Source organism: Adiantum capillus-veneris, chromosome 5 (genome assembly GCF_014529385.1).
Source record: "Adiantum capillus-veneris isolate H3 chromosome 5, ASM1452938v2, whole genome shotgun sequence".
Lineage (NCBI taxonomy): Eukaryota > Viridiplantae > Streptophyta > Polypodiopsida > Polypodiales > Pteridaceae > Adiantum > Adiantum capillus-veneris.
In genome coordinates this window covers 65,897,126-65,969,214 of record NC_140935.1, presented here as the reverse complement: position 1 = coordinate 65,969,214, position 72,089 = coordinate 65,897,126, and the positions used below count along the sequence as shown (strand labels likewise).

Genomic DNA, 72,089 nt, shown 5'->3' with positions numbered 1-72,089 from the left:
CCACTCCCTCTTGGGGGTGAACCATGCTTTCCGTATCCCTTGGTTACAATGGAGGACTTTAATTAATTTATGTTTTCTTTGAGTATTTCCTTGAAAGATATTGTTTTGTATTTGTGGGAGCATATTAGAATATATTTGGTATGGCAATGCAAGAGGCAATTGTTTTGGATGGGGGAATAGAGAAAAAGGATACCCTAGGATTTGTTTGTTTGAAAGAGGGTAGCAACTGTAGAGCATTAAGAGGGGGGATAGAGATGGGTTTCTTTACTTCTAAGGAGTTTTGCTTCTTAGGAGGATTGAGGGTGCTTCTTGTTTCTTGGAAGTAAGAAGAGATGTGGGATTCCACCGCTGATGAGGTGGTTGTACACTACAAGATTAATAGAGAAACCCATTTGAAGCATCCACGAGTAGAGTCAAGTGGAGCTTCAAATGATAATGGTACTACAAGTACAACCTCTTCCAAAGACATGGATGCTACTACAAACAATATTCCTTCTGAGATCAACTTAGGAGGGAGTAAAGGTCATCAGACAAGGGAGTAAAAAATGGACGCGGCTTAAGAGTAGTCTTGCTACTCGTTTTGAGATGAAGTGGAAAAGGACATCAGACAAGCTAAGGAGAAGCTTCAACTAAGGGGACATCATGACAAGTTTGAGCTGAAGTCAAAGATAAAAGAGGGAAGGCCATTTTTCAAAGTTAGAGTCTAGAGTGTGAGATTTCTTACGGGCAAGGGTGGCCCAGAAAGTGTTTTCAAATTTTTAAACTCCCACATCTCAACATGAGGACACATGTGCACAATGTGATTGCATGATTTGAAAGGACATGCATCATCGATAGTGATTGATGGCTTATAGGTAGATAAATAGGCATAAACAAGGAACCTTTGAAGGAAGAAATGGAATACAATATTAATTGATGGCTCAAAGGAAAATATAGAGATTGATGACTCAGAGGGTGATACAATAGGCACAAACAAGGAACTTGTGAAGGAAGCATTGGAATCAAGGAAAACTCTCGGGTTTTTGTAGGTTGAACAACATTTTAAATTGCAATCATTCAGTGATTGGAGATTCTGTAAACCTACAAGAATTCGACATATTTCCTAGTTTTGACATGCATTTTGACTTAGTGTGTATTGTGATGGTTTTGTTGAAGTCAAATTGTAAGCTCATTGTAGCTTTTGTAAGCATTTATTTAGGAGATGAACAAGATAATGTTTTGTATGTATTATGAACAAGGATATTGATTGCACACACCCACTATGAAGTATCTTGACATTATGATATTATATGGCTGTTTTGAAATTTTGAATTTAAAAAACTTCCTTAAGATTTTTATCTATTTCTATCTCCCTATATGAAGTATAGATGTTTTTTTCAATGCATTAAATCCCATGTAGGATCCTATTGAGTAGGTGGCTTGCATTTTTGGGTCGAAAATATGATCTACGTTTAGGGGGACTCTGTCAAATTAATTGCAAACAGTGTTTTCATGTTAATAGCTAACATAATTTTGAAATGAGTAGATGTTTATTTACATTGAAAGAGCATTCAAAAATTTACAGATATGCTATTTCAATACATTGAGACTTATTTATGTTTACAATGCCTAAAATCCCATGAGGGGATCCTAGATAGTAGGTAGCATGTATTTGTGAAGAGTGCATGTGTGCTCGACATCCTATGTGAAGGAGGAGAACACAAAGCATTTGGGTGGATCTCCTAGTGAGAATAAAAAATCCACATTGCTCCTTATAATTCTATATAACCAAAGAATGGAGACAAGGTCAATAGTACAGTCAATGAGTCATGTGGGTGTCTGCTATCCAATTGGCCTAAACCCCAAGAATCTCCCACTTGAAGGCCAACATGGCACAAGTGGCCGATGTATGTACATCTATACAACCATGAAGCAATCTTATGGCTTCACCCTACAATCATAATCTCCATGAAATGTGAAAACCACTTCGAGGGTAGGCTCTTCCATATGTATGTTAGGAAATAAGACGTAGCTAAATAGATTTTTGAGTAGATTACTTAATGGAGAGAGATAGATTTCACACACAAGAGATTAGAGAGAGAGAGAGAGAGAGAGAGAGAGAGAGAGAGAGAGAGAGAGAGAGAGAGAGAGTACACACGATATACGTGGTTCACCCAATGTGGGCTATGTCCACGGGAAAGCAACCACTCAATGGCTTTAGCACTTCAAAAGAAGAAGTAGTTTACAAATGGATTAAACCCTTAATAGAGCTCCCGCCTTGCTTCACTCTCACCACCTCACACTCACCTTGTTGCATCAACTTCACACTATGAAATGTGTGTAGAAATGGCCTCCTTTTATAGGCCAAAAGGGCTGCCCTCTCTTATGAGAGGCAGCCATGTGTAGCCGCCCTTGTGCGAATAAGTCCAAATCGGATCTTCCAATCCGCCCATGTGTGGCCGCCCTTGAGAAGACAAGTCCGCTTCTGAATTTGGCCACCGGCCATTGACTTCCGACCACCGACCACCGGCCACCGGCCAACCGACCGGTTGTTTTCCGACCACTTTCTGGCCGCCGTCCGGCCATAATATTCTGGCGAAAAGGAATATTCCGGCGAGGGAAAAAAAAAGTCTCGGGGGCTTCCACCCCCGAGGCCCCTAAAGTTGCCCCTCTGAAAATTTTGGTTTCGGGTGAGTGATTTACCTTCACGCACGATGGCTTCTCCTCATAATGGGGGCCTTACAAATGTGCGCTTTTACCACAAAAAATTACAAGGGTAAATCAGGATCCATACTTAACAATCTCCCACTTGGAGACTGATCTCCAAACCAAACCTGTGACTGCTTTCCATCCTGGCTTCTTATCCTTGAATGCCGATTGAAGATGAGCAAAAGCTCAACTTCTCCTTGTTGACCACCTTTGTAAACATGTCTGCAGGATTTTCACTTGTATGCACCTTTCCTAGCTTTAGCTGTCCCTCTTCCAAAAGAGTGTGTATGAAGTGATATCTCACCTCAATGTGCTTTGTCCTTGAATGAAAGGCTGAGTTCTTTGCAAGATGGATAGCACTTTGGCTATCACTGTACAAGACACAATTGTCTTGTTTGAATCTAAGCTCTTCTAAGAATCTGTGAAGCCACATAATTTCTTTGCTTGCCTCCGTCATTGCTACATACTTTTCTTCCGTGGTAGAAAGGGAAACCACTTTTTGCAGCTTTGAAGCCCAGCTTACTACTGTGCCTCCAACCATGAACACATAGCCAGTAGTGCTCCTTCGAGTATCTTTGTCACATGCCATATCTGCATCAGCATACCCTTCTAGAAAAATATCAGTTCCTCCAAAATACAAAGCATTTGTTGTTGTACCTTTTAGATACCTAAGTATCCACTTCACAGATTGCCAATGCTCTTTACCTGGGTTGTCCATGAACCTACTCACAACTCCCACTGCATGTGAAACGTCTGGCCTTGTCCAGACCATAGCATACATTAGAGAACCTACCGCTGTAGCATATGGAACTTTAGACATATAGGCTATCTCCTATTGTGTCTTTGGACACATATCCTTCGTTAGTTTAAAATGACCAGCCAAAGGTGTAGAAACTGGTTTTGCATTTTGCATTGCAAACCTTTCTAGTACCTTCTTGATGTAATCCTCTTGAGATAGCTTTATTTTCTTCTTCGTCCTGTCCCTTGATATTTTCATACCAAGTATCCTCTTTGCAGCACCTAAATCTTTCATTGAAAAAGATTTAGACAACTCCTCTTTTAGGTCTTTGATGTCCTGCATGTTAGCACTTGCAATCAACATGTCATCAACATACAACATTAGGATGATAAATTTTCCATCTCCCAAATTCTTCGTGTAGACGCAGTGATCCGAGTTGCATCTTGTGAATCCATGATCCAACATCCATCAATCAAACTTCAAGTACGGCCATTGTCTTGATGCTTGTTTTAAACCATACAAGCTCTTCTTTAATCTGCAAACCATTTTCTCCTTACCTTTTAATTCATACCCCTTTGGTTGAAGCATGTAGATTTCCTCCTCTAAGTCACCGTGAGGGAATGCCGTATTTACATCCATTTGCTCGAGATTTAGATCATGAGCAGCCACAAGGTTTAAGACAAGCCTAATTGAGTTCATTTTTACAACAGGAGAAAATATTTCATTGAAGTCAATACCTTTCTTTTGAGAAAAGCCTTTTACCACAAGCCTAGACTTGTACCTTTTCCTCCCACCTTCTTCTTCCTTCAGCTTGTACACCCATTTGTTTTGAAGTGCCCGCTTACCTTTAGACAACTCAACCAACTCCCATGTTTGGTTACGATGTAGTGAGTCCATCTCCACTTGCATGCTCTTTGCCCATTCTTCTTTGGATTCTTGTTGCATAGCTTCTTCGTATGATTCCGGCTCTCCAGAATCTGAGATCAAGAGATGGTTGAAGGAAGGAAAAAACCTTTCTGGAGGTCTAGTTGCTCTTGTAGATCCTCAGAAAATAGGTTGAGGCTCCTCATTTGGTTGGCGTTGTTGCACATTGTCACCGTTTGCAGTCCTTGAGTCTTCACCGTCCTCAAGCTCCATCTACTCATCACCTATTTCTTTTCTTTTTTTTCTTTCCAAGTAATCTTTGTACATATTTTGTTCATTAAAAATTACATCCCTACTCCTTAAGATTTTACCATCTTCAGGATTCCATAGGCGATACCCAAAGTCACCTTCTCAATATCCAATGAAGAAACACTTTTTAGACTTTGCATCTAGCTTTGATCTTAGGCTTCTATCTATGTGCATGAAAGCCTCACACCCAAACACTTTGAAAAATGCATAATTCACCAGTTTACCTGTCCATGCCTCTTCTAGAACTCCCCCATCCAATGCCGTTGAGGGTGACCGGTTGATTAAGTACACAGACGTACTTACAGCTTCCGCCCAAAGCTCAAGCGGTAGGCCTGCATGTAGCCGCATGCTTCGTGCTCGCTCCATGATTGTCCTATTCATCCTTTTCGAAATCCCATTTTGTTGAGGTGTCCTTGGGGTTTTCCTTTGCCTCCGAATGCCATTGCTAGCACAAAAGCTTTCAAAAGCTTGGCTACAATATTCACCTCCATTGTCGGATCTGAGGCATTTAACCTTGGTACCTGTTTCATTCTCCACAAAGGCTTTCCACCTTTGAAATATGGAAAATACATTGGATTTATTCTTCATGACATAAACCCATGTTTTTCTAGTCGCATCGTCTATGAATGTTACATAGTACAATGAGCCACCAAGTGATGGTGTACTTGCAGGACCCCAAACATCAGAATGAACCAACTCAAGTTTTTTATTTTTTCTTTCATTTCTTGATTTTTGAAATTTTACCCTCTTTTGTTTACCATAAACACAATCTTCACAGAACTCTAAGTCCACTTCTTTCAAACCTGGTAGAAGCTTCTTTGTTTGAAGGATTTGCATTCCTTTGGCACTCATATGCCCAAGTCGGTAGTGCCACATCACACTGTCAACTTCTGTAGTTGTTGAACAAGCTGAAGGTTGCGTGCTAACAGTACACAAGTAAAGTGTACCGACCTTTTCTCCCTTGGCAACCACCAAAGATCCCTTTGAGATCTTCCACCATTTGTTTCCGTATGCAATGTTGTGACCTTCATCGTCCAATTGTCCTGTAGAGATCAAACTTTTTGCGAAGAGAAGGAACATGCCTAACATCTTTAAGCTTCCATTCATTTCCGTTAGCAGTTTTGACAGAAACTGTACCTTTGCCGACAATCTCACAAGCTTCATCATCTCCCAAGTATACATACCCAAAATTACCTTTGGTGTAATCTTGGAAATGTTTGTGTGGTGTCACATGGAATGAAGCCCCGGAATCTACTATCCAGGAATTAGACACATTGTCTAATGAGAGAATTAGAGCATCTTGCTCTACTTTACCTGCCACATTGGCCTCCGATGTTGGCTTGTTGTCTTGAGACTCAGTCTCCTTCTTCTTCTTGGACCAACAATCCTTCTTGACGTGGCTCTTCTTGCCGCAGTTCCAACATTCAAGAACTGACTTTGTGCGTGACTTTCTCCGTCTTGAGCGATCACGACCCTTTTGGCTTTTGAACCTCTCCTTAGGCCTTCCTCTTGTTTCCACTGACAATGCATCACTTGATGATTCTCCTGTGCTTCTCCTTCGTATTTCCTCGCTTAGGAGAACACCCACAACATCATCAAACTTAAGAGTATTTGTACCAGAGATAGAATTACTTACAGCCATCACAAGGCTGTCCCAACTATCTGGTAGATATGATAGTATAAGGAGAGCTCGCACTTCGTCATCGAAATTGATTTTCACCGATCGAAGTTGACTTATGTTTGTGTTAAAGTCATTTAGGTGTTCTGCAACTGAACCATTCTCTGCCATCTTTAGATTGAACAAGCGCTTCATAAGAAATACCTTATTGGATGCCGATGGTTTCTCGTAGAAGTCGTCAAGTGACTTCATCAAGTCCTCTGTGGTCTTCATCTCCGAAACATTGAAGGCCACCATTGACGCCAAGCTTAACCGATTGTTCCCAGTGTCTTTTGATCAAGGACAATCCATGCTTCATCTGCCATTGTTGCGGGCTTCTTCGCAAGACCGCCTAGTGGCAAATAGAGGTCCTTCTCGTAGAGATAGTCTTCAATCTGTATCTTCCAATGTTGGTAGTTTTTGCCGTTGAACTTCTCAATCTTGAGCTTCCCTTTCTCTGCCATAACTCCCACTCAATTCAAGGAATCCTTTCCTTGAGATGATTTAGCTACGAGAAAACCTTGCTCTGATACCAGTTGTTAGGAAATAAGACGTAGCTAAATAGATTTTTGAGTAGATTACTTAATGGAGAGAGATAGATTTCACACACAAGAGATTATAGAGTAGAGAGAGAGAGAGAGAGAGAGAGAGAGAGAGAGAGAGAGAGAGAGAGAGAGTACACACGATATACGTGGTTCACCCAATGTGGGCTACGTCCACGGGAAAGCAGCCACTCAATGGCTTTAGCACTTCAAAAGAAGAAGTAGTTTACAAAGGGATTAAACCCTTAATAGAGCTCCCGCCTTGCTTCACTCTCACCACCTCACACTCACCTTGTTGCATCAATTTCACACTATGAAATGTGTGTAGAAATGGACTCCTTTTATAGGCCAAAAGGCCTACCCTCTCTTATGAGAGGCAGCCATGTGTAGCCGCCCTTGTGCGAATAAGTCCAAATCGGACCCTCCGATCCGCCCATGTGTGGCCGCCCTTGAGAAGACAAGTCCGCTTTTGAATTTGGCTACCGGCCATTGACTTCCGACCACCGGCTACCAGCCATTGACTACCGGCCACCGGCCAACCGACCGGTTGTTTTCCGACCACTTTCCGGCCGCCGTCTGGCCATAATATTCCGGAGAAAAGAAATATTCCGGCGAGGAAAAAAAAAAAGTCTCGGGGGCTTCCACCCCCGAGGCCCCTAAAGTTGCCCTTGGTTTTTGACTGTGAAAATTTTGGTTTCGGCCGGTGAGTGATTTACCTTCACGCACGATGGCTTCTCCTCATAATGGGGGCCTTACAAATGTGCGCTTTTACCACAAAAAATTACAAGGGTAAATCAGGCTCCATACTTAACAATGTAGGGTTGTAGTTTGTATAAACCTTGACTAGCTCGATGTGCTTACTAGCCAATATATCTCGTATCACATGATAATGTACTTCTACATGTTTCAAGTTGGAGTGAAACATGGGCTTCTTTGCTAATGCAATCACACTTTGACTATCACAATGCAACAGTGGACCCTGAATAATGCCAAGATCTCCCACTAGGTGAGCTAATCACACAACTTCCTTGCTAGTATCTTAAATTGCGACATACTATGTCTTTGTGGTGCAAGATGATATAAAGTTCTAGAGAGATAATCTCCATGACACTGCCCCTTTAGAAAATAAGAGAACATAGCCAATTGTGGATATTCTACTATCCACACAACCCGCAGAATCAACATGCATGTAACCCACAATGGATGCATCACTATTCTCAAAGCGTAGGTACTTTTCTGTTGTTCCTTTTAGATATCTAAAGATATGCTTCACTGAACCCACAGTGGATGCATCACTATTCTCAAAGCATAGGCACTTTTCTGTTGTTCCTTTTAGATATCTAAAGATGTGCTTCATTGCCTCCCAATATTTTTTGCTAATATTTTCCATGAATTTGCTAACCATTCCCACTAGAAAATAAATTTTCAGAGTCATGTGACTACCATGTGCACATAAGACTGCCAATTGCTAAAGAATATGGTACCTTGGCCATTTCTACTTTCTCAATATCATATTACTGTTAAGTTTTTCATATTCCTGCATTGGCATACTCAATGTAGCCTCCCCCCCCGCCGCCTCATATTAAAACGTTGGCAAGACCTTGTGGATATACATATCTTGAGACAACTCCAATATTTCACGATTCTATCCCTCTTGATACACATACCTAGAAAGTTACTTGCATCTCTTAAATCCTTCATAGAAAACTGCATGCTAAGTGATTTCTTCAAGATGACAATCTCATCTCTAGGCTTCTTTGCAATGAGAATATCATCAATATAAAGTATCAAGATGATAATTGAACCATAGTTCTACTTCAAAGTATACAAGCAATGATCTTCCTGAGTCCTTTCATACCCTTGGGACTACATGTAGTTGTCAAACTTCATGTACTACTACCTTTAGATTTTTTTAAAGCCACATAATGCCTTACACAATCTACACACTAGTTCTACCCTCGTAGGCTTCTCAAGTTTGACTTTAGAACCAACTGTTTCATGTCGACATCCTCATCGAGATCTCAATCAATGAAAGCTGTCTTCACGTCCATGTGGAAAAGTTCATGTCCTTAGTGGCTAGTAATCCAAGCACGAAATTCAATGTAGTCATCTTGAACACTGGAGAAAAAATATAATCAAGATGCATGCCTTTCTTTTGCTCGAAAACCTTAGCAACCAATCTAGCTTTGTAATTAGGCTCGGATCCCTTGCTGTGTACTTCTTCTTTTACACCCATTTGCAAGGCAAGGATTGTTTGCCCTATGTAAATTTTTTTCTTCCCAAGTTTCATTAGACACAATTGAGTTTTACTTAGATTGAATTGCCTATTCCCGCTTTACACTATCTTCCATCTCAATATTCTCTTGGTAGCAGGTTGAGTCTCCACAATCAATGACCGATAGATAGTCTAATCCTGGATGAAACTGCTCAGAGGAATGAGACACACACGTAGATCTTCTCATGTCTCACTACTAGACTTTGCTCTCTTAGGAGCATCACTAGCTCTCTTTGGAGCACTACTTGTGTTAGGCACATCGCTAGTAGATTGAGCTGTTTGTGTAGTTGGACTTGAGACTACATCCTTAAATCTTACTTTGCGATATTATACCTCCTTCATGGGCCATCTGTGCATCTTTGATTCATTAAAGATCACTTGTAAGATGAAAATAACTATGAAATATATTGGGTGCTAGATATGATAACTGATCTCTCTGTCATAAAAAATAATATCTAACCAACCCAAATGATTTTCTCATATTAAACTGATCATTTCATCTGGGAGAATAAATGGGAATAAGGGTTAGAATATAGACATGTGCTAACAGATCTATCTCAACACGGGGACAATGGTGAAGGGGTCCAAATGAGAGATGGTCTGTCAAAAGCAGGGCTAGCTAATGGAGCTTAAAGACCTTAGCGTTAGATTCATTAAAGACCTCCAAAGGTTAGTGTTAAAAGTCCTTTGAGCTTAGGCAAGCTAGGACTGTGCTTGAGGTGGGAACCCGACCCAAGCTTGAGGTGCTTGTCGTACTTGTTGACTAAGGTGCTCGAGATGCTTGTCATGCTTGCCGACTAAGGTGCTTGAGGTCCTTGTCGTGCTTGCTGACTAAGGTTCTTGAGATGCTTTTAGACTAAGGTGATCCATGACTAAGGTGCTTGAGGGGGTAAGGTGTTCCACAAAGTCAATGCGTATCCCTACACAAGAGGGGCAAGCCCTCATTATAGGGGCTAGAGAGAGAACACATGCACCCTCACACAAGGCAAGCTTGGTACAAAGAAAATAAATAGGACACTTGTCAAGCTCCTCTTCATGTTGCCCTCATCATGAGACTAAAGCCTATTGATTGGCCTCCCAGGGGATTCAATGATAATTTAGTTAATTTAATTAATTTTCTATGAATTGATCAAGTCCTCTCTCTCAAAGGGGGAAAGGGGGACACTGGTCCCAAAGCTACCCTTGTTGCATAATATGCAATAAGCCTGTGATTGTCCAAGCTTGAGGAGGTCCAATCATGTGCAGGATATTGCTAGAAGAGAGGGTCGATCAAAGCAAGGAGGGGTACTAGCTTGGGGGGTATACTCCCCCCCCCCCCCCCCCCCCCCCCCCCCCCCCCCCCACCAACACACACACACACACACACACACACACACACACACACACACACACACACACACACACACACACACACACACACACACACACACTCATTGTGTGAAGTGCAAAGTGAAAGAGCTCCATCTCCTTCTCCAAGCTAGTAGAGAAGTTGAGAGCCTACACCAACACTCTTGTCTATGGAATGCAAATCCAACTAAGAGCCATGCTTCAATGATTAAGCTTGCCATCTTCTCCTCTTCATTACTATGCTATTATGTATGCTAGCAAGAAGAGTGATGATAAGTGAGGAACTATTACTATTTCTTTCTCTGATGAATGTTTCTTCTTCCTCTTCCCTACCCTCATTCCCTGCTAGCGCTCTCCACCTTTGAAGGTGTTTGAGGCCTTGGGACTGAGGCTAGGGATGGTTAATGCTTTTCACAAAGTCTATGTTATGCATGTGATGCATGAAGCTAGGGATGGTTAATGCTTTTCACAAAGTCTATGTTATGCATGTGATGCATGAAGCTTTCCATCTTCATTGCATCGCATAGGTCACAAGGAACACAAAGATTGTATTGTACCAAGTCTCTCTTGATGGGAGAATCTATAATACAAAATCCTATTGGAGGGGGGAACGGCTCCACATAAATCCGGTCCTCTACTGTTGTCCTGTTCTCTAAACTCTCACTCTTGCAAAAGTATTGTTCATGCCAAGTTAATTAAATATTATGATTAAGTTGCTACCACTAGATAAGTTCACCCTCTATGTTCTCAAAGTAGTCTCACAAAAATGCTCTCTTTAATTCTCCTAATTCCACTATTCTCAAAATTCATAGGCCATTTCCATTACATTGGTATTAGGCCATTGGTTTCTCTTTTCTTGCTTAAGAAGAGAGGTCCTTAAGTTGTTCATGAAAGGCTGGGCTTGTTTATTGCAATAGCGTAAGTGTGACAGGGATCTATTATCTTGGTTGAGAAGGACTTAGATTGAGGTACACCAATGGGAACTATAGTCTTAACCATTATTGAGCTACAACCATTATTGAGCTACAAGCAAGCTCAACAGGAACCACAATGAATCGAGAAATGTTAAACCCTCTCCAGTAGTCTTTGCAATCAACAGTGTCTAAACCACGGGTGTGGCTACTTGAGAAATGATTTTTAAAGGTAAAGAAGAGTAGAGACGAAGGTCTTTGAGGGTACTGAAGCACAAAGTAATCTATATATAAGTTTAATTAGCATGACTGACAATAACCAAAAGAGTAGACTGAACATTGATAAATTTGATTTTCCACATGAAGGTGCTAATGATGATGCACCCATGTTTGTTAATTATCTTGTTACTAGGTTGTAGCAAGCTATGAGCGACCTTGCTTTGCAAGCCGAAGTTACTCAACAACTTCGCACTTATGGGATTTCCCTTCCTCTCCAAAAGGAGATAGAGCTTAGGCGGCCTCTTGATGAGACTCCCAAAAGAAGACTCTCTCCTATACAAGAGGAGGAATCCAAATAATTAGAAAATAATGAATCCCTAAGTTCCTCTAAAGATGTGGCTCCATGAAGACGGTGGTCTAGACGGTCGCCAACTCCTCCCAAGAGAAACGATCAACCCACAGTCCTTTTCCTTGTCACTTCGAAAGGGAAGAGAGGAAACAAGTGAAGAAAAGGGCAAGAAAGAGGTCACCCTCTTCTCCTTCTTCTTCACCTTCCTCCTCTTACAATGAAAGATAGGCTATTCTCCTAGAGAATACAAGAGGGGAGGACATCGCAAATCTTACCCTGCATGGTGAAGGTCCCAAAAGCTCAAGAAGTTTAAAGAGGGAGGAAAGAGATCCCTTTTCTCGCTTATGATGGCACCTTTGGTGCTACTGACAAAGTATTGACCTTCATCCAACAATTTGATGCGGATTTTGGAGACGAGGGCTTCACGGAATCCTCCAAGCTACACCATGTAGCTATGCACTTCTAGAAATTGGCTCATCATCTATAGACTTTGTGGCATGAAAAAGCCCAAAGACATGGAAAACTCTATGAGTTTCCGTCATGGAGCAATTCCTTGCAAGCGATGCAAAGGAAAAAGTGATAACCAAATGGAAAAGTTTGAAGCTTCTCTCCCATGAGTCTATCCACAAATATGTAAACAAGTTTTGGGATTTACATCTCAAGGCTACTTCCCTTTAAAAGATAGACTTCACCGAGTAAAAGCAACAATTTTGTGCGGAATTACCTGAAGAGATGGACGAGTACGTTAACTCCCAAAGGCCTGCTTCTATCACCAAAGTAATCCACCACACTATGGTTGCTTCGCACATCAATTTCAACAAGGGGCTAGAAGGAATGTCAAGCCCATGGAAAGCAAAGACAAAAGTGATGCAAAGGGGACAAACAATGCCCAAAATTCTTCCCAAGGCAGTTACAACAACAACAACAACAACAACAATTGGTCCAAGGAGAAGGGAGTTTGCAAAGGTAAAAATAAACTCTCTACTGAAGAACTTGAAGCTTTTCATAAAGGACCACAAATGTTTTAAGTGTGGGAAGCAAGGACATGGCTATCATTCTTCCCAAAAAGAAATGCCCGCAATGAGACTCCTAGAGCTTCCACCATCAAAGCTCCAAAAGAGGATGCTCATTGCAAAGAATCACCTCTACTCACAACTTCTTATCAATGGAGTTGGCCACCAAGTTGGGCATTCAAGCTTTTGAGATGGGAGATACTATAGTAGACAACACTGGTTTCAAGGGACAACGAGCCTCCGTTACTCCCTTGATAGGGAAGTTGAGGCTCCATATCCAAAGCTATGTCAACAACGAAGACTTTTTCATCTCTCCTCTCCAACATGAGTATGCTATCCTAGGGGCACCATGGTTGCCAACATGAAGTTCCCTAAAAGGAGAATCAACTGCACCTACAAGGAAAAGAACATGTATATAGATGCTAGTGAGTTTGGTCATACTATACCACTTGTAAATTCACCTGCTTTTGATATCAATGAAGAGCTCAGTTTTGTCATATATGATTTTTGTCAAAGAGTCCCTAAAAAGTCCTAATGTTTCATCAAATGTAAATGGTAAGCATCAAGAAGAGTTAGACTTGTAAAATTTTCTAAAACGATTCCAAGATGTGTTCATCAATGATATGTTTCGCAAGCTCAACAAGAGGAGACATTAGGAGATTTCGGAGGTCTTTTGGAGGGCCTTTTGGAAGAGAGAGGAAAATAAGCTCCTCCAATGAGAGAAGAGCCTACGCTAGGTAGAAAAATAGATTGATATTAACAAAAATATAAAAGGTGTCCCTCTCCTCATTTAATAATCTAGTGGTCCTTGAAGACGATCACTCTCTTTAATTTAATGCGAGCACCTTTTTCAAAAGGTAGATGCAGTGCATTTGATACGGCTTACGTCATCACTAGAACTCAAAAAGTCACAAAACTATCAAGTGGTGGAAGATTTTGAAACTTTTGATACTGTCAATGCGTCTGGAACGCCCAGATATCCTAGAAATGAATGTCCAATTGCCTCGCTCCGACATCCAAAGAGGCAAAAAATGTCAAAAACCCATAAAAGAACATTTTACTAACGGCGCGCGAGGGGGCATTCCATAATTTTGGAATGCCTCCTTCCGTGCCGTTAGTAAAAAGCCCATTTTTTCCTCCTTTTAGGGAGCTTTTTGAGAGGAAAATGTCAAAAAACCTCTAAAAAGGGGCTTTCTTGAAAGAGAAGTGTCCAAAAATCACTAAAAGGCGCGTTGTACTAACGGCGCGTAGGGGGGCATTCTAGAATTTTAGAATGCCTCCTCGCGCGCCTTAAGTAAAAATCCCATTTTTTGGGGTTTTTTGACATTTTTTGCTTCTCCGGATGTCGGAATGAGACAAGTAGACATTCGTTTTTAGGGTATTTTGGCATTCTGGACACATTGGTGGTGTCAAAAGCCTCAAAATCTATCACTGTTTGATAGTTTGTGACTTTTTAACTTTCAGTGATGACGTAAGCTGCATTGAATGCGTCGCACCTGCCTCCTGAAAAAGACGCTTACATTAAATAAAAAAGTGACCGTTTTCAAGGACGATTGGGAATATAAATCCACTTTTTAGAGTGTCTCGTTGTCCTTTTGGACGTACTCACAAGGTGCAAGTGCATTTTTAAAAAAAGTTTCTAGAGAGAGAAATACAATTTTTTATAAGGCCCTCCAAATAATCTTCGAAATTTTCTAATGTCATGAGGCAAGTACAAGAATTTGTTGACAAAGGGATGGTGAGGCCTAGCTCCTCTCCCTTTTGTTCTCCAATCCTTTTAGTGCAAAAGAAAGATGGTACATACTGTATGTTTGTGGACTATTGAGCACTAAACCATATCGCTATCAAGAATAGATTTCCCATGCCTCAGGTAGAAGATCTGTTTGATATGCTACAAGGCTGTACCTACTTCATTAGGATTGACCTTAAAAGTGGCTATCATCAAATAAGGATAGTGGATGAAGATATCCTAAAGACCGTGTTTTGCACAACGATTGATCTTTATGAATACCTAGTCATGCCTTTTGGCTTGACTAATACACCATCTACGTTCAATTGTCTAATGGAGAAAATCTTTAGACCCTACCTCAAATTCACTAGAGTGTTCTTTGATGATATCATCATTTAATCCAAGTATTTGGAGGAACATAAGCAACATCTCCAAGTGATTTTCAAGCATTGAGGGAGAACAAGCTTTTTCTCAACCAAAGAAAAGCAAAATTTTCCTTCAAGAAATTCAATACCTAGGCCATATTATCTCTCAAGATGGTATCCAAGGAATATACATGAGCTAAGAAGCTTTATTGATATGTGTGCATACTATAGACGCTTCATAGAAAAGTTATCTCAAATAGCAGGACCATGTTACCATATACATGTGGTAGTGATGTGTGTGAACACACTAGGACCGCCAGGGCATTTTTTCCCTCTTCAGGAGGTTTTTTCCCCCGTGCATTGTATATACGCCCATCACTCTAGGGCTATCTGTCTTTCCATTGCACACTAAGTAACACACTCTTTATTGTGTGCCTTGAGCTTCCTTCGTCTTCTCCAAGCTGTGTGTGTTTCTCTGCAACCCTAATTCCAACAATTGGTATTAGAGCAGGTCACGTCCTCCCGGGCTTAGTCGCCAGCTGCTCCAGCACACGCCTGCTCACTTTCTCCGATTTCAGTGAGCTTTGGCAAGTGTTCGCAAGCGTTTGCTTAGAATTTTGATTTGGGCTCATTTCGGCCTCCGTTTCCACTACAGGCAGTACTACATAGGCTATTTCGTCATTTTGTACAAAATTTCTGTCAGTGCCGTTTTCTGCATAACAGGTGCCTTATAGTCTTCTACGGTTTGTGCTATATAGCACAGGTTGTTCCTGCTCTGTTTCTCCTATTTTCGGACAGTTTTCACATCAGGTGCAACATTTACCATGGCTGACAACAACAACACAGATGTTTTCAAGATGTTTGCTGCTGAGGACAGGTTGGATGGGGACGACTACCCTATGTGGGCTTATATGATGCAACATGTTCTTATGTCAAAGGGTGTCTGGAACATTGTGTAGGGCATTGATGTACGTCTTGGTTCTAAGGATGTAGGCGATGTTGAGGATGTTGTAGGTCTTGCTGCAAGGATTGCAGTTGTTAGAGTTGTTTTACCTACGGCAGACCAAGCTTGTTGGGATGTTAAGGATACGCAGGCTCATGCATTGATTCCGTTGTTTGTGAAGTGCACCATTGTTCCTCACATCCGTTCAACAAAATCTGCAAAACAGGCTTGGGATATTCTAGCAGGTCTTTATGCAAGCCGCAATGAGGCTAAAATTGCTTTGCTGCGTAAAGAGCTGGAGTCGGAGATTATGCATGAGGAAGATGATATGGACACTTTCCTTGCTAGTGTCAAGGATATCAATGAGCAACTTATTTCTGCAGGTGAATTTATTTTAGACAGTTCCCTTGTGCAGACTGTTCTTGATGCCTTACCAGATTCTTACCAGACTTTTGCTAGTACTTGGAGACTTATGACCCAAGGAAATCCAGAAGTTGTCAAGTTTGATGCATTATGCACATTGCTGTTGCAAGAGTCACTTTCCAGAAAAAACAGGACTAGACAGCGTGCAGTTGAACATGCTTTTATTGCTTCTCAAAGAAAGAGTGGTAACAACAATGCAACCACTTCTTATGGTTCTGCTGCGAGTGGCAAAAATTCTGTTCCTAATGCTTCTGCTGGCAATAATTCGTCTAGAAATTCTAGTGATAAGGGCAAAAAGAAGATGCGTTGCCATTATTGTAAAGCCAATGATCACTTGATCAAGTCGTGTCCTAAGTTGAAGGCCAAAGAGGCTAAGAAGAAAGAGGGTGGTTCCACTACAAATGCAGCCATTGTTGAGTCTTTTGTGAAAGGAGACTGTGTTGCTGATGTTGATGCAGAATGGGCTTTTAGCGCAGAGTGCACTTACAATCCTGCTGTCCATGATGCATGCTTGTCAGTTGCTGCAGATTCACATGTGTGGTATTTCGACAGTGGTGCTACAAAGCACATTACCTCACATAGTGAATTGTTTACCTCTTTCGAGTTTGTCCCTCATGGGAATTCAATCACTTGTGCCAACAACGCCTCTTATCTAGTTCAGGGAGTTGGAAAGATTGTGCTCATTGCTGCTAATGGCAGTTCCTTCACACTTGTTGATGCACTTTATGTACCTGGATCAAGAAGAATCTCTTGTCTGTATCCGCACTTGCTAGACTTGGACTTGTAGTCAAATTTGTGGATGACAGATGTACAGTTCATGATCTCAGTTTTGGTGATGAAATTGTTGCCTCTGGGCTTTTGTGTCGTGGGTTGTATAAGCTCACTTTGTATGACAAGTGTGGACAAAATTTTGCAAATGCTGTTGCAGATTTAAGGGCTATTTCAGATGCAAAACTTTGGCATGCATGTTTTGGTCATCTGAATTTTGCCAATTTGCTGCGTTTGCAAAAATATATGGTTGCTTCTTTGCCGCCTCTTGAAGCACCTGTCAAACATGTTTGTGAAGCCTATATTTTGGGTATGATGCAACGTTCTAAATTTCCAAAGGATGGTTCACTTCGGGCCACATGCAGGTTGCAGCTTGTGCATAGTGATGTTTGTGGGCCCATGCAAACTCCGTCCTTGGACAATTACCTGTACTTCGTGACTTTCATTGATGATTACTCCAGGCACGCATGGGTATTTCCGCTTAAAGCCAAGTCCGAAGTTTTTATGTGCTTCAAAAAATTTCTGGCTATGGCTGAAAATGTCTCGAAATGTACTATGGGCACCCTCCGTTCCGATCGAGGGGGGGAGTATATGTCTCATGAATTTAATGCATTTCTAGCTAGTCGTGGGATAAAACACCAATGTACAATGCCTTATACACCTCAACAAAATGGTGTTGCTGACAGGCAAAACAGGTCACTAATGGAAATGGCACGATGTATGGTCAAAAGTCAAGCTTTGCCGCATTCTTTTTGTCTTGAGGCCATCATGTGTGCCACTTATGTACTTAACAGGTGTCCTACGAAAGCTTTGCAGTCTATTACTCCATATGAAGCATGGCATGATAGAAAGCCTTCTATTGAGCACATGCGTGTTTTTGGTTGTTTGGCATATGCTTTGGTGCCACAAGTGCAACGCAAAAAATTGGATGATAAGGCTGTCAAATGTGTTTTTGTTGGTTATAGTGCTGAAAGCAAAGGTTACAGGTTGTATCATCTGCAAACAAAACGTATTCTGGTTTCTCGGGATGTAGTGTTTGTGGAAGATTCTGTTCAGCCCTTGCTGTCATGTACTAGAGACAGTAATGTAAACTCACAGGACATTTATGACACTTTGTTGCCTCTTTTCAATGGTGAAAATACGAATGTAAGTTCCAATAAGGCAAATGTATAGCCTATGGGGGTTTCTGAAAATGTTTTAGATCAGCCTATTACTGATGCAGATGTACATGATGTACTTGATGAGGAAAGGGCTGAAAATGAGCAGGCTAGAGGTATGCCAAAATGGCTGGTGCACACTTTGCGTGACAGTAAATTGGATGCACCTTTGTCTAGTCGTACTCATTCAGGCTCTCGCCATGCATCTTATGCATCAGATTGTTATGCTTTGGTTGTGTCTAGCTTACATGATGTTGAGGAGCCTCTGTCTTTTGATGAAGCACAGAATTCAGAAAATTGGATGGCTGCCATGCAATCAGAATATGATGCACTTATAGAAAATGACACATGGACTTTATGTGATTTGCCTCCTGGCAAAAAGGCCATTGGTACGAAGTGGGTTTACAAGTTGAAACACAAGTCGGATGGTGAGATCGATCGCCATAAGGCTCGACTTGTTGCAAAAGGTTATGCACAACAAAGAGGCATAGATTATGAAGAGACTTTTGCTCCCACTTGTCGTATGACTACTGTACATTTTCTATGTGCATTGGCAGCTCATGTTGGTTGGGATGCACATCAATCAGACATTGTTACTGATTTCTTGAATGGTAACATATTTGAGGAAGTTTATGTAACACAGCCTCGCGGTTTTGTCATAAAAGGACAAGAGGACAAAGTGTGTAGATGTAAGAAGGCTTTGTATGGGTTGAGGCAATCTCCTTGTGCTTGGTATGAGAAAGCTGACACTCATTTGGTTAAATGAGGCTTTCGTAACAGTCCAACAGAAAGCACATTGTATGTAAAGCGTGAGGGTGATGTATTTCTCATTGTGGTTCTTCATGTTGATGATTTACTGATCACTGGACCAAATGAGAGACATATTGCTGAATTTAAGACTGATTTGAATGCTATTTTCAAGATGAAAGATTTGGGGCTATTGCATCATTACTTGGGTATACAGTTTAAGCAGTGTGATGGTGGTATTGCCTTGTGTCAGAAAAGTTACATAGAGACATTGCTATGTAAGTTTGGACTTGAGGATTGCAAACCTATTGGCACTCCCATGGAAACAGGTTTGAAGTTGAGTCTACATGATGCTGGCGATCCTGTTGATGTCACTCTTTACCAAACTGCTGTTGGCTACCTCATTTATGTATGCAACACGAGGCCGGATATTCAGTTTGCAGTCTCACAGGTCAGCACATTTATGCATAGCCCAGGGTCTAAGCATTGGCAAGTTGTCAAGAGGATTTTCCGCTACCTTAGTGGCACTTTACATCTTGGCTTGTTTTATCCCAAGGGGGGATCATTTCCGCGAGACTTACATGCTTTTTCGGACTCAGATTGGGCTGGTTGTTTTGACACGCGAGTGTCCACAAGTGGTTTTTGTTTCATGCTTGGCAGTTCATGTATATCATGGTTCAGCAAGAAGCAACCTACTGTGGCCACTTCCAGTTGTGAGGCTGAGTACAGGGCAGTCTTCACAGCTATGATTGAGTGTGTATGGCTCAGACGCCTTATGGCTGATTTGGGTGTTGGACAGGACACTACCAACACTATCTACACTGACAGTCAGAGCACATTGGCAGTTGCGAGGAACCCAGTTTTTCATGCTCGCACAAAGCACATTGAGGTGCATTACCACTATGCCAAGGAGAGGCTCTCAGCAGGAGAGATCAACTTGGCTTATGTGCCAACACAGGACAACCTTGCTGATCTTTTCACAAAGGCATTGTCTCGTGAGAAGCTTGAAGCTTTCCGCAAAGATTTGGGCTTACTCCCCTTTGTGGGCTGATCATGTCCTCAGGGCATTTCACTTCCCTTTACTCATGTGCCAGCTCTCGTTCACCGCATCACTCCAGGGGGGATTTGTTACCATATACATGTGGTAGTGATGTGTGTGAACACACTAGGACCGCCGGGGCATTTTTTCCCTCTTCAGGAGGTTTTTTCCCCCGTGCATTGTATATACGCCCATCACTCTAGGGCTATCTATCTTTCCATTGCACACTAAGTAACACACTCTCTATTGTGTGCCTTGAGCTTCCTTCATCTTCTCCAAGTTGTGTGTGTTTCGCAACAACCCTAATTCCAACAGACCATTACATGACTTAGAAAAGAAGATCATTAAGTACTCATGGACTGATAAGGAGCAAAATGATTTTGGCAAGCTCAAAGAGAAGCTTACCTCCCAACCAGTTCTTAGGCTTCTGGATCTCTCAAAGCCATTTGAGATCCAATGTGATGCTTGTGGTGATTGCCTTGGAGCAGTCTTGCTTCAAAAAGGGCATGCCATAACATATGAGAGCCAAAGGCTCAATACGGATGAAAGGGTCTTGGGCATTTATGAGAAAGATCTTTTAGCTATTTTACATGCCCTAGACACATGGAAGCACTATCTATTGGGGACTCCATTTATTTTACAGTTAGATCACCAAAGTCTCAGGTACTTCATGACGTAAACCAAGATTTTCGACAAGCAAATGGGGTGGGAAAATTTTCTTTCGTAATTTTATTTTCATATTTCTCACATTGCTAGTAAGAACAATCAAGTGGCCAATGCACTTTCACAACGACCAAAAGTTAACGCGGGGTCTATAGCAACTCACAATGATCTTTTTTCTATGATAGATGAGTATGCTATTGATCCTGATTTTAAAGAAATAATGTCAACCCTTGCTTTGGGGAAGAAAGAGGAACCATTCACCTTGTAGGATGGTTATCTTCTCCATGGCAATAGGCTATGCATTACCCAGTCCCTTCGTGAGAAAGTCATGTATGGATCCCATGCTCCTCCCTATGCGGGGCATTGAGGCATTCAACCTACTCTTCAAGGAGTAGAGACATACTTCTATTGACCTACCATGAAAGTGAACATACAAGAGTATGTTTCAAAATGTGTGGTATGCCAAAAGACTAAGTATGATAGAGGAAAGCAACATGGATTACTCCTGCCATTGCCAATCCCTAATTCACCATGGGAGACTATATCCATGGATTTTATCTTTGGATTACCCAAGTCTATCCATGGAAATACAAGAATATGGACAATAGTTTACAGGTTTAGCAAGCAAGCACACTTTATTCCTGTCAAAAAGACTATTAAGACACACCAAATGGTAACTCTCTTTATATCCCATATTTTGAAACACCATGGATTGCCAACATCCATCGTGTCAGATAGAGATCCTAGAATGACTGAAAAGGTCTCTTTGAAAATCTAGGTACAAGATTGAATTTGTCTTTGGCCTATCACCCGAAAATTCTATTTTATTTTATTTCCAAAATTCCAGTTTCTAACCTCTCTTGTAATGTAGTTTCCCTTTAAAATTGAAGATGCTTGCACATTTTAAGGTGGATCCTCTAGAACCCACAAACGGATGGCCAAAGCAAGATAGCCAATCTTATGACACTACTCGATCTACTAAAGACTTATGTTTTAAAAGTAGATCAATGCTCACAATGGAAAAAGTACTTACCTCTTGTAGAGTATGCGTACAATAACATTGTCCATACTTCTACGGGAAAAGCACCTTTTGAAATCATTGAGGGAAGACCTAAAAGTCCCTTGCTACTTAAAGTACATGGGAAGATCTTCGTTACCGATGATTATAGCCATGACCTACAAGAATACATCCAAAAGATTAAGGAGGCTATATCCATCTCTCAACAAATGCAAAAAGATGTTGGTGACAAGCACAGAAGGGCCTTAACACTCAAAGAAAATGATTGGAGTTTCCCAAGGCTCGATTGAGGCAAACGACAGGCAAAAATCCTACGAGCTATCAAAAGCATTATGCTAAACTAGCAAAAAGATACTATGGTCCTTTTTTAATTTTGAAGCCAATCAATGAGATGGATTATCAACTTAAGCTGCCCAATCATTAGATCATACACAATGATTTTCATGTGAACCTACTTAAGCCCTACAAAGTAGAGCCACCAAGTGAGCCAATTATTGAAGACCCTCCCGAAATCAAAGACTAAGAAGAGGTGCTACAACCCGAAGCTATCCTTCGGCATGAAGACAAGGTACTATGACATGGTAAGATTGTCCTATGGTATCTTATTAAGTTCAAAAATTATCCTTTTGAAGATTCTAGATGGATGCAAGAAATACAGCTTAAGAATAGTATGAACCTTGTCAATGCTTACAATGCTACATTAGAGTAAGCAAATTTACATGTTTCTTTTAAATGACCAATGTTTTTGTCTTAATAAGACTAATTCTCTTTCTATTGTGCACAAATTTAAGTAGTATGCATGCTTAGAATCATGTTTGTGATGACGATGTCTCTCAAACACCAAAGTAGACATTGCCACTCTACTTTGGGAGGACGAAATGGACTAAAGAGCAGAATTCTTGCGGAAGCAAGCACCAAATGGATTAGTCATCCATATTGGAATGATTTTGTAGGGTAAAAAGGGATCCTCTACCCGTTAAGAAACTAACACTTTATATCTTCTACCTCATAGTCGGGGTCGACTATGATTTCAAGAGAGAGGTAATGTCATAAAAACTATATCTAAAAAATCCAAATGATTTTTTCATATTAAATTGATCATTTAATGTTGGAGAATAAATGGGAACAAGGGTTAGAATATAGACATGTGCTTACAGATCTATCTCAGCATGGGGCCAATGGTAAAGGGGTCCAAATGAGAGATGGTCTGTCACAGAGCAAGGCTAGCTAATGGAGCTTAAAGACTTTAGGGTTAGTCCAAAGGTTAGTGTTAAAAGTTCTTTGACCTTAGGTAAGCTAGGGATGTGCTTGAGGTGGGAACCCGACCCAAGCTTGAGGTGCTTGTCGTGCTTGATGACTAAGGTGCTTGAGGCTCTTGAGATGCTTAATGAGTAAGGTGATAAGGTGATCCATGACCAAGGTGCTTGAGGGGGTAAGGTGCTCTACAAAGTCAATGCATACTCCTACACAAGGGGGGGAAAGCCCTCATTGTAGGGGCTAGAGATAGAACACATACACCCTCACACAAGGCAAGCTTGGTACAAAGAAAATAAATAGGACACTTGTCAAGCCCCTCTTCATGTTGCCCTCATGGAGTGCCTAAAGCCTATTGGATGGCCTCCCAAGGGGTCCAATGATAATTTAGTTAATTTAATTAATTGTCTATGAATTTATCAAGTCCTCTCTCTCAAAGGGGAAATGGGGACACTGGTCCCAAAGCTACCCTTGTTGCTTAATATGCACTAAGCCTGTGCTTGGCCAAGCTTGAGGAGGTCCAATCATGTGCAAGGTATTGTTAGAAGAGGGGGTCGACCGAAGCAAGGAGGGGGGCTAGCTTGGGGGGTATACTCTCCCACACACACACACACACACACACACACACACACACACACACACACACACACACACACACACACACACACACACACACACACACACACACACACACACACACACACATTGTGTGAAGTGCAAAGTGAAAGAGCTCCATCTCCTTCTCCAAGCTAGTAGAGAAGTAGAGAAGTAGAGAGCCTACACCAACACTCTTGCCTATAGAATGCAAATCCAACCAAGAGCCATCCTTCAATGCTTAAGCTTGCCATATTCTCCATCTTCATTACTATGCTATTATGTATGCTAGCAAGAAGAGTGATGATCTATTACTATTTCTTTCTCCTATGAATGTTTCTTCTTCCTCTTCCCTACCCTCATTTCCCTCTAGCTCTCTCCACCTTTGAAGGTGTTTGAGGCATTGGGACTGAGGCTGGGGATGGTTAATGCTTTTCACAAAGTCTATGTTATGCTCGTGATGCATGAAGCTTTCCATCTTCATTGCATCATATAGGTCACAAGGAACACAAAGATTGTATTGTACCAAGTCTCTCTTGATGGGAGAATTTATAATACAAAATCCTATTGGAGGGGGGAACGGCTCCACATAAATCCGGTCCTCAACGATTGTCATGTTCTCTAAACTCTCTCTCTTGCAAAAGTATCGTTCATGCCAAGTTAACTAAGTATTATGATTAAGTTGCTACCACTAAATAAGTTCACCCTCTTTGTTCTCAAAGTAGTCTCACAAAAATTCTCTCTTTAATTCTCCTAATTTTGCTATTCTCAAAGTTCATAGGCCATTTGCATCACACTCTCCATCTACACCATAGCCAATTAAGCTGCAATTATGTGACTTGGGGTCCAACTTCTTTCTAGTCTCTTTTGAGACAGGTGAGAATATCTTACACCCAAACACAAATAATCTATCATAATTAGGCTTCTTGCCTATCCACATGGTATGTGGAATCTTGTAGTTCAATGGTGTACTAGGAGATCTATTGATTATATGCACCATTGTCATAATAGCCTCTCCCCAAAACTCTTGTGACATGGAAATAGCCCTCTTTTGAATAGTCCTATTCATGTGCTCAACAACTTCATTTTGACTAGGTCTATATGGCATAGTAAACAAGCTCTAAATGCCTTGTTTTCTACAAAAGTCCTTAAAGTTAGTGGGAGACATACTCTGCCCCATTGTTAGTTTGCAATGCCTTCATTTTCTTGCCCTAAATAGTTCTTGACCATAGCTAGGAACTTTTGGAAGACACTAAAGAATTTGTCTTTCCTCTTCAAGAGCTAGACCCACAGCTTTTGATTAAATTTATCTTGAATGTCAGGAAGTATAATTTCCCCCTAGACACTTATGCGGTATAGGCTCACATAGGTCACTATGAATCAAATCTAGAGGATTCCCTGACTTGCAATCTAATGGAACAAATATAAGCTTAGTCTGTTTCCTGTATATGCAATGCTCATACAAACTAAAATCAAAATACTTTAACAAAATGATAACATTGCAATTGCTTCATTCCCTTTTGACTCATATGACCAAGCCAGCTATGCCACAACTCAGTAGAAGGTAGCTTGGCTACATATATAGAATTCTCTTTAACGGAAGATACATATAAGAAATATAATGAGCCAAACTTTTAGTCTTTGAGCATGAACAATTCACGTTTTTTGATCAATAACCATCGATCTAGAGATTGCCCATTTAATAACTCAAGCTCTACAGTGTTGGCAGATAATTATCAGCCCAAAACCCTCAACCCAAACCGGGATAAATTTTTTTTTAGACTTAGACCGCCTTCAGCTCAACAAAACTTCACTCAATAAAACTTCAACCAAAATCAGAGACCTGCTCAAAATCAAGGAAACTTTAGACTAGGAAACCCACCTTTTGTGCAAAATGGACCACCCAACACAACAACAAAAACAATGGGAATAACTTCAACCATCAACATTGTCAAGGAGGAGGAGGAAGAGGAAATCAAAGACCTTAGGAAAGAGCCCAAGCCAATAGAGCCAAGGTATTAGAGGGGAAGGGAATCAAGAAAATGCACATGTTCATGCTGGAATCAAACATCAATGAATGAATAAATAGTTTTCAATAATTCAAATCCCAACAGAGTATCAAGGTAACCATTTTACCTTATTGATTGATTCTAGGAGTGCACATTCTTTCATCTCTCCTAGATACATTAGAAACATCATTCTGTTTGAACACCCGATTCATACCTCACAGTGGAATTAACGAAGGTGAAGTCTTCTACTTCAGTGAGTAACTTGAATTTTGTTTTGGATGGTCACAACAATTCAGCTCACTTTAGAGTCTTACCCATAGGATTCTATGATGGAATTCTAGGAATGGATTGGCTTAAGGTCAATGATGCTCACATACATTGTATCAATGCTTCATCGACTTTTGTAAATGAGCAAAACTCCAAGGTTACAGTTATCAAAAAGCGAGGACAACCTAAAATTCAACTAGTGAACTTTACCAATTTAATAAAGGGCTTAAAAAAAAATGAAATGATATATGTAGTAAAGCTTAACCCTGCTTTATGCAGTAAAGCTTAACACTGCAGAAAAAGCCAGACACATTTGAATCCGAGTGGCTAACAAAATTTGATGATGTATTTCTTAAAAAAGTTTCACAGTTACCACCCAAGAGTGAAGTTGATCATGCAATGGAGCTTATTCCAATGGTTACAGTTGCTGGTAGACCATACAAAATGTTCATGTCTAAGTTTGTAGAACTCATAGAACAACTCACTCAACTTCTTGAACAAGGATTCATTCGACTCAGTGTTTCTCCATGGAGTACTTCCATTCTTTTTAATTGAAAGAAGGATAGTAGTTAACGCCTTTTTATGGATTATCATGGATTAAATCAGGTAACAATCAAGAATGAGTATGCAATACCAAGGATTGATGAATTACTTGAGCGATTACATGGAGCTTCTATTTTTACAAAAAAATATCTTAAGTTTGGGTATTATCAAATACAAATCAAGGAGGAGGATATGATGAGCTCATAGCTATGGCGGGTGCCTTTGGAGCATGGCATGCACGTGTGGTGTAGCAGAGAGAGAACGAGAGAGAGAGAGAGAATTCGGTACAACAAGCCAAAAAATAAAAACAAGCTATGTTGAATAACCAAATGACCTTACATTTAAAGTAGAGACTTACCATGCAAAACTCCACTTTGGACTAATGTTATCTGCATGCCACAAAGACATATTCCCATGAGCATGACACACGAGATGAAGCCGGGCTTGAATACCCAACAACCCCCCCCCCCCCCCCCCCCCCCCCCCCCCCCCCCCCCCCCCCCCTCAAGCCCAAACCACTGACAATGGACTCGAGACAGCAGACAGACCATGGCAGAGTCCAATCACTTGAAACCATGAGTAGAAGTCCCCCCCTTGACTATAACATAGGTGTGTGTGTGTGTTTTCCCTCAAACAACCATCAGTGTGAGACATACCAGAACCCAACCAAACAACAAAGGGTGGTCTTACCATTATATTTTTATGGCAGTGTCTATAACCCATGCAATTATTGAGAAATAACTAACATAAAGGAAACATAAAGACAAACTAAAGAAAAACAAACTACAGGACATCACTTTCTACGAAAAGCATTGGTGCTGCATCATCTTCATCACCTTCAACCATATTGATCTGCTGCTTATTCTTTTTAAAGCATGTGTCGGAAGGATGATTAGTCTTTCCACAATGGGGTGCAAGGATTTTTGCTGAAACAATCCTTGGTTTGATGATTGCGGCATCCACATATCGCACAAGGTCTAGTGCTGGTAGTAGACCTGGTGGAATTGGCAATTGAAGTGCAACCACGAGCTACATATGCTATTGGTACGAAAGAGCTGATTCGTGGTACTCATTTCTCTTCTTCTTCTGCAATGAGTTAACAATACCATCCAAAGAAGGCAAAGGATCCTTCTCCTTTAAAATAGTGACAATTTGACAAAATTTTTTCCGGTAGACTATTCAAAAAAACGGCTATAAGATCTTCATCTGGCACAGGGGCTTCAACATAAACGAGCTGTGTTTTGATGCTCTTCAGTCTATTAGCTAAAGATGCAAAGTTTTCATTTTCACGCATGCGAATAGAATATAATTCCATTTTAAAACTCATTTTGGAATACTTAGCTTTGGCACCAAAAAGCTTCTCTAACTCTATCCAGGCAGCGCTTGAAGAATCAACATCATCCAAGTAATGAATAAATTGTCTTCTAAGGAAGTTAGAATGATACCAAAAGCTTGTTTGTCTTTCCTCTGTTGCTTGGCAGAGAGGGCTCGAGTTACTGCAGCTGTAGTGGCTGCTTCGTCGGTTGCGAGAGGCTTGACCATGTTCCATAGGTTTTTCCGCATCAGATAACCTTTGACTTTAATTTTCTAGGTGTGGAAGCCGGATCCATTAAACTTATCCACCTTTGATGCCATCCTTGATATGCTTTGTGAACGCCACAAAAAACCCTTGCCGATCAACCTCTCAAATGTTGTCTTAAAGTGCTTTGGGAATCCCACTAATTAATGTGCCAATGCCGACTAAAGGTGTTTCAAGATGCACGAAGATGCTCAATACAAAAATATCACCTTCTTTGTCACCTTGGTAGACTTTGGAAAATCACCTAGAATTCCCTGCATTTTGAAATGCTTGTCGAAAATAATAGATAAAATATGCCGGCTTCAAAAGCTTAACCGATATGCTGCAAATCGAGGACCAAGCATTGAACGGTGAGGTGTGAAGACCCTCTTGACTGAAGGCCTAAGACCAAATAAGGTGGCCACTATTTCAAATAGTGTGAAATTAAAAGCAAAAAATGGCGAAATACATATGCAGACAGTGCTGTTGGCAATTTCATTCTGTGTAGCCTGTAAAGGCTGACCTGGTAGGTGCTTTAGTGTCGAAAGATATTTCTTATGCCATGGTGATCCTATTGATGCCGGGTTGGATCAATTTGATGCAGGTCGACTTCCTCCCTTCTCTCTACATAAACGGCTGCTCCTGCGTTGCTGAGTCGAGGTAGGGATCTGATACCATATGATGAGCTCACAGCTATGGCGGGTGCCTTTGGAGCATGGTGTGCAGGTGTGGTGCAACACACACACACACACACACACACACACACACAGAGAGAGAGAGAGAGAGAGAGAGAGAGAGAGAGAGAGAGAGAGAGAGAGAGAGAGAGAGAGAGAGAGAGAGAGAGAGAGAGAGAATTTGATATGAACAGTGCCTCCGAAATGTGCTTCTGGATCATATCTATCCGACTTTGTATGACAAAGATATGCAAGAAACACTATTTTGGGAGACGAAAACAACAAAAACAAACTGCACTACTTCTTGCTCTTGCTTCTTCTCTGCAAAAATTGGCAATGGCTTGCTGCATAAGCTATATACAAGGTGAATACACATGCCTAGGCTCGTATTTGCAATATGTGGTTTTGTTGTACTGCAATTTGTGTACACATAATGCTGACGTAGAAGCTTTTGTGTACACGAACGAGCAAAACTGCTTGCAAACCTGTATGTGCACAAGTTGCCATGCTACCCGCTTCCTCCTTCTCTTGAATGTGCTACCGTCAATGCGCTTGTCGTTGAAGAGCTACCAACTTGATCGCTGTTTTACACCCGCCACAAAACCAAAGCTCTGATATCAATTGAAAGGTGCGTAGTGCATAGATGCGTGTGTGCGCAGTGTGGTGCGAGAGAGGAGAAACCCTTGTGTTATGTGAATGGAGTACCTCCAAGTAGTAGAGGAGCCCCTTATTCTTTTGGTATATGAAGAATAAGGTTAGTGTAGTCAGTGGACAAACAATCACGCGATCGTGGGCAAAGACGTATTGCCTTTATCCCAACAAAGAGACAAATGGCACCACTTGTTTCATTTTTGAGTCTACAATCCGACATGCAAACTAAACTCGACATTCTCAAATAAGGCTTTCCCAATGTTCTTTCAAAAGAATAGCACACTATATCACAAAAATGAAGATTTACACATAATTTCAAATTATTTAGCAGGTTTTACAACTACGTTGCCCAATTTAAGCTTGAAAATTAAGGTCTAACAAATCTGGAAGGTGTTTCTTTTTCATTTTCAACGTTTTACAACTACGTTGCCCAATTTAAGCTTGAAAATTAAGGTCTAACAAATCTGGAAGGTGTTTCTTTTTCATTTTCAACTAAAATTTGAATAGTGCAGTGGAATATGTGAGCATTGGGCCTTAGGTGTCATAATTCCTACTAAAGTCCTTGAGGTCATTAGCAAAGAAACCTTCAAGCAAGGTTGGATTGTTGGGCTCAATTGTGTGCAACGCATCATACGTTAGAAAGCACCCCAATAGCTAATTCATTGATAGCTTTATAATCTAATGCTTCCTTGTAACCTTTCCCATCAAAGTTAATGCTGCTAATGAAACTACAAGTTTTGGGTAGTGTTTTTGATGAATTTTCCATTGGGTGATAGCTCAATGGAAAGGTACTTCAATAGTGTCCTCAAGGTTGAGGGTTCAACCCCTTTTGAGTCTCCCTTGAATGATGCTAGCTTGGATGCCTGTGTAATGTATGTATGTGAGTGTATGAGGCCGCTCCCATCGATAAAACAAACAAAACACTTAAAAACATACTTAATATTCCATGGAAGGTGTTTCTATCTTGGGCTGAGAAAGGAACCCTTTTGGTGTATTATCACACTTAATCTCTGTACATTCTCATCTCCTTATGCTACAAATAGAATATGAACAAAAGCTACGTGGCAGTTTCATGATGTTTCGCAATTTTGTAGGAGTAGCTTGAGATGCTCATACCTTACTTGCGCAGGAAGGTCATCTAAAATGTTCTCAGTCTCCAACAAAGGACAAGTCAAAGAGAACTTTTATTTTGTATATTTCTTTTAGACTCTTTTTAGTACTCAAAGTTCTTTTGAAGAAGAATAACAAGAAATTTTTTACTATCCACCTTTAACATTGACATGGTGTTGTCAACAATAAGATTGAACTTATAATCACTTAAACATAAGATATAGGTTGATCAAGAAGAGTAGGCACAAGAGATTGATGAAGAAGCCAAAGAGAAGATGGCACGTGTATGGATAGCATATCCCTACACATAGTGTCCATAGTAAAATTTGATCAAATCCTTAAGGATAAGATGTAGTTAGAGTTTGCTTTTGTGAGGAAATGACACGTGTAAGATACCCTCACCAAACGCCTCAATGCATGCATGCAAACGGTCCCTACGTTTACATAAACAAGCTCAAGAGGAGTTCTAAAGGTGCAAAACTCTTTTAGTAATTTAGTCAAACATAGAAGAAAGATTTTTAAAAGTTGTACATGTTAGAAACATATGAATGTGAAATATATAGTGTTAAACTCTTTCTTCGATATACAAGTTGCACATGAGATTTGGCCTTCTTAGGTTGGTAAGGGAGTCAACAATATTCTTTGTTAGTGTTTTTGATTAACATAAGCCCTTCTTGACATTAGAATATGCACATGGGAGATGAGACAAGGTCATGGACATTATGTTCATATTTAAGTTGGTTGGTGGGATAATGGACCTTTTGTATCACAGATAAGGGGGCGAGTTGGTTGGGATCGTTGTCAATGTAATTATGGTCCCTGGATGATGTCTTGGTTCAACACGAGCATGACAAGACATTGTAATTTTTTGGGTTGATTAATATACTTCACTCACAATTGTGAGTTTTGGAAAAAAAAAAGTTGGTTGGTGGGATATATAAACGAGAGCAACAAGGCAAATTACACATGCAACACCTCTTGATCTATGAAAATATGTGGACCCATGCTACCTACGTTGTTTTTATGAACGCGGAGGAAGCTCAATCCATGCCTCTCTTACTCGTAGTGCGACACATAGTTGCACTCGATGCATCCATAATAATGTGTGTCAATTATATATTTGAATAGGATGTAATTAGCCAATTTTAAATCCAAAAGGCTTCATAGTCAAGCTCAAAGAGCTCTCTCTCTCTCTCTCTCTCTCTCTCTCAAGTCCTGAGTTCAAGACTCTCCGTATAGATTTTTGAAGTCTCTTGGGATTGTTCCTATGACGTTAAAACTTCTCTCTCTCTCTCTCTCTCTCTCTCTCACACACACACACACACACACACACACACACACACACACACACCTCGAAACGGACATAGGCACTGCTTTTCAACACATATGGTGATTGTGAAAGAGACACTCACACACTCTATAGAATTAAAGAGAGAGGGAGAGAGAGAAATTAAACATAACTATAAAATTTCAAGGGTAGTCTGTTGTACATGGGCTAAAACATACGCCTTCAAGGTGAGATGAGCGCGGCCACGTGGCAACAACAAGGGTGGTCAAGCAAAGAGGAGAAGAGAGGGACCCATGACTATCAAACTTATAAAGAGAGTATTTGGGGGAACATTGGGAAAGGGTTTCACTTTTGAGAGAGAGAGAGAGAGAGAGAGTGAGAAATTCATAAGCGCAAGGTAAGAAAGGAGGTGGTGGTGGTGGTGCAGCTACGTACTACGCCTCTGTAATAGGGCTTCTAGTGATGGGGCGCGTAAATTTGGGGTGCGTGGAGTGTGGAGTCTCGGACAACCCGCTGCGCTGCAAGGTGGTGGGGCCGACTCTGGCGCTGGTGGCAGCGGTGACAGCAGCTGCCATCGAGTGGCCGGTGGGCGCATTTGTCTACATCTTTCGCCACCGCAAAGGCCGCCGCATCATGTCGCACCCCATCTGCGTAGTCTATCCTTCTGTCAAAAATTCCTTTCCCGTCTGATTTTGAAAGGAAATGGCTCTTTTTTGCTTTAATTGGAGTGTGCCATTGGTAATTTGTATTCATAATCCTCTGTGTGCCACATACTCATGCATCCTTTGAGGCCACCTCAATTTACCCCTTGAATTCAAATGTAATGAATTCTATGGAAATAAAACAATTAGGCTCATATTTTATGTGTGTTTTTTGTGAATGGCCGGGCGACTGCATATTCTGAGGAAGCTTTCCGGTGTCTCCCAAACCAAAGCCAAGAAGAATGCTAACCATAGTCTGCCAATATAACCATAGATGGTTAGCACACACCATGCATGTATGTGCACACATGAGCGTGCGCAAGCCCACACACAATCCAACAAATTTTGTCGATCTATAAATTTTTGTGTATATTGCGAGGTGCAAATATATTCTTTAATGTTATATTGTCTCTTAGTAAGTGTTACTGTCCGAGTACTGTCTACTCTATGGTTCACAAGTGATGGGAGTATAGAGATAAACACACACACACACACACACACACACAAACAAGTAGAGGTTCAACAAGGCCTTAAACATTACCTGTGTGAAAACTAGCATAACTCCAGATAAACCTTCGGATGAATCGATCGATGCCGAAATTCATTTTCCCTGCCAACACTGTCGAATACAGTGCAGCATTGCTCCCAAAACCGAGGGTTCGGAACCATATCGGAGAGTGAAACATGATGGCATCTATCCCACGTAGCGGCAGAAAGACTTAAACATGCAGACAGCAATCACCAAGGGTGGCCCATTTTGCCTTCTTAGCATGTTCATGAAAGCTTGCCTTCTTTAATTCATCATCAACATAGGTACTGCCTCCGATTTTCAAAAGAACCGCCTTCCCTTGATACAAATGGCTAGGCTATTTGGAGTTTTGCAGAGCATTAGCACCCCTAATATCAACAGGATTGCTGGTATAATGCCGACCCCGGGAGTTGAATTGGTCCGAAAGACAATATTGAAGCTACCTCGCAGCTTGATAGGTGCCGTAGATAGGCGCCGCCTGCACAGTTGAGAGAGAGGGGATAACCATATATATATATATATACACAAGAAGATTTGGAAATTTCTCATGCAAGAAAACAGAGCCTTTTCCAGTGTTTTTTCATACAATGCATAACATCATGTGCTTCTGCTCGAGAGACACCACATACCTAGCTAGATAAGATTGGAGGAAGGGGACTGCCAGCCCGGTGGGAGGGCAGGGGGTCCCCTTCCCCCAATCATACCTAGCTAGGTATGCGGTGCCTCCCTCACAAAAGCTCATGATGTTTAGGTAAGTCAGAATGTGCCACCGTTGGCTCGGTGGTCCCCTGCCCCCAATCGTACCTAGCTAGGTATGCGGTGCCTCCCTCACAGAAGCTCATCATGTTGAGGTAAGTCAATATGTGGGAATTATTGTGAGAAGTTGTCCAAAACTTCTTGTGTATAGGTGTAGGAAATTGGAATATAGGTTGGGCATCAAGTAACTCTTGGCCCTTTTCCACCAAGCTTATTACTACATGAATTTTGAAGGGAGTTGATGTTACTTTATATAGAAGGATGCCCTCAACAACACTACACTAGAGTCATAAACCAATTGGTGGAAGCAAAAACCTCTAAAGCTGGTCAAAAACCAATGAGGCTTAATCTCTCAAAGCACAATATACACACCGTCTAATGGCTCAATCTCTCAAAGCACAGTATACACACCGTCTAATGGCTCAATCTCTCAAAGCCATGGTGACCTCACGGCTAACTGTGTGTAGATAAGTCTCTCTCTCTCTCTCTCTCTCTCTCTCTCTCTCTCTCTTCCTTATAAATTCTATAACTGTTGATTAGCAATCTCATCACGATTTCTCTTAACCATGTCACCGTAAGTTATAAGTTTGCCATCAGTCCCTAATTAGCAATCTCAACGTGAGTTTTCTCACCCATGCCAATTTCTTGGGAATAGAGCCTAGTCGACACCACAGCCTGGTCATGGTGGTTCTTGGGTGTTTTTAACTAACTCTGATTTATAATTAGAAAGAGGGTCCCTCGTGAGGGAGGCATGCTAAGTTTGAACCAGGTCTCTCTCTGTCTCGGGCATGATTTTCATTGTCATGGTGCTAGCTACATAAGGACAAATCACTTTCTTCCTAGTTTGCCTGTTCTAGATTCAAATTCATAACGTGAATGCCTTTGTGGGGGTTTTGGTGGTCATTCGAAGGATGCAAATAGCCAATTTGCTGCTACACCCCATCAGCAAGCCGTTCTTCGACTTCAAAATTATGCTTGAGATTCCTGATGGCCATACACAACAAGTCATTATAGGTTTTCAATACCCCTTATTGAATTCATCTTCATCATCATTGGTGGGTTGTTATAACAAAGGGTTGGGATGGGTTATTATTTCAAAGATGACCACATATGCCATCCCCAGAATTAATGTCCTTTACCCTTCCTTGACAAATCTTCTCTCTATTTGAACTTAGTTACCTGGGATCTATGTTCAATAGACCATCTCAACACACCAAGCCCCTTCTTGGAGATAAAAACATCGTGTCCAACACTGTTATGATGCAACCCTAATTTATTGCAATTTACAAGAATGCAATTTGGTTTCTTTGGTGCCAGAAGTACTTTCAAATGTGTAGCCAACTACCCAAAACTAGTCATTTTTAACCTGGATGCATCTTGATTCACACTTGGAAAACACACAAGTTAATTCTAGGTGAAGTGGTACACACACAATACACAAGTTTAACCTCCAGCCACCAGCTTGAAGTCGTTGGTCTTCTTAATTTCAACCAATGGCATTGAGATAGGCGCTTCAAAGCTCACCGTAGTTCAATCCTTCTTGACACCAACTAATGTTAAAACATCTACAAAGTTTTGTGGGGCTTACTACCTTTTTCCTTAGGCTTTTTGGCCAAAATAACACACTCCTTATGATAATGGTGTCAAAGGTCCAGTGGGAAAGGGTAAATCGGGTGATGAACTTTTCTATAACCGCAAGCAAACCTCCTCTTCATACCAAAGAGCCAATAATTTTTGGATGTATCATGATGGATCTCCTCGTCGTCAAGCTTCTAGCACATACCACCCACCAAACGGGCACGAGAACTCACCGCAGGCAATGCCACACCGAGAGGGTGTGTACACGGCAAGGGAGAGGGAATGCTAGCTGTAGGAAGAGGGATCACTGAGGGAAATGCAAGAGAGAGAGAGATCGATGGTGGAGAGAGAAAACACTCGAGAGAGAATGTGGCACACACAAAACGCTAGCAAATTGCAAAACGCTAGAGAAAGAGTGCCCAAATGCTGGATCTCTACACTGATCAACACATGCCAAAAGTACAAGGGGAGGGGTTGCATGTATAGGCAAATCACATATTTTCCTACCTACAAAACCCCATGATCCCAGATAAATGGCCTAAAATGCTCATAAATATGTAAAGTCACTAAAAGTGGCGTGACACACATATTTAGTACTAGAATTGTAGAAGACTCAAGACTTTGACCATGGAAAACCCTAGGAATGGGGTCGCACCTCATGCTAGCCTACTACTGGGTGAGAAACACCGTGAAAGGCATTGCCATGAATAGGTACATCTACCTCAAGTACCGCCGAGCATAGCCACAAAACAGCCCTTAATTAATCCCTAATCTGCTCCTAGGAGATACTCGAGATACCACCGGACAGGAATCTGAACTCTAACACCCCCTCTCAGCTCTTGGATAGGAAACAAGTCCAAGGGAACTGGCATGAGAGGATAATGTTGCATGTGGAAGAGGTTTGGTGAAGATGTCAATGAGGTTATCCAAAATCGGGATGTACTCTAGTTGGATAGAGCCATCCTTGGTCTTCTCACCAAAATGGTACCGTATCTCTATATGCTTGGTCTGGGCACGGAACACCGAATTCCTTGCAATGGTTATACAACCCTAGGTGTCAGAGTACATAATGGTTGTTTGCTAGGGAAATCCCATCTCCAAAAGTAGCCTCCAAATCCACACTGACTCACATGTAGCACTACAAATAGCCTGATACTCTGCCTATGTGGAAGATAAGGCAATTGTAGGTTGTTTCTTGTTGCTCCATGAAACTACTCCTGAGCCAAAAGAAAAGGTGTAACCTGTAGTTGACAGTCATCCATCTGGATCTCCACCCCAATTCGAATCACTCCATCCTTGTAGAATGATCTGGGAGTCTATACCTCTAGCCGCATAGTGAATGCCTAATGACTTCGTTGCCTTTTAAATACCGTAGAGTCCAAAGAGCCTGCTCCAAATGTGACTTGCGGGCTTCTACATGAAAGAGGTCCATTGAGAATCCCACCGGCAAAATGACATCAAACTTGGTGTTGCGTACCCAAATGAGAGAACCGACCAGTTTTTGATACTATGTAGCATCTGCTACAACGGGGAGATCAAACTGTGACAACTTTTGATTGGGTGTTGAGATAGGCCGACACTCGGTCACACCAAATGCTTCCAAACATTCTTGGATATAGTGCTCTCGAGAGAGAAAGATGCCCTCCTCTGTCTTCCATATCTCCAATCCAAGAAAGTGATGAAGCAAGCCAAAATCTATCATCTCAAACTCCTTAGCCAAGGTCTCCATAGTTCTGCAAATGTGCTCAACATGGATCCCTATAATCACAAGATTGTCCAGATAGAGGATAACAAGTGTCATCAATCCCCCCTCATGGTAAACATATAAATCTGGGTTTCCAAAAGACTATCAAAAAGATTTTTGCAGGAAGAACGAGTCCATCTTCTGGTACCACGCTTGAGGGGATTCCTTTAAGCCATAGAGAGCCTTTGGCAACCTACAAATCATGTCGGCAAAGTTTGGATCCTTGAACCCTGGAGGTTGCTCTACATACACCTCCTCCTCTAAATCACCATTGAGAAATGGTGAAAAAACATTCATCTAAAAAAACGGCCACTTGAAAAGGGGAGCAAGGAAAAAAACTATCTAAATGGTCACCATCCTTGCAGTGATTGCAAAGGTCTCGTCATAGTCTACAATAGGTTTTTGAGAAAATCCTTTGTCAACTAGTCTTGCATTGTGCTGTCTAAAGAACTATCAGATTTGTACTTGCTCCTATAGACCCATTTGACACCAATCACTTTCCTCTTGGCAAGCCGCGAAACCAACTCTCAAGTGTTGTTCTTCTTGATGGGGTCAAGCTCTTTTTGCATGGCCAACTTCTGCTTTGGTTGTGAAAGTGCCTCCTCAACTGTAAGAGGATCTCTATCCTTGATCACTGTAAACATCAAAGCATAGTTCACTTGTAATAAAGTCCCATCCACTTCAGCAACATGGAGTCACTGAGAGCTTCGTGTACCGGCTTCATGCCAATCGGGTGGAAAATGTTAAGTTGCTAAATCTCGCAAAGTCTCTAATAGCCACTTCGGTAACTTGTATGTCAGGGGAGGAATTATTGGTATATTTGGCTCTAACTCTACACTATGATGAGAATCACTACCATCTGCATCATTGGGAATGGGTTCATTCTCCTCCAAGCTCTGAGGAACAGGGGTAGGAGAAGAGGGCTCATCAAGAGGAAAAAAAAAATCTAGGTCTCCAAGTATCGGCAAATCAGGGGTGGTTGTGGAAGACTTGGGAGCGGAAGCCCCCTTTGAAGGTAAAATCTTGTTGAAGACAACATCATGGCTGAGTACACCATCCTTGTTTTTTGGATCATAAAGTTGATATCCCTTGGAAAGAGAGTTGTAGCTGACAACATCATGGAAGAGTACACAATCCTTCTTCTTTGGATCATAAAGTTGTATTCCTCGGAAGACAACATCATGGCTGAGTACACCATCCTTCTTCTCTGGATCATAAAGTTGATATCCCTCAAAAAGAGAGTTATAGCCGACAAAAATAATTCTCAAAGACTTGAGGTAAAATTTCTCCCTTTGCTCCTTCAGTACATGGACATAGGCATCGCTCCCAAAAATTCGAAAGTGGGAGATATTGTGATTCTTACCAAAATAGGCTTCAAATGGGGCCTTCTTAGGAACTCAAGAGGTTGGAAATTGGTTTATGGTATGAACTACCATTGCAACTGCCTCTGCCCATAAAGAATTTGGCAAGTCTTGATCCTCAAGCATGGTCCATGCCATTTCTACCACTATCCTATTCTTCCGCTCCACAACACCATTCCCTGAAGGTGATCTAGTATTTAAAAGCTCTTGCTTGATGCCATGATTTGCACAAAAATTGAATAAAAGCATTGGAGGTGAACTCCCCACCATTGTCCGATCAAATAGTCTTCAAAACTTGATTGCTTTCTTCTCCACATTAAGAGATTGCCAATTCTTGAAGAGGCCAAATGCCTCGTGCTTGTGATGAAGAAAGTACACCCAAGTAAAGAGGCTAAAATCATCCACCAATAACATGAAATAAAGATCCTTGCCAAGGGAAGAGGTCTACATAGGTTGGTGTGAGCCAACTCCAAAACGGCAATGGATCGATGTGTAGCAAGCCTCCGAATAGATTCTTGATGTTGCTTCCCATGAATGAAAGTAATGCATTTCCCATGCTCACTCACTCCCAACATTTGGTAAGCCTGTAAGCATCTGCTCACAAAAAGAAAGCCGAAGAGCATCATTGCTGAAATGGAAAAATATGTAATGCCAAAGATTACTTGTCACGGTATCTGTGTCACTGAAGAAAGAGCATGGAGCCTGTACAGTCCGTTCTCCATCGAGCCCCCTCTAACCTCTTTGCCGGATTGTCGACCCTGAATAGATACCGCATCTTCTGTAAAGATCACCTCCATGCCAAGCTTGCACACCTCGTGCACATACATAAGATAAAATCCCAGCTTTGGAGCATAAAGTACTCGGAGGTATGCATACCCCCTTTGCTGTTGAGAATGAGCTCCATAGATCCCTTATTATGGATAGGAAGTTCAGATTTGTTGCCAATGAAGATAGTACCACAATGTCGTCGCATGTTGGACAAAAGATCCTTCATTAGGGAACATATGAACCCCAAAAGGGCCCTTAGGGTCAAAAGATAATTTTGGAATATACTCTCTACACCAATGAGAACGAGCTTGTGGCAACGGTCCCACCAATTTTTGCATTCTTTTTGAATGGCCATAACTTGAACATTTTAACTTCAATTTTTTTTGGACAACAGTGCATTTGGATCGCATTGTCAAGCTCTTTCCATAGATATGTTACATGATATAGTTTTGAGGTACGTAGATATGGGCTATCCATGCCCCCCCTTTTATGTCCTATTGTTGACTGAAATTTGATTGGTTGCTCTTACAAGGCCCTTTTGGGGTTCATATTTTTCCTAATGTCAAAGGTGTCATGTGCTATGAGGCACCACTATCCAAAATCCAATCACAATCACTATAAGAGGCTCTTCATATTAGCGACGCTCACACAGCGACGCTCAAAAAAAAAATTTCCCGGCGTCGCTATGAGCGTTGCTATAAGCGTCGCTATGAGCGTCGCAAATTTACAAAGAAATTTGCGACGCACATAGCGACGCTTATAGCGACGCTCATAGCGACGCCAGCTGGGGTAAAAAAAATAACCGAGCGCGCCCAAAAACTCAGATCTCAGATCTGAGTTTTTCGGCGCCCTCAAGCAAAGAGCAGGTAACGCTCTCCCTCACTCTCTCTCTCTCTCTCTCTCTCTCTCTCTCTCTTTTTCTTTTACACACACACACACACACACACACACACACACACACACACACACACACGAGGAGAGGAAGGAGAGCCAGGTATGCTCCTTCCCTCTCCTCATTCTCATGTTCCCTTCCCCTCTTTCTCTCTCCCTCTCTCTCTCTCTCACACACACACATACACACACACACATAGTGTTTTTGAGAGAGAGAGAGAGAGAGAGAGAGAGAGAGAGAGAGAGAGAGAGAGAGCGAGAGAGAGTGCAAAAACGCACACACATACATAAACAAAGAATGCACACACACATTGAGAGAGAAAAAGAGAGAGAGAGCATGCATAAACAAAAAACGCACGCATTGAGAGAGGAAAAGAGAGAGAGAACATGCATAAACAAAAAACGCACACATTGAGAGAGGAAAAGAGAAAGAAAACATGCATACGATCCAAAAAAACGCACACACATTGAGAGAGAAAGAAAGAGAAACTAAGGGAGCGTCGTAGGAAACTAATTAAAATTAAAAGACCTAAAGATCTAGCCGACGAGGAGTTGAACTGAAGACCTATTATTCAAGAGAGAAATGGCATAATCAATCTATCATACTTGGCATGGGTGATAGAAAGGTTATACCATTTATCTCTTTTTATTGGCACACACATCCACACACGCGCACACACACAGGAAGAAGAGAGTTATAACGTCGTAGGAAACTATCTTAAAAGACGTTAAAGATTAGGTTATATGTAGACTTACATTAAATTAGATTTAGGTTTATTTTTAACTAGATTTACGTTTATTTAAGCTAGATTTAGATTTACGTTATATTAGATTAGATGCGGGTCTCCATAGACTGCGATGCCTGCATGAAGCGGGTGAAGACAGCCCTCAATGGAATATAGGGTATTGCTGCCTTCACTCATGGTGGGCTCCGTCGATCCAAAAGTACTGGTGAAATGTCTTCAGAAGATAGGGAAGAAGGTGGATCTTCAGGGCGGCAAGAGTCACTACATCCCCGACACAATGACCATCTAGACAACCTCTAGTCATTAGACTTACGTTAAATTAGATTTAGCTTTATTTTTAGTTAGATTTACGTTTATTTAGATTTACGCTTATTTACGTTAGATCGAGTCCACGCAAGAATTACTTACGGTTTAGGGTTTAGAGTTAGACGAACAGTGAAAAGATCTACTGTGAAAAGATGTTAAGATGAAGTGAAGTGCTACAGCTAGAGAAGAGGCAAAGGGATTTTGTCCACTACATGCAGTATCATGTAGACGTGGGTGTCTAGATTTCTTGTACCCACAAATATAGGTATTGACCAATAAAGACGAGATTATAACCCGGTGGTTCTGATCTCCGTGCACCTCTAGACCGAGGTGTGCGGGGATTGGACATGACTAGAGAATGTGAGGTAAAGAGAGAGAGAGAGAGAGAGAGAGAGAGAGAGAGAGAGAGAGAGAGAGAGAGAGAGAGAGAGAGAGAGAGATAAGACGAAGAATGCCAATAGAATATTAAATATGTTGTCCAGGTTATAAGTTTTTTATCCTCATTATGAGTAGCGACGAGGATGTGGGACCGTCCAACCAAAACACCTATCTCTCAACGAGGGTCTTATGTCCTTGTAATCAATGCAAGCATGCTGTGCGACGGACAAGACGTGTTTCTTTGCAGCACGTTCGCGAATTTGGCGAGTTCGATCCATCTATTATAGATCGAGTTGTTGCCAATTATAACTCGTCGGACTCTGACGCTGGCCAACAAGCAGCAATCTTGCAACCCAATAGACGTATTCGCAGGCGCTTTGGTCAAGCAGCATATGTGAGGCCACAAGATGTAGCCTCTGACAGCTCGGGGGATGATCATGCAGAGCACATTCCCAACGAGGCAATGTTTGAGCCCGAGATTGATGAAATGATCGAGACGATCATGGATTCAGAAAGGCTTATCTATGATGATATGAAAAGTGAAGCCGATACATCATTGTATAATGGAGCACGTATGTTTAGATTGAAAGCACTCCTGGTTCTTCTCAACATGCAGGCAAAGTTTGGATGGAGTGACACTAGCGTCACAGCGCTTTTCAGGTGATCTATTACAATTAGTTTACTTTAATAGAACTCTAAATGTATAATGATCTGATAGATTTTTACACGACTGTATCATATTTTTATGTTGTGTAGATTGCTGAAAGAGCACATTCTACCAGCTGACAATGTGATGCCAGATTTCCGAGATGAAGCAAGAAAGATTTTGCGAAACTTGGGGATGGATTACAATTCTATCCACGCTTGTCCTAATGACTGCATTCTTTTCAGAGGGGAATACACAGACATGGAGAAGTGTCCGAAATGTGATTCCGAAAGATATCGAGTAGATCTCCACGGGACAAAAATTCCACAAAAGGTTTTGCGACATTTTCCTTTGCTTCCTTGCATCAAGCATTTCTTCGAATGTAAGTCCATGGCCGCCCTAGCATCATGGCATGAGGAGAATAAATCTTCGGATGGTGTGCTACGAATTCCTGCAGATTGCGCAGCCTGGAAACATATAGATGGAACATGGTCGGATTTTGCCAGGGAAGCTCGAAATTTGCGCTTAGGCCTGGCTATGGATGGCGTAAATCCATTTGGTCAAAGATCAACATCTTACAGTGTATGGCCCGTTGTCATCGTCAACTACAACATTCCCCCGTGGTTGACTACGAAGAAGGGGCACCTATGGCTAAGCTTGATTGTGCCAGGGCGATATAAAGTGGGGAATATGGATGTGTATCTTCGTCCACTATTGGAAGAGCTACAACAATTGTGGATTAGCATAGAGGTGGTGGATATGAGCCGACACACAGGACGACGGAATGCTTTGATCAGAGGTATTCTAATGTGGACCATGCATGACTATCCCGGGCTAACAGAATGCTCAGGTGATCTATTGACACTCCTCTCTCAGACATTGTAAATCTTGTTTTTTCCCATAGTTGATCTATTATCATGTGTATACATGCAGGGCTTCAAACAAGCGGATACAGAGCATGTGTCACATGTGGACCTAGACTGAATGCACGTAGGGCACCCTCACTGAAGAAGCAAATCTACGAAGGTCATCAAGCGTATCTTCCGGAGAATCATGTGTTACGCGACGGCTTTTTGGGAAGAGAGCCACCAAGGATGTCTGCACAAGCATGGTTAGAGCAGAAGGAGATGTGCGATGACGGATTGCCTCCAGGGATGAAGAGACTATCTCTATGGTACGAGTTACCATACTGGCCCCGACTCGTGATCAATCACTTGCTCGATCCAATGCACATATTCAAGAATGTGGGTAATCTACTATGGGACCATTTGACCGGCAAGAAAGATACTTTGGGAGCCAGAGTATACCTTAGAAATGTGGATCGTATGGAGCAATATTGGCCGCAAACAGCGTCTGATGGATCGATAAAACTTCCTAAAGCACCATGGATTTTCACAGGAGCCCAAGAACGCAAAGTAAAAGAGGCCATTCGATCTTTGCGGACCCCCACTGGCGTAATGCAAAGCAAGAGCGACAAAGGGCACGAATCGAGTGGAGACGGGGAAGACGACCACCGATGCACTATCCAGCGGCCTACCAACCTTCATGAGCTTAAGATGGTTGCACAACCAATTGAAAAGCGCACAACAATGCGGTGACGAAGTGACTGAAGAAGAGTGGGAGTACTCTCGGGGTTGCGCGACCAAGGTAAGTTTGCAATGTACGACTAGCAAGTGACTTTATTTATAAACGTTTGAACGGCCACTCATAATCTTTGTTCGTTGTAGTATAAGTCATACACAGCAGCATGGTGTAAAGGTCGACATTTTAGTGTGGAACGAATCGACAAAAAGCGTTTTACTCAAGATTGTGGAATCATGGCAAAATTTGAACAGTCTAGTCGACGACGTTCCTCTGATGCAGATCCCGTGGTGGCGGAACTCACTTACTTCGGCACGCTGCAAGAGATTTTGAGGATCGATTACAGAGGATTTTTTGTCGACTTATTCGACGTGCAATGGTTCAAGATAATCATGGAGGGTCGAAACGCTACTGTGCGTATAGGAGAGTCTGGTTTTCTTGAGGTGGATTCTACTAAGAAATGGACTGACCTAAGAGACACTTTCGTACTACCCGAGCATTGTGAACAAGTAAGTATATAAATAGTTAACATCCCCCTTTTACAAGTTATGTGCTTGAAAGCTCTCATGTAAGTTATGTGGCTCTGGCAGGTAGTATTTCATCCTACAAAGTCTACATCAAACTGGTGGTACGTCATAGAGGTAGCCCCTCGTAGTGCAAGGACGTATGAAGGCTACCATGTGCCAATCACAACGACATCAATGGAGGAGATCAGAGAAGATGCTCAATCAGAAGCCACTGCGGTGGTGCCAGACGAGCATCAAGATGCTACTACTCTATATGGGGTGCATGCAGAGGAGCTACAAAATGAAACAGAGGATATGTGTTTAAACGGAGAGCTCTATATAGATATAGGAAGTTATGCTGAGTTATGCGAGGATGAGAGAGAGATCTCTTAAAGCCACAAATATTGTATTTGAACAATTTTGCTCCGTGCTGTAAAAGCTCTAGCTCTCTAAGTAGCTTCCATGGTGTGTAACGCTCTTTTCTACTCGCGCTCACATCTTTTGATTGAAAATTCTGAGTTTTCGACTTGCCTCTTCTATCACTCGATTCATTGCGTCATTGTATTTATATGCGTCATTACGTCATTGTATTTAATGGTCTTTGCGTCATTGTCTACTCTATTCATTCAATATTAAGTTTAAATATTCGTGTGTTTAATGCAGGTATGGATGATGAGGAGTTTCTTTCTTCTTTGTCACCGCAGCAGAGACAGTGGTACGTGGAGCGTCATCGCTCTGGCGCATCATCGCGCGTTCCTACACCATCCGCATCTCCCTCTCTTTCGGAGCATTCGGCGCGCTCCGAAGCTTCGGCGTCGACGAGACGAGCGTCACACTCGTCTAGACACCGGCGCTCTAGTGGTGGCGGTGGTGGTTGTTGTGGGGATTCCGCCACCGATGCCTCCACACCGCCTCGTGTTCGACGAGGCTCTTTACCCTCCCCTTCTTTGCCCGCCCCCACACCAGCCACAGCATCGCCGTCTACGCCAGGTTTTGCACGGCTGACTGTTCCTAGAAGCTACACACCTCTACCTACTCCGCCAGGAGCCACCCCACTCGACACTCCTCGCTTCGGCGCCCAGACGCCGATGGAGACACCTGACGTCCGTACCCCCATCGACACGCCGCTAGAGACCCCTGGCGGGACACCCAGGTTCACGCGTCACCGGCCAGAGGGCTTGCCTTACTCCGTCGACATCAGCGGCGGCATCATCATGGATGATGACGGCAAGAAGGTGATCTCGCGCATGCGTGGTCTTTGCTCTCAGCTGTTTAGACACTATATACTAAACAAATGGAGTGAAGTACCAAGTGATTTAAAAAACAGAGTCATCAACATACTTCATGATGAGTTTCCCGTTCCAACACGGGATCAGCGCTTCAATGAAGACCTGATGAAGATTCGAATGCGCGAATACTGCAAACACAAGCGTTCCGAAGTGCAAAAAGCAATCAAGAATGGGTGGAATAGGCCAGATTGGCTGGCCAAAGAAGATTGGAAGAATGCGAAGAAAGCAGCGCGCGAGAATCCCGACAAGTGGAAGCAACAAAAGGATGCAGCCAGAGCGCGAGTAGAGGCAGGGAGCTCGCACCACTTGGGGAGCGGTGGATGGGCATCATTTGAGGCCGATTTTGTAAGTCTTTTCACATTGCTCTTTATGCATGTTCGATAGTTTAGGGTTTATGAGTTTTTTAGTTCTAACATAATGAAATCTTTGTATGTTTTGACAGTGGTCGATGACAGGACGTGATCCCACACCGTACGAGCGCGAGTACGCAGGCAGGAAGGGCTTAAACGCCCTGATGGACATTCTCAGTTCTCGCGGCGGCATGGTTAGTATTAGGGTTTACTCTTTTTTATTTTTTGTATTGTTTTATAAATGTCGTTATATGTTTATATTTACTGAAAACTGTCTTATTGTCTTTTTTTGCAGAATCCGACAGATACGCCGCTTGGACGCGATGAGACGTCTGATTAGACGACGTCAGTTTAGCCGTAGCTAGATAGCATTAGTTTAGGGTTTCTCATAGCTTATGTATCATGAGACGGATTTTATACGTCTTTTTGAACCATGTATATTATTACATTTGTCACCGCAATTCCTTTTGCCAATCAATTCTTTATGCCTATGATGTTGTACAATTGTCATTATTACATTTGCCAATCAATTCAGTTTGTCTATGATGTGTACAATTGTCAATTTTGCAAACAATGCGTCTTGTGGGTGACTATTTTGGGTCTATTATTTACCTTTGCACTTTTTTTAAAAAGTGAATCAAGTACAATATGGTTGATGGGTGGCAGGGCATTGAAGCAGGGCATTCAATGCCCTGCCACCAAAAAAATATTCTCTCAGGCGTCGCTATAAGCGTCGCTATTTATGGCTCTGTAGCGTCGCTATATGCGTCGCTATACTCTTCTGTGAGAGCGTCGCTATCTGCGTCGCTATAGGCGTCGCTATGAGCGTCGCTATATAGCGATGCCTATAGCGACGGCTATAGCGACGCCTATAGCAACGCAGATAGCGACGCTCTCGTAGCGACGCTTTTAGCGACGGTTATAGCGACGCCGGGGGTTATAAAAACCCAGTGTATTTCCGTCGCTAAGAGCGTCACAAGAGCACACAACCTCTTGTAGTGAATCATCTCAACCTGCAAGAGTCAACTCAACCTCGGATGTCCCTGGAGAGTTATTTGAGGGGAGAATCTCCAAATGAACAAAGGCAGGTGACTGCACCCTTGTCACCAAAGAAGTTGAAGCATCTCTAAATCGCTTTGGACACTTCCTCCAATAATGTCCCTTCTCACTGCAATTTTTGCAAGCCGTTCTACCTTCAAGGATTCCAACTCTGCATCACTCTTCTTGTCTTTGGTGTTGTTGCTTTTATTCTTACCCTTTTGCTTCTTGTTGTTGGAAGAACTAGTCAAGGCTTCGGAGCCTGACTTCCTCCTATTGAACAACTTCTTCTGGTCCAATCCATTGAAACAATCTTGTCCCAAGAGGTAGTATTCAGTCGGCCTCTTGTAATCAATGAAGAGTAAAAGTTGGTATACCAAAAGGAGGCAATTGGGCCAAAAGCTGGATATCCATGTCTTGTGAACTGATAAGCTTTCCCATATGAAGTATCTCTTGTTGAAGCTCCTGAATCTTGTTAATGTGATCCCACATCATGGAATGTTGTAAAGACCTCAGTGCCTTGCCTGGCCCCCCAGGCTATGGACAACCACCCATTGACTATGACCTTATTCTTGTACATATACCAAGAATAAGGAGCTCCTTAATTTAAGGCTGACTCCATCCACACACCTTGCACTCCTTCTCCTTCTTCCCCTTCCCACACATACCACACCTAATGCATTTTGCACATACACTGTGACAGGTTTTTTGATAGAGTCGAAGTAATTGATAGAATTCAAATAGAGAAACATTATTTTTTTTCTCTACTCCAAAAGTTGTGTGTAAGGGAATGTTCACACGAGAGAGAGAGAGAGAGAGAGAGAGAGAGAGAGAGAGAGAGAGAGAGAGAGAGAGAGAGAGAGAGAGAGAGAGAGAGAGAGAGAGAGAGAGTCGGCGTTGGGAGGTGGACAATAAGTGAAAGAGAGAGAGTTTTTGAACTCTCTTGGTCATGGAGAGAGGAGAGAGTGTGTGCACTTGGTGCGGACACACATACACACACATGCATCATGTGTGAATTTTTTGACTAGTAAGTCTGGGTCACTTGGCATCGGATTGTTTCTCCTTGACTTTTCGTAGAGAGAGAGAGAGAGAGCAGATCGTCTCTTGGCTTGGATCCTTCTTCGGCAAACGATTTCTAATGGTGGTTTTCTTCTCGATTTTTGGTGCTCTTCTATGACTTGGCATCGACTCGACTTCTCGGCACCTTACAACATCGGCTTCTACCATTGCTTCTTTGACGTTCTTTCTCGGCATCAGCTTCAAGCATCGATGATTGGCATTGGATTGACACATTAGTTTCAACATCAATTTAGGCAGCAATCACATCAACTCTTCTGTTCAACGGCGGAAGTGAACATCGAGCACTTTCCTGGACTTGAGCGAGAGCGGTTGGGCTCTCCTTCAACATAGCCTTGCGATCGGCTTTCTTCCCTCGACCATTCTAGAGTAGATTTGCTCTGATGGAAATTCCTCGGCCCCCTGCCTTCCCGACCTCGATACATCAGGAGACAGACGAGTAAGAGCGGCATCAACTCTCCTCTAACCCACATCTGGAATGGCTCTTGACTTCGTAGCGTCTTCTTGGTGCGCCCCCCCCCCCCCCGATGGCGTTTCATCTTTGACGATTGCCTAGTTTTTGGCTTCACCGACACACATTGACGCATAGCAGCTTTGATGGGCCATTTTAGAGCAGTTTTTCTCGTGAGCGCGGCTCTCAGATGATAATTTTGACCACACGTAGCTGGTTGATAATGCGTTGCGCTTGGTTTTTGGTCGATGTGTTTTGTCAATCAATGAGATGTGTGCTAGATAGTTTTGTTCACAGTTTGTGCTTTCTTGCTGTGCAGACTATGTATGATTGTGTGGGGCATTCCACATTGCACGGTTTTGTGCAATCTTATGCTATGTATGCATTTGTGGATACAACTTGAGCTAGGTATGGCTTGCAGGTACTAGGTTCATAGGTTTACAACATTTTTGGAGAGGTACAAATCCATCGAGCCACTCGTTCATGAGTGAGTGAGTTTGCCAGGGTTTTGGCCCAGTGCATGTATACCGTTTGTCGATCTGTTCACTGAGACACTGAGACACTGAGTGTTTGTCTATGCTTTATACAATATTGGTGAGATTTTTTGAGTTTTCTCTCAGCTTTTAGAGGAAACTTTGTGGTATTTTTCCTAAATTCTTGCCATGTTTCATGCATATCTGCAGCTATACTCTATGATGGTTTAGTGGTCAAGTATTACTCCCACTTTGACAGGTTTTATCAGCCTTGTCTCATAGGAGTGAGAGTTGCATATGCTCGTGTGGCTACAGACTTTGCCAACCACAAGTTTTACATGTATTTTTCAGATTTTTGTAGGCAGTTTCTCTTGTGGTATGCGTTTTGAGCTAGTTTACTCACTACTTGCATATATGGTTATGTGCTTTATGCTCGATTGAGCTGTTTATGCCAGACTTGGCTCACTTGGTCTAGTGATGTTGCAGATTGTAGATTTTAGAGATGATTTTACCCATATGTGAGCATTGGGTTTTGATATGTTTGATCATGGTTTCCATGATTGTGTAGTGGTCGAGTTATCTCTCACTTTGTTGCCAGTCTTGCATGATTGTATGGTAGAGATTGTGCTTGATTTTTTTTCTCAGTTTATAGGGGAGACTTTGCCAAAATTTTCCTAGTTTTTTTGGCCATAGTTTCTTGACATTCACTTATGGTTGCATATATGTAGAGTCCACAATGATGACTCGAGACGGTGGTCTCCTAGTTTTTGATACATGCGATGTTGGCATTGTGGTCACATAGTGTACATTAGGCACTGTTGTTTTAAACATATGAAGCAACAAAAAAGATCTATGCGTGGCACATATGAGGTTTTGACACATGCTAGAGTGGTGGCTTCATATGCGAGTGATGATGATGTCACGTTTTCCTTTAGCGTTCCTCCTGCTTATATGTCTTTAAGAGGTGACACTTTTCCACGTGGATTTCTAGATGAGGATGCAGTCTTTCATGTCACACCATATCATGACTGGTTTAGCACCTTCTCTAGTGGGAGCTTTGGATGTGTGCACTTGGCTGATGGTTCGGCGTTTGACATTGCAAGTGCAGGAGATGTTTTCTTGTCACTACCCATGGTGCATCATATATGATTTGACATGTACGCTATGTTCCTTAGCTAAGATAGAGTTTGATCTCAGTGAGATGGTTAAAAGATTATGGGTGTCAGAAACTTCTTAGAGAGCAGTCTTTCCAGATGCATTGCGGTTCATTAGTGATTGCGAGAGGAGTCCGTAGTGGCTTGGTATATCCTATGTATGTATTTGAGATTTGAGACAGAATAGTCTCAATTTTGTTGCTGGAATTCTTTGAGTGAGAGACTAGATGTGTCTCCTTCGTGGGTGAGATCCAACATGCCCAAAAGATAGAGCATTTAGGCGTGCAAAACGTGCATGTAGACTCTGTAGAGATAGAGATAGAGCGGCAGTACTCTAGTGAGACACATGGTGTTGTTAGAGTTTGTCTAGGTAAACGTAGAGTGGGTTTGCTCCCTAGAGACATAGGTAGAGATGGAAAACATGGACTTCTTTGATGTGCTCATTCTAGAGACTAATGAGTTGGTGAGAGGGACGTAGCCATCCTAGTGTCGATGATGACACATCCATATGCGATGAGTAGTCCTAAAGATACAACACATGCAGATAGTGCACGGGAGGCTAGGATAGCCTGGTTTGTGTAGACTTTGTTAGTATTCGGGTGTCTCATGTACGACCTACTAGTGTTGAGGCCCAACCTAGCAACTGGAGTGGGAGCATTTGTAGTAGGGATTGCCAATTATATGATGACGAACACTAGCATGATGCATAGTGGAGTTTTGCAGACCATACAAAGTTGTATGCAGGATTTACATATAGGCTCTAGAGTGGGTACGCACGCTTGCCTATCCCTAGAGCCGATGCGGATGCCTGTAGATCAATGGAGCGAGCCATGGGTATAGGTTGAGAGAGTCTCCCACCTACTTTCTTGCTAGTAGTTTAGCTAGTAGGACCCACTTATCGGCACATTCGCCTTTAAGTGGGAGATTGTTGAATAAAGACCTTTGTACCTTGCCCGATCACCTATGCTATGGACGTCTACCCACTAACTATGAACTTATTCTTGTACATATACCAAGAAAAAGGAGCTCCTCAGTTTGAGGTTGAATCCACCCTCACACGTTGCACTCCTTCTCCTTTCTCCCCTTCTCACATGCACCAAACCATACGCATTCCACACTGCACCGCACTCTTCATGGAATAGTTCTTTGTATTCAAGTTTCTCAATTGCACCTCAAGCTATCCGCTTCACTGAAGAAACTCGATCATAAAGTGAAGAAAGCTGATTGGGAGGCCCTTTTAAGGTAGTGGAGTGTTTTCCGAATGGTACATATCAGCTGGCTAACCTGGATGGGATCCTACATACGTCAAGGGTAAATGGATTGCGTCTTAAATTATATAATGCTAGATTAATGATGGTGAAGCAAGATGAGCTGTTTGCAGAACAAGTAATGTATGTGAGGGATGAGGAGACCTGTGACACGACGAGTCTCATATCTCTTTTTGCTAATGCTGATCATGAATGATCTAGCAAGCTAGGGGATGGGCAAATTATGTTAGGAGTTTTTTTTGGAAGAAGTGATTGTGCATATGTACATACACATGCATGGTGCATAGAATAAAGAATTTCCCATTGTCCAAAGTCAGATGGTTACGTGGGGCCCACATGTGTACAGGTAGGACAACCTGTACATAGTACATCGATTTTCATTGTCACCAGTATTAGTGTTTTTTCTATAATAATGAGCAGTTGGTGGAGCATAAAACTTCTCGAGGAAGCTATCAGCAGGATCATGCCATGAGGTAAGCAGGTGCATCAGATGACATCCAATGGTGTCAGGATGTCGAATGGGATCAAGACTTACACGTGGATAGGTGAGAACACAACGGGAGTGTTTTCTTGTGATGAATTATGTAGAAAGGTCAAAATTGAGAACTATATTTGGGGTCCACTTCACGTGATTGTGGGATGTATTATTGAGAAAAGTTGAGCGCCAGGTGTGCTGATGGATGCAAAACGGTAACAAAAACGCACTGCATGGCCATTTTTTGGCCTGTTCGGGGTCCTTTTGAGGTCAATCAAAATGCCAAAGGTGCCCAAGGGATGAACTGAAGTGTGGAGACTAAAAAACCTGAGAAAAAAACTAGAAAAACATGGAGAGAAGAGGATGAAGAGCCGCTACCCAATTTTTGGAGCCTGTTTTGGCCATAAATTTCTCGGATGAGCACTTTGATATTGTAGACTGTGGTTATTGGCCATTCCGGACGCAATGGTGCTGTCCATTTTGCCAAATTCCTCACTATTTTCTTGTTGTTTTGGTTGTGTAAGTTTCTCATGTGAGCGAAGCCTCTGCTCAAATTTGTGATTGTATCTGGCATATTTCATCCATATGGTGTGAGCTATTTGTCCCATTGGTGTCAGGCCAAGCTCAATTGTATCTAAGCATCAGAAATCTTCCTTCTTTGAGCTTATTTATGTGTGTGTGTGTGTGTGTGTGTGTAGATTGGGCAAATGGAAAGTCTCTCTCCTCTCACTCCATCGGTGTGTTCCCTGTCTCCGTCAGGTGGGTCGTGTAAACCTAGTGGTGCCCCATAGCGTGTGTCTGTGTGTGTGTGTATTATTTCAAGAGTGTGTGTCGGGTGATTATAGAGGTGTTGTGTGTTTTTCCATCCCACTCACAATGTAGACATGAGTGAGCCATTCATGATGAGATTCCTAGTTAGGGGCTTTGGACAACCATGTATTTCTTAAAATGAAAATAGATATGTGTGCACCCTAAAGACCTGTGGCATTGCACAAGTCATAGACATGCATGACAAAATTGATGGTGAAATTGCTAGACAGGGGCTGTTGCAAAATCATGTCTTGCTTTGCATTGCTTTGGTCAACATGTATGACAAACACGGTCCCATCAAAGCACAAAAAGTTCTTTGTTAGCAATATGTTTAGCTTAGTAGTGCTTTAGCCAACATGTATTTCATCGTAAGGTCCTTGCAAAAGCAAAAAAAAATGTTCAGCTTCTTGTCTAGTGTTGTCTCTTGGAGCATACTGATTGCAATAGATGTTGAACGTGGATGTGGCAATGAAGGTCTAGGTTGTTTTAAGCAAATGTTGAGTGTGCACCTTGAAGGGTTGACATGGGTAACAGAATTCATGATGAGGTTTCTAGTCTATGTCTCGCTTGACAATTCTTTGGGTGGCATGTCTAGCAAGTGCATCATATGCACAAAAACATAAAAAGTTCTGGATGAGCTTTCTTTCCGGGACATCATCACTTGAAGTGCATTGATTGCAAGATATTCCCAACATGGTTGTGGCAAGAAAGTTCTGGGCTATTTTTAGGAAAGTCTAAGAAGTAAAGGCCTTTCCCCAAATGCAATCAGAATATGTGTGCACCTTGAAGGCTTGTGGCATTGCATCTGAGAAACTTGCATGAGTGAGAAAAATTGTGATGAGTCAAAGGCTGTTACATAACCGTGTCTCTTTGCAAATGAAATTAGGTATATGTGCACCTTGAAGACATGTCTTTGAGTAAGATATATACATGGGTGAGAGGATTCATGAAAAAATTACTAGTAATGGTCTATATACATGGGCGGGAGAATTCATGACATTTTGGGTGAGAGAATTCATGAAAAAATTACTAGTCATGGTCTATATACATGGGCAAGAGAATTCATGACATTTTTTCCAAGATGGCATCACTTGAAGTAAATTAATTGAAGTTCATTAATTTTCTGTGGGTCACATGTATGACAAATATGAGATCCTCACAAAGCACAAAAAGTTCTTGTTAATGAGTTGCATGTCTGGGATGTCATTTTCAAAGTATGAATTGCCCATGATGTGGGTGCACCTGTGTACTTTGAAGATTTTGAATGATTTGTTGCATTGCAAAATCTGCTTGTTATAGTTGAGGTAGTTTTTCTAAAGGGAGGGAGATTCTATGGTGAAGAGCTGAGCCCTTTGGAAATCTACACAAGATAATCCATCAGCCAATATATTTGCTGAGCCATTTTTCTATCTGGTATGAAAGGTGTATTCCTGGAAGGCTAAGATCAATCAGAGTAGGTGATCCAGCGGCCTGTCTCCACTATCACATGTATATGTGAAATTTAGCAAAAGTCTACACAACCACTAGACATTCCTTTTCTATGGTGGTGTAGTTGTGCTCCAACCTGATTAGTGAACTGCTAACGAAGGAGATAGAGCTTCAAGTACCTTGGTTGTCCTGTTGAAGGAGTGTTTCACCTATTCACAAACAGCTAGATGCATTTTTTTGCAAGAGAAATGGTTTTTTAATGTCAAGATGAGCCAAAATATTTGATTGTTGAATGGTTTCTTTATTTTCTATGAAGTTTCTAATAATGGTCATCCCATTTTGTATGGAGTTCCTTTTTACAGTAGCAGTTTGTTAGAGTTCAAATTCATGTCCGGTGGTAGCTCTAGTATCTCCCAGGAGCAAATTAGGCAGTGAGGGTTGTTTTGTGTCTCTGTCCGACTGTACTTGAGGTTCACGATGGTGCACTTCACGGTGTTGCTCACCCTGTAGGTTGGCATGAGGTGGGACCCCTATTCCTAGGGTTTCTCGGGGTCACAATCTCGACTCTTCTGCAGTTCTGCTACTAAATATGTGTGTTAGGTCACTTTAGTGAGTTTATATATTTATTAGCATTTTAGGCCATTTATCTAGATCGTGGGGTTCTACAATAAACATGGAAAATCTATGATTTCTCTATATATGCAACCCCTCCCCTTGTACTTTTGGCATGTATTCACTCTCTCTCTCTCTCTCTCTCTGATGTTTCACAATTTGGTAGCATTTTGTGTGCACACATTCTTTCTAGTGTTTTCTCTCTCTACCATCTGCGTGTGTGTGTGTGTGTGGCGTTTTGTGGGATTCTACACTAGGTAGGGAAAATCTGTGATTTGCATATATATGCAACCCCTCCCCTTGTACTTTTGGCATGTGCTTGGGCACACTCTCTCTCTAGCGTTTTGCAATTTGCTAGCATTTTGTGTGCACCACATTATCTCTCTAGGGTTTTCTCTCTCTAACATCAATCTCTCTCTCTCTCTGACATATTTCCTTCAGCAATCCCTATTCCTATAGCTAGCACTCCCTCTCCCTTGTCTTGTACACACCTCTCGATGTGGCATTGCATGCGATGAGTTCCCATGCACGTTTGGTGGACGGTACGTGCTAGGAGCTTGACGACAAGGAGATCCATTGCGATAGATCTAAGATCTATTGTCTTCCTAGTATGCAAAGGCATTTGCTCACGGTCCCTGACAAGTGCATTACTCAATTCACCCTTTTTTGCAACACGTTTGACATGGTATCAGAGCCACAATGTGCTCTTGCATCATATCGATGATTTGTGCGAGTTTTTGGTGCTGATTTTTCACAGCAAAAAGAGACGATTTGCTCTTTTTTTGTGTTTTTTAATCTTTAGGGGCTAATTTTATTTTTAGTGGGTAGATTTGTAGATTTTCTTTGCGAACTCTACCTAGCCTTATCACATCCCTAAGTTCTCTAACACTATGGAGAAGAGTGATGACTCTTAAACAAGTTCAACCCATGATGAAAAAGTACATCATGAGGATGAGACCGGTGGTGGTCAACGAACCGTCAAAGAGTAGTGGGGAGATTTCTCCCAATTCAACTCCGGTGTAGGTGATCAACCAATCAAGATACCTACCCTTCCTACTTTTCCCTCAAATTGGCAATTGAATAGAGACATCTATGCCCTTTGAAAGCTACCATGATGGCGGTCTTTAACTCTTATGGTTTTGGAGGTTTTGTCTCGAGAAACTTTCAAAAGCCAAAGGACCTTGCGTAATCAAACTTATGTCCTTGCAGTTCTAGAGTGTTGAAATGCTGGATTTTCTTCTTCTTCTTCTCTCTCTCTCTCTCTCTCTCTCTCTCTCTCTCTCGATGCTGAGGGTGTTGCATTAATTGTTGGATGAGATTTGATAGTTTTTTTATTGGGACACCAAAAATGAAGACACCATCGCGAAAGTGCACCTTACCAAAAAAATCATTGGTTGAGGTGTCATCCACTACCTTGCATTTCGATAGTAGCAAACGGCCCAAGAGTGATGCAAGTTTGTCGTCAAAGGACACCTTACTTGCCTCTGATAAGAGCAACGATAATTACCCATTCCTTGTATGAATCTGTTAAATTAGTACTTTTTGATTCAAAAATTAAATGTTAAAGGTTTGCCACTGTTTCTCCCATGTCCACATTTCATTAGTTTTATTACATTGAGTGCATAGTTTTACATGGCGATGGAAGTGTTTGACTAATCCCCTTCCCTCTGAATTTTTGAGTTCAATAGGAGCATCTTGAAAGGCTCACTATCCCAAGCAGACCAGATTCTACTTTACCCGACATGACCTACATGAGGAGTACGGTCTAAGTTTGGAAGGCAAGCTCTACCGACATTTCTCTGATGAGGATGTGACAGATGAGGATTGGCTGGTAGTCTTCACAGAAAAAAGGGAGAAGGGTGCTAGGATTTTCGTGCATATGGTGCAACCTGAATATGCAGAAGAATGTAGGTTATTGTTTCACAAAGTATATAAAGCCATACCAACCAACAAAGAAATCACACACAAGTTTTCAACCTTGTTTGTTTATGAGAGATGCCCAGGTACCATGCAAAGTCCAACGGGTCAGCGGAAGGTTGCATGGGCTATTTTTGGTGAATAGGTCCTAGATCACTGCAAGAAGCTCCAGGGCGGGATGGACAAAAAGTTTAAGAACTGGACTGAGTGCAATGAGAATGGTCAGCATGTGACTCAAATCACACAATCCACTTCAAAGGCTCTCATTGACCATGGTGGGATAAATTCTATTTCCTACAGTTTGGGCCCTCAGTCATTTTTGAATTGCAGCTCTTTTAATCTCCAAGTCGTGGCGGAAGTGGAGTAGATGTTGGCTGCAAGAAAGAGTATACAAGAGAGTGTGAAAATCACACTAAATGTAGCCCAAGTGCAACTACAAGAGAAAAGTCAAACCATGTGGAAGATAAAGGGAACATCTTTAGCTGCAGCAATGCTTCAAGGGCAATTGACCGAGATTTAAACACTAAAAGACAACATGGAGGGAGGAGCATTTGGGGCATCTGATTCTGAGTTGATGGTAACTGATGCAAAGATCATTTCTCTCTCAAGTGCATTGATAGCTCTAGGGGATGATGCAAGCAACTCAAAGGCTAGAGACAACGTTGACCGTATAGAGGTATCCAATGTAAAACTAAACCTTGCATTTAGATTTTTAAGTACAATGTAAGTACGATGTGAATTTTCTAAGTGGTTTATAGAGTTTTGGGATTTTACCTGACAAGTACAACTCTCAAGATTCAATACATGACTCTGATTATGTTTTGCATGGTACTTTCCACAAGTCGCAATGGAAATTTTTTGGTACTTAACAAGGCACAAGTAGATAGATGTTACCACCAAGTGACCACCTTTTATGTAGCCATGGGCCGGGCTTGTTGGACCCGCTAGTAGGGTATTATGTTATTGGCTGGGCTTGTTGGTCAGGTAGGAATGGTTAAGAGTGATCAATGATGTTTGGGTAAGATTGGCTAAGTGTGAACGGGCAAGCCCATATAAAAGTCAATCTAAACCTAAAATACCTCCTTCTCTCATTTGTGCAATGCAAGAAGAGTGCTCTTGCTCCATCTCCTTCTCCATCTCCTTTGTGTGCTAGTGTGTGTGTGTGTGTGTGTGTGTGTGTGCGCGCTTTTGAGAGAGAGAGAGAGAGAGAGAGAGAGAGAGAACATTGCAGCGACACAATTGCGGTGAGGCGGTTGAGCGCGGCATAGCAGCGGCTCCGCGGCAAGGAATTCTCCACGACAGCAAGCGTAGAGCTGTGATGACACACCATTGTCATCTTTGAGCTTACTAGTTTAGGTTAGTTGCGTGCTTGGAGCCATCTATGGCTCGCACACAGTGGTAGGCAAGTCCTTTGCTTTGATACGTGCAGTAGAAGCCCACATTTTTGGCACCATTGCCGGGGAATCGCCTTGTACTAAGCTCAAGAGGCACTTTGTGCTTCTTCTGCAAGTGTTTGTGCTAGGAAGGAAGAGGAAGAAGAAGAAGTTATTTTCTACAAGTTTTTATTTTCTGCATAATCTCTGTTTTCTGCCAATGTCTGCTTGCAATAATCTTTTGCACAGTTAGTAGTTAGTGTGTTAGTAGTGAATGAGTGTTTTCTGTCAATGTCTGCTTTTACACAGTTTTTTTATTTGCACAATAAGTAGTTAGTGTGTTAGCTAGTGAATAAGCAGTTAGCACAGAAGGTAGCTTCACTTAGTTAGTAGTTAGCAGAGTAGTTAAGCTTAGTTAGCAAAGTAGTTAGCTGTAGTGGAGATAAGGTTAGGTTAGTTAGGAGAGTAGGTAAAGGTGTAGTGTGTGTGGCCCAAAAAGGCCACTGAAAACCGCGTGCGGCGATCGCCTTAAAATAAAAAATAAATTTTAAAAAAATAAAATAAAATAAAATAAAATAAAATAAAATAAAATAATAAAACCAAAAATAATTAAGCATGAGCGAGGTCTACAAAAATTTAGGATCGGGATTGGGATCATTTACCCAAGCCCAGGCCTCAATCTCATGATATATACTAGACTCACTCTTATATATATACCCTACCCCCACAAGGAGGAATGAGATCATGTGGGACAAGTTCCTCAAGTCCTCCACCATCCTCTTCACACTCACCCTTTGGACTTACCAATTCTAGTCCTCTCTCCACCTAAGAAAAGACTAGTTTTAGGATTCCGAGGGCTCTACGTAACTGAATCAGGGGATGTAAGTCATGACACATTCCTCTAGCCAAGATGCTCGTTTTGAGCTATCACACGCCATATTCTGTGGCTCGGTTACAAAAAGGGACAAAAAATACAAAAAAAAATGGGTTGTAAACACCTAAAAAACTAGGTGAGCGGCCTTCATGGGCACTCACAACACCTCTAGAGTATCGAGGTCACATACACCTATGCTCTAGTCGTGTGCTAGAGAACGAGCACATCAAGAGTGTCTCTGTTTACACGGGTGCTATTAGTGTAGAGGATCAACAACAAAGAGTTTGTGAGGTCATCCATAGGGTTATTGAGCTAGAGAGACAGAACACGGGGATCCACAAGCCTTCAATGGGTCTCATGATATTCTTGGATACAGGGAAGGCTAAACAACCAACCTTATCACAAATGGACACTCCCTCGATAAGTCCGATGGATCCTCCATATGTTGTTTCGCCAGGGTCTCAATGAAATCTGAGCCCACAACTGATAGCTTTACCTTTCCAAGTCTAGCTCATCTTTCCCTTGATGACATCACGACTACCATGCCTACCCCAATAATGGGCATGCCAAGAAACACGCCATGGACCTTATTTGTTACTAAAGCACCACTACATGGTAGCTCAATGCCTGCAATAGTACCTACAAGTGTGTACCAATCGTATATACCTATGGATCCTCGTACTCATGTAGTTCCTACCCCTCCCATTGTTCAACAACCTATGCTCCACAACCACAACACCTAAGCTCTTATTTCCATGGGACCATATTGGATAGCATTAGCATGTCACATCGGATGCCTACTATGCCTAGGTCCACACATATGAGGTTTGGGCCACCACATGGTACAACACCGTACCAAACTTGGAACCAAAGGGCTTCCTATGCTCCAAGACCAATGCCAATACCTACTCCACATGTAGTCTCTAGAGTGCCTTCACCCATGGTGCCTGCTCACTTAGGTGACTTGGCAACATTTGCTCAAGATATTGGTCGATCTATTGCTGAGAATATAGGTAACATGCCTGATAGAGAACCTAGCTGAGTAAGGCAGTACAAATAGCCAAGCTCACACAAAAATTTAGTGGGGACAGGGATGTGAGAAAGCATATCAAAGTGTTTGAACAAATATACGATTCTCTAGGAGAACACAATGACCTACATAAGAGTAATGCTTTAAGCCTAGCCTTAAGTGAGAAGGCAGGGGATTGGTATAGAACCCTAAGGGTGGAAGAAAAAACGATTTACCCTACTCTTAGAAGACTGTTCTTGAAAGAATACATACGAGAGGGAGTGCTTTGGGGTGTAACCTCTCAGCTCGAGAAAGCCCAAAAAGAGGAAGGAGAGTTGGTGAGAGACTTTATTAGCCGCTTGAAGCATTTGAATTCTCATTGTAATCCAAATGAGCACTTCAATAATAATCAATTTCTTGATAGATTCATTAGGGGATTACGACATGAGGATATCTACAATGGCCTATTCATTAGAGGTATGACCACTTGGAAAGCAGTCACCACCAATGCGATCCAATTGGAGGATAATTTAATGATTCAAGGAGAAAGAGTGTCTGTTGAGCCTAATCTATTAGCTCGCAAGCATCGGGGCATCAACCAATGACCCTAAATCCTATTGCTAAGGAGCCAAAGATATCTGAGATGACTTTAGCAGATCTCACCAAGGCCATTCAAGAGAGTCTTAGAGACAATCGTGCTCCACAAAACAATCACATGTATCCAAGAAGGGAGTACAATGGAGCTCAGTATGCTATGGTCCACATAGTATTAGTGAATGCCCTACTTTTAGAGTAAAATTCAATGGGAATTGCAATGCCTGTGGGAGGTGTGATCATCAAGATAAATATTGCATAGTATTTAAGTGCACGATGGTCAATAGACCAACCTTAGCATGGATAAACACACCTTGAGTGCCTGCATTGATGTCGGCCCCACCTCTTGAACAAATGTCACAACACATGGTTCCTAGGGCCCAGAATGTTGTTCAAACAACACCCTTAACACCTCCAGTGCTAGGACCGCAACCACCGCATCCGAGAATCACTTTTGTGAATCAAGTGGGTTGTGAGTCATGTATTGCTTGTTTGGAAGGCTGTGAGGAAAATATAGACCCTAATATTGGCTATGGGATGGATGCGCTTGAAGAAAGTCCACAATACTATCTGGAGGACTATTGGGGACAAGTCAAACCTGTCTATCAAGTAGCTGCTCTTGTTGCAAGAGGCCAAAATATCAATTACATTGCTAAGAGACCACCTCTTCAATGCTATGAGTGTGGAGGTCCACATCGTGTGGCCGAGTGTCCTATTAGGCTACAAAAGAATGCCACATTAATGCAAACCAATCAAGCAAGCACATCTACAATGCATGACAATACTCATGTGTAACCAATGTGGCATAGATCATTTGATTGCCCAGTGTCCAATAATCCAAATGCACCGAAGATCATGCCATTAAACTTGATTGAGGTTATCAAGGAGCCATCACAACGTACACATGTGGTACTAGTAAATGTACTCACATGATCGATGATCCAAAAACAAAACTATATTCTTGAGAAAAGAAACACGGCATCAATTTCCCAATCTCAGAAGAAGAAGAAAACACCAAGGAAGGGATCTCAAAAAGCAGTGAAGTCAAACCCTAGTTCAAAGACCAACATAGGGACTGGTGACGACCCCGTATATATGAACGATGCTGAAGAGGATTCTGATTCAGGTGAAACCATGGAGACCAAAATGACCACTAAGATAGAAACCAACAAGGAAGATCTTTAGGAGACACAATAGCCAGGATCTAAGAAGAAGATAGGAACTTATCCAAATCCTACATAGGAGATCAAGCGAGTCAAGAAATTAAGGAGTTTGGTAGAAGATACCCAAAGGGATCTAGAACCAGCACCTAGGCAAATCCAGATTACAGACAAAGTGTTTCCTATGCAACAACAACCTCACCATAGACCCTTAGCCATACCTAGTGTCATCCAAGAAGAAAGTGACTTAAAAGTCATGGGAAAGTGGGTGTACTCACTTCTTGATGGAAAGAATGCTTACAGAGGGACTACCTGACCCTATCAAAGAAATGGAGATCCCATCTTCCCCACATCAAGGGAATGAAGCCCAAAAGGTGCCGTTAAACATTGCCAAATTGATGGATTTCATGTCTTCAGAAGTTAGAACCACCATCATGTCCAAACTATATAAAGACCCTGAGCTAGTCTTAGCTCTTTGACCTTTCCTCAATGGAGAACTGAAGGTTGGGCTACCACAATTTGCACAGATGGATGGAGCTAGGGAGATGCCAATAGAGGAGAACCACTTAGATCCACAACCCAACTTAGATGAGAACCTTGTTGTAGAAATACTTGTTACTTTGATGGTGATGAATCCAATGCAACCATACCAATCACTACCAAGGGATTAACTGTGAAGGGAATCCTTGATGGTGGTGTTGCTATTAGCATTGTGACTAAAAATTGCCGGGAAACTATGGGAAGACCTCACCTTGAAACCACAACCATAGTAGTAAAGATGGCCAATGGGTCTATTGTTAAACCTATTGGGATGCTAGAAGATCTCAAGATCAAGGTCTTTGGACATAAAATAAGAATTACCTTCATTGTTATGGATTTATCCAAGCACACTATGGCATCTGAGATGATCTTAGGAGGTCGTTTCATGAGGGAAGCAAAAATGGTGCATGACTGGTCTAAAAACCATGTCTACTTGTAGTTCCAAGATTCTATCATTCAAGTGGATCTTGTAACTGGTCGAGCACATCCTCTAGGAAACAGGTTTATAACTGATCATAGATCTGACACCACAGTTCAATCGGACCCATTGAAGTATTGTTACACGTGTAAAGTGGACACTGATGTTGGGAAAGATTCTCCTTATATGGATATACTACCTGGGATGATTGAGTCAGACAATGTGGATTGGGTCCACCTAGCAACAACCATAGACACTTGGGAAACCAGATGGACGACCTGGGTAACATTTGAGGGTGATGAAATGCCACCACTCATACCCTTAAATATGCTAGAAGCAATGCATATAGCTTTTGATGACCTACAAGATGAAGGTCTGACTGGCATTGAAACCAGTAGCGTCTCACAAGACTATAGCCCACACGATTTGGGGTCAGAATCATCAATTGAAATTGATTCTCAGGACGAATAATCTGAGTTAAATCTTAGTGAAAATGCGGGGACAAACTGTTCAAAGCTCAGTGATACCCTAGATGACAATCTATCCAAGGGAGCAAAAGACAAAGGTAGCGATTCATCTAGTGACTCTTCACTAGAGATCGACCGTAATAAAAAATTAGATAAGAAGAGTAAGAGATATAAGAGGCGACAATATCGAGAAAATGTGCATGCTAGAATAAAGGAAAAGAAATCTATCACAGAATGGCTTAATTATATAGGGACATGTGATGCTCATCGGAAGTTGGTAGATAACTGGGGCGAATACCTTCAAAGCGTTATGTGGTGTAGTCCACAACCCATTGACATCGCACAACTAGAGGCTTTAGAGAAGCCAACGTTGAGCTATAGCGTAAGGAGATGACAAAATCGAGAGTTAGCTCAACAACAAAAGGAATCGGAAGTGAAATCACAGTCCTGAGAACAACAAGACCCCATAGACTTACACCCTGTACCTGAAAATTTCAAATCCTACACCATAGAGGAACGTGGTTGTGTATATAAAGGCTCAAAGAAAACCTATCGATGGAAGTAATGGAGTGTATGACGGTCCCGTGATAGTTAAGGAAATAGAGCTAGCAGACCTAGGAGAAGAGTCCAAACCTGTTTTCATTGCCCAATATCTTACAGAGACTGAGAAGTGTGTACTTAAAGAACTTTTCAAGGAATTCATGGATATATTTGCTTGCACACATCATGATATGAAAGGTGTTCCACCTTTCATGGTGCAACACACAATCCGCATGCATAGCATGGCTAAACCAGTTCAGCAACGACTCTACCCAATGAGTCCTAAATATGCAAATATCATTCAAGAAGAGATTGAAAACCTTGTGAAATGTAGATTCATATACCCTATTGAGCACTTAGAATGGGTGTCTCCAATAGTGATTGTACCGAATAATAAGAAACTCAGAGTGTGCGTGGATCTCAAGAAGGTCAATGCCGCCAGTAGGAGGGACCATTACCCCTTGCCATATTTAGAACATGTGCTTGAAAGAGTTACAGGGACAAAAGCTTATAGCTTTTTAGATGGGTACTCTGGCTACAACCAAATCACAATTGTACTAGAGGACCAAGCTAAAACGGCTTTTATAACCGAATTTGGAATGTTTTCATTTCGTGCTATGGCTTTTGGCTTAACCAATGCCCCTGCTAGATTAATAAACACCGCTTTTATAGAATATTTGAGGGAGTTTTGTGAAGCTTTCTTAGATGACCTTTGTGTTTATTCCTCTTGGAAAGAACATCTATCATGCTTACAAAAAGTGTTTAAGAAGTGCAGATTGTATTGAATCTCCTTAAACCCTTTCAAATGCCAATTTTGAGTTAAACATGGAGTCATTTTAGGGCATATAGTGTCCAAAAATGGGATTTCCACAGATGAGAGCAAAATTAAATCCATTGCTGAATTGCCACCACCTACAAACTACAAAGGAGTTCAAAGGTTCATGGGCCATGTTGGTTACTACTGACAGTTTATTTTAAACTTTCCCAAGATAGCTCGTTCTTTGTACAAGCTTCTTATTGAGTTCCACTAGATCGCGGAGTGTGACCATGCTTATGAGTCATTGAAAAAGACCTTGACTATCGCTCCTATTCTATGAGTGCCCGATTGGAATGTAAATTCCCATGTGCATATTGATGCATCCAACTTTGCTATTCGGTATGTTCTAACTCAACCAGAAGAACATAAATTGGACTACCCATTAGCTTTGCAAGTCGTCAATTGAATGATACCGAGAGAAACTACACCACTACAGAGCGAGAAGGTTTAGGTATGATTTATGCAGTAAAGAAATTTTGCTACTACCTTCTGGCCAACACGTTTGTTTTCTATGTTGATCATCAAGCCTTGTTGTATCTAGTAAATAGACCTTGTTCCACGGGAAGAATTACACGATGGTTGTTAATTCTCCTTGAGTTTGATTTTACCATTGTGGTGAGACCTGGTCAAAGACATGTCATGGCGGATCACTTGTTTCGCATACCCAATGGTGAAGTCCCTACTGGAGTCAATGATGAATTGCCCGATACTTCTCTATCCCTAGTCAAAACCATACCTGAATGGAGTGAGAAGATTGTGAACTTTCTAGTTAATAGTTTTCCACCCAAAGAGCTTCGTAAGGACATAGCTCGAAAACTGTTAAAAGAATGCCAACCTTATTCTCTCATTGCAGGAACTCTTTACAGACTAGGGAATGATGATATTCTTAGACGTTGTCGGGGGATATGTGTTCGTTACGTGAGCCGGGCAGGCGCCGGGCCTCTGGTTGTGGGAGGTGTGAAAGAGAGAGAACAAGAGACAATGACAGCTCTACAATTCACCGCAATCATCAATTAATTGAATATTACTTTGAGTACAACTTAGTCCTTATGCCAAGGCGGGTTGTTAACATCACCGTCACTTGGATCATCTGCTAACTAGGAGTTTAAGCTCCCGCTTTACATAATTAACCGGGCCGTTAACGACACCGGGCTTAACAGAATGATTAATTCAATCTCTATATGATGACGGTTGTGGAAATTTTCTCCTGTTGCTTTATACTGTCTTTGAATTATCTGCTTCAATTGCCTTGGAATTTGCAAGTTTCAATTCTATTCGCTGCTTCAATTTTCATGCTCCCTGCTTTATATGCTTTACTTTGCCTTAATTACTGCTTACGAGATTCAAGTCAGCTTTCCTTGCCGAGCTCCAACTCTCTTCTTGCCTGTTTTAAGCTTACTCCCTTGGTTGCTTCGACCAAGCTTGCCCTTGCTTGCTTCATGTTTACTCCCTTGCTTTGCTTCGACTTCGACAAGCCTTTCTTGCTTTGGTTGTCCAAGCTTTCCCTTTCTTAGTGCTTCACCGGCTTCAAGCCTCGAGCCTGCTCTCCACAGTCGAGAGAGAGCAGATATCTATGGTCCTTTCCTTCGTTCAAACTCGAGAGAGAGACTCCTCCAGTTTACCAGAAGGCCGAGAGAGATAGAGCCCTTGGCGGTTTGGATTGAGAGAGAGAGATCCCCTTTTGCTTGGATTCGATTGAGGGTCAAGAGAAAAAAAAACCTTGCTTAGCTTCCCCTCTTGCTTTGATGGAGATCGAGGAGATCCTTGCTTCGATGGAGTTCAAGGAGATCGAGAATCTTCCCTTGCTTCGATGGAGATCGAGGAGCTTCCCTTGATTCGATGGAGTTCAACCCCGGAGAAAGTTCTCTTGCCTACTCTCGTTATCTTGCTATGCCTTCATAGCCCTTCACTTCTCTCCCTTCTTGCCCTCGTTCGCTTTGCTTGGTTTCGTTATGCCTCCTTCGTTATCTCGCATGCAATGGCCTCCCTCATAACAAAAAAAAAAAAACCTATTAATAGCCTTTTTGCCTCCCTTAGCAACGACGGCGCCGTCGTTGCTTGGGAGCGTAAAAATGGGCCCTTGATGATGTGGCAGCCAGATTCTGGAGCAACGCCAAAATCCACAAAAATGGCTTCGAAACAGAGCGCCATGGCAAGAGCTTCCTCTTTCGTCTCTTGCTCGCGCTCACCCGATGCCTCTACTGGCCGGCGCGAGCCTTTTTCTTCCTGCGCGTTGCCTCCGTCTCCGCCATGGGCTTCCTCTCTCCTGGCTTCACACTATTCCCCTTATTAAACCCCTTAGTGGGCGGCCATTGACTTTGTTTAATTGGGCGGGCGGCCCTAGTGGGCACCACATTGCATACATGCCGGCCAAACAATGTCAAGCACGACATTTTGCATAACTACCGGCCGACGCTTGCCAAGCTTCTCCATTGGGCGGCCGTAATCATTGTAAAGGCATAACATTTGGCACAAATGTCGACCAATGCAATGCATAGCATAACATCATTATTTTCAACATCCCCTAGCTAGTAATATTACCATGAATTTTTGTGCCTGTAAATGGCCTCGAACAGTGCCACTAGCCTGCTAGATACAAGTATGAGTGATTGCATTGAAGTAAGGCCTTCCCATCACATCCGATAAAAGTGTTAGAGTTTTATTCGTGCTAGCTGGGCATTGCCAATCACGACCATTGCCGGTCAAGCACTGCATGAAATGGCATCCCGGACATGACTCTCATCAAGCTATTACTGCTCCGGCATTCCAAAACCCAAATAAAGCTCAAAAATTCCCAGATGGCACTCCGGCCCAGCGGACTAGACTGACACGAAACCGGCCCCTGGAGAATCTTTAATGGCCCATAACTTGGCAACCGGAACTTCGATTGCTGATCTGAAAGGACCGACGCGCTCCACAAAGTGAGCACTTTAGGCCCATGCATTCATTTTATTTTTGTCACCTCAGCTGTAGTTGCCCAATCCGGTACGGATCTGCAATCGACTTGAACTTTAAAGTACCATAACTTCTTCATCGTAGCTCCAATCGACGAGTCATAAAGATAGGCCGGTAGAGCACTTCAAGCACTGCAGTTTTAGATCATAATCTTCCATCTGTGCTCACATCAAGCATAATCATTTTTGGCATCATTAAGGCATATGTTAGCCCTTTTAAGCTGCATCTGGCATACATTAATCATAAGACTTGGCCTGTTAACAAGCCCTCATCACTGACCATTAATCAACTAGGCTTCAAAGAAGCTTAGCTTGCATTTCTCTGCTCTTTTTCTTATCATGGAAGCGGAGCTGCATGACATCCACCCCCTCTAAACCTGCACAGCCTCCGGTCTGTGCCAACTGCACTTTAATCTGCATCTGCTTTAGGTACCTTAAGTTCTTTCCATCATGAGACTCAGTTAACTAGTAAACATATGAAAAGAAATGAAATAAGGCTTATACCCTATCATCAATGTTCTAGCTTAATCATTAGGTAGCTGCCATCAAAATTCTTTGAACTGTATCTGCCGTATCTTCAAAGCATTCATTCATGGATAACTTGCTTAGTGAACCCCGCCAGACTCAAGTGCTCCAGTTAATGATGCACACGGCTTGACCATTAAGTTCTCTCTTAAGGAACCCTGTCAAGCTCAATTATGCCTTACTCTGTCTGCACACGGAGTGGCCGTCAAGTCCTTTACTTCAAGTTCTGTTAGCAGAACCAACTCAAAAGATGTGAAGATACTTCATTAATTGTCCAAAGAAGTTAGCTGGAAGCCAACCATGTTATCTTATTGAATGCATAACCAAACACTCTTCTAACTTGGCATAATCTAGAAAACAAAATTTTGTACCATGCAACCTGCTACATCAGATAGCTGGTACTCTTCAAATTTGCAATTGGCACTTTAGTAGCCCCCGAGATCAAATGGGAACCTAATCATTTGCCCCATTGTGAGTATTCCTTAAAAAAAATTGCACCATCCTCCAGGATCATAGGGAAAATACAAGAATTTCCAATCATTACAGCATAAACATACATTAATCCACAAATCTTCATAAAAATCGCCTGGATCATATGGCATATAAGTCAATTGCCCGGAACCATGCATATCTCTGTCACCTCCTGGGTCAAAAGCTAGCTCAAAATCCCCTACATCATAGGGTAACATCAGATTCCATATAGCATCAGGTAGCAGTAGATACTGCCATATCCCTTGTGCTACTGGCTCATCCAATTGACGATCATCAATCACAGGTAAAATCATTGGCAATGCACCTTCACTCTCACTAGTAACGGAATCCCGATCATGCACATCTGGATACATTAAATCTCTGGCAAAACTCTCTTCATTAGGCTCAAAAGATGCATCTGAAAGCAATTCTCTATCTTGCAGAGGCTCAAAATCAAGTAAAGCATCATCTAACAGCTGCATAAGTTCATCATCTGTTGAATCTAAACAAACTCGCTCATGCATGATTTTGAATTGATAGGTATCCTTAGCATCTGCATTTGAGAACCCTTCCAAAGCTTCGTCCAATAAGCACATAAGGTCTAGGTCCACCACTTCAGAAGATTCCTCCATCTTGCACATCTCAGGCTGCTGTAAACTAAGATTTTCACTTATGACATGCATACTAAATGCATCTGCAATAAACTGCTCTTCAAGTCTTTCACCCTCAGCTAGATATCTTTGCACTTCTGTAGCACAAAGTTCAACATGCACATAGAAAATTTTATCTACTGCCCTTTCTGTATCATCGGCACAATGAAACCAATCATATTCATCAACAAGAGACTGCACTTCACTATGCACCCCTTCTGAATCAGCATCATCAAGTTCATGATCATTTTGCCATAGTGTGGGTCTTGTCTCACAAATACTTGATAGAGAAGAAGTTTGCTCCCTCTCTAAATCATCAGCATCAAATTCAGGATCAGTCTGCCAGATCGGTAGCTCTAGGTCACAGAAGCGTGTCAAAGGAGGAGTCTGCACCCCCTCTGATTCATCATCATCTTATTCAGGTTCAATTGTCCAATTTGATACCTGTGCTTCACTAAAACTTGTCAATGAAGGAGTCTGCACCCCCTCTGAATCAAGCACATACTCTGGCTTAGCCAAGTCCTCAAAATCTGGTACATCTAAACTCGATAAATCTGGTATACCAAAAACCATGGTCTTGATGCTCTCAACAATAGCCCTACTTTGACCTATGACATCTGTATCATTAATCAACTCTTTGGCAAAACCTGTACCAATATCTTCAACAACCTCTATGGTAGAATCTGCACCAAAAAAATTTTGCTCTAATTTTGGTTCAGTAGAAAAAATATCAGTTGTAACTGAATCTTCTTGCATGGCTACCTGAATTTGGCTGCACTCATTTACCTGCACATCTTCCCGAGCTTTAGCTACTTCACTGTTTTGATTCATTGATTTCTTTTCTTCATGTACTGCATGCATAGGTTCTTTGCAAAATTCATTCTGTGTATCCCGAACTGCATGTGTAGATTCTTTAAAAAATTCACCTTGCATATCCTGAAGCTGTAAAGCCTCACCCTCAAAGACTTCTACTTCATGCACAACATCTGCAAAACCCAACTTTGCATACACAGCTTCAACTATGTCTTCATCATTAGCCTGTAAGAAGGTAGCATCCTGCACAATAAACTCATCAATCACAGCTTCTAACTTTGATCGTACTTGTCCTCGAATATCTGTGTAATTTGGTAGACTTGAACTCTGTTCTTGATAGCATTCATACTGCTCATAACGTACTTGCACAACAGCTTCTTTGAAATACTCCCAATCATCGTTGCAAGCTTTGGTAACTTCTTGTATCTGCTCCTTCACATCTGAACTCACTAACTGCTCAAAAGATTTGATCATCAATTCTTTTGGTATCCCTCTTACCTTGGTCTCCAACTCGTAGCACTCTGGATCGTATCCATCAAAGAGTCGTCTCTCATCGTATACTGCATCTAACGCTGCATCCAAAGCTTCATCGATTTGATTTTTCTTCTTTACGGTCTCTATTTCAAGCAGAGATCCTTGAACCAATTGAAGCATCTTTGAAAAATCTCGAATAGTTGACTTATCATCCAAACCGTTCGCACTTAATTCTGCAATCATCTTCATCATCTGCTCTAAATTCTCCATCTTTACCTCCCACCCAGGCTCGTTTCGCGTCGGGTTCACCAAAGATGTCTAGGGATATGTGTTCGCTATGTGAGCCGGGTAGGCGCCGGGCCTCTGGCTGTGGGAGGTGTGAAAGAGAGAGAACAAGAGACAATGACAGCTCTACCAATCACTGCAATCATCAATTAATTGAATATTACTTTGAGTACAACTTAGTCCTTACGCAAAGGCGGGCTGTTAACAGCACCGTCACTTGGATCATCTGCTAACTAGGAGTTTAAGCTCCCGCTTTACATAATTAACCGGGCCGTTAACGACACCGGGCTTAACAGAATGATTAATTCAATCTCTATATGATGACGGTTGTGGAAATTTCCTCATGTTGCTTTATACTGTCTTTGAATTATCTGCTTCAATTGCCTTGGAATCTGCAAGTTTCAATTCTATTCGCTGCTTCAATTTTCATGCTCCCTGCTTTATATGCTTTACTTTGCCTTAATTACCGCTTACGAGCTTCAAGTCAGCTTTCCTTGCCGAGCTCCAACTCTCTTCTTGCCTATTTTAAGCTTACTCCCTTGGTTGCTTCGACCAAGATTGCCCTTGCTTGCTTCACGTTTACTCCCTTGCTTTGCTTCGACTTCGACAAGCCTTTCTTGCTTTGGTTGTCCAAGCTTTCCCTTTCTTAGTGCTTCACCGGCTTCAAGCCTCGAGCCTGCTCTCCACAGTCGAGAGAGAGCAGATATCTATGGTCCTTTCCTTCGTTCAAACTCGAGAGAGAGACTCCTCCAGTTTACCAGAAGGCCGAGAGAGATAGAGCCCTTGGCGGTTTGGATTGAGAGAGAGAGATCCCCTTTTGCTTGGATTCGATTGAGGGTCAAGAGAAAAAAAAACCTTGCTTAGCTTCCCCTCTTGCTTTGATGGAGATCGAGGAGATCCTTGCTTCGATGGAGTTCAAGGAGATCGAGAATCTTCCCTTGCTTCGATGGAGATCGAGGAGCTTCCCTTGATTCGATGGAGTTCAACCCCGGAGAAAGTTCTCTTGCCTACTCTCGTTATCTTGCTATGCCTTCATAGCCCTTCACTTCTCTCCCTTCTTGCCCTCGTTCGCTTTGCTTGGTTTCGTTATGCCTCCTTCGTTATCTCGCATGCAATGGCCTCCCTCATAACAAAAAAAAAAAAACCTATTAATAGCCTTTTTGCCTCCCTTAGCAACGACGGCGCCGTCGTTGCTTGGGAGCGTAAAAATGGGCCCTTGATGATGTGGCAGCCAGATTCTGGAGCAACGCCAAAATCCACAAAAATGGCTTCGAAACAGAGCGCCATGGCAAGAGCTTCCTCTTTCGTCTCTTGCTCGCGCTCACCCGATGCCTCTACTGGCCGGCGCGAGCCTTTTTCTTCCTGCGCGTTGCCTCCGTCTCCGCCATGGGCTTCCTCTCTCCTGGCTTCACACTATTCCCCTTATTAAACCCCTTAGTGGGCGGCCATTGACTTTGTTTAATTGGGCGGGCGGCCCTAGTGGGCACCACATTGCATACATGCCGGCCAAACAATGTCAAGCACGACATTTTGCATAACTATCGGCCGACGCTTGCCAAGCTTCTCCATTGGGCGGCCG

At 42.1% G+C, this 72,089-nt stretch overlaps 1 protein-coding gene across 1 annotated transcript; it reads left to right on the top strand.

The window, feature by feature from the left end:
* Positions 1-32,030: 32,030 nt before the first annotated feature.
* On the top strand, positions 32,031-32,578 carry LOC147457459 (uncharacterized). Its single transcript, XM_086513591.1, has one exon. It carries the CDS (start codon positions 32,176-32,178, stop codon positions 32,401-32,403), a length of 228 nt encoding a protein of 75 aa, XP_086369717.1. The 5' UTR covers positions 32,031-32,175; the 3' UTR covers positions 32,404-32,578.
* Positions 32,579-72,089: the final 39,511 nt, after the last annotated feature.

What these genes read in the sequence shown, in the direction of transcription:
- LOC147457459 (XM_086513591.1), top strand. Translation starts at nt 32,176, where the DNA reads ATGGGGCGCGTAAATTTGGGGTGCGTGGAGTGTGGAGTCTCGGACAAC.